The sequence below is a fragment of the Phyllobates terribilis genome, unplaced genomic scaffold, assembly GCF_046119375.1.
Source record: "Phyllobates terribilis strain yellow unplaced genomic scaffold, ASM4611937v1 Scaffold_13__5_contigs__length_258822181, whole genome shotgun sequence".
NCBI classification, from domain to species: Eukaryota; Metazoa; Chordata; class Amphibia; order Anura; family Dendrobatidae; genus Phyllobates; species Phyllobates terribilis.
The window spans coordinates 28,138,846-28,210,934 of NW_027362773.1; the positions used below are offsets into that span (position 1 = coordinate 28,138,846).

At 43.1% G+C, this 72,089-nt stretch overlaps 2 protein-coding genes across 2 annotated transcripts; one reads left to right on the forward strand and one right to left on the reverse strand.

The window, feature by feature from the left end:
• Positions 1 to 13,421: 13,421 nt before the first annotated feature.
• Positions 13,422 to 22,969, reverse strand: SDHAF2 (succinate dehydrogenase complex assembly factor 2). Its single transcript, XM_073658000.1, has 4 exons — positions 22,762 to 22,969; positions 20,033 to 20,226; positions 19,745 to 19,854; positions 13,422 to 13,756 (listed from the first exon to the last, which is right to left on the reverse strand). The coding sequence occupies exons 1-4, from the start codon at positions 22,783 to 22,785 to the stop codon at positions 13,626 to 13,628; spliced, it is 459 nt and encodes a 152-aa protein (XP_073514101.1). The 5' UTR covers positions 22,786 to 22,969; the 3' UTR covers positions 13,422 to 13,625.
• Positions 22,837 to 55,795, forward strand: CPSF7 (cleavage and polyadenylation specific factor 7). Its single transcript, XM_073657999.1, has 9 exons — positions 22,837 to 23,103; positions 34,833 to 35,039; positions 38,499 to 38,602; positions 45,260 to 45,405; positions 46,289 to 46,718; positions 48,737 to 48,852; positions 48,962 to 49,109; positions 49,393 to 49,533; positions 54,905 to 55,795. Exons 1-8 carry the CDS (start codon positions 23,017 to 23,019, stop codon positions 49,526 to 49,528), a joined length of 1,374 nt encoding a protein of 457 aa, XP_073514100.1. The 5' UTR covers positions 22,837 to 23,016; the 3' UTR covers positions 49,529 to 49,533; positions 54,905 to 55,795.
• Positions 55,796 to 72,089: the final 16,294 nt, after the last annotated feature.

Consider the following 72,089-nt stretch of genomic DNA (forward strand, 5'->3'; position numbering starts at 1 on the left):
CAGTATGTAATTTCTTGCCTTTACGGATCAATGATGAGCCCTTTGTTAGATAACTGATGAACCGCTTTATATATTTTAGATAATTGAATACGGTCTGATGGGTGATGCCAATTTCCAAATGTTTGTTGAAGTATTTGTAGGCCTTCTCTATTTCATAAACTAAGTTCAATGAGGGCTTCTTACTGCTCATGAAGTACAGAAACTGAGCAACATTCTTGGCCTAAAATAAAAAAATTGAAATAGTATTATTAAACAAGAAAATACTTTCAAATAAATGTTACTTTTATGAAGAGTTGGTTCTTACCTCTTGTTTGTACCTTTTGACAGACAGAATTTTTTTTAGATATTTCACAAAGCAAGAAATAGGCTCTGACTGCAGAGAATGCCGCTCATACATCCCTGCTCCTAACATTGTCTTTCTCAAGGGGTTGTTCCAAGAAATCTTAGGCTCAATGGGCAATGACTCAGTCTCCATCACTTCTTCTCCGACTTCTTCTCCTTCTCTGTCTTCTTCGCTTCACTTTTCCATCATGAATTAGCCTCTCAGTTTCTTTACTCTGTTCTTCCACTGAGCCACCTTCTTCTTCAGAGTCCGATATCAAAATAACTTCTTTATATTGTTTTTTTTTATTTTACCTTCTGGATGTGGATATCTAAAAACAATTAGATACAATTTAATTTAATATGGATTTGAAAATGGTTTTATAAAATTAAGAATATATGTAGCAAAGATGGAAAATGTTACATGCCTCTTTTTTCCAGTCACAGTGTTATTTTCTTCGACCTGTATTCCACAATCCATCTTTCCCTGGGCTATTTCACATGCGGTCCTCTTCTTATCTTGGATTCTTGATGTATTCACTTTCCCCCATGATGCACATTTGGCCAAATCAATGCTCTTCTGTGGGATCCGTGGTTGGGTATCTTCTCTGCTTCTGTTATTTCAGAAATGAGAAATAAATAGATTATTGCATACAGCTAAGAAATATATGACAACAGGTGCAATTATATTAACCTTTGCACAAGAGGCTTGTTGTATATGAGGAATCCATGGTTAGTTAAGATATCAATAACACGTCCCAGGCAACCCCCATCACACATACGCTTTGCAAAACGGCAATAATGAAAAGCGATGCCATTAGAAGCAACGTCTATCCATCTTTTCTTAGCTTCAGCCAGTTTAGCTTTAATTTCATCATCACTGCTGCATTTCATGCATTTTCTACGCAGATGGGTGGATAGCACGGTTTCTGTCTTGTAGCACAAGGGGCATGTCATTGGGGTTCTGTTGTGCCTGTGAAAGAAGTAAATATATATGCATGCCATTATAGATTTTTGCCTGACATTTTAACTATTATTGAACAAAAAATATTCATGATCAATAGGAATATATAAAATCTTAAAGGGAACGTGCCATCAAAAAATTCTCAACAATTGAAAAAAAAAAAAAAAGTAAAGTATTAAGGTTTTATTTTTTTTTTTAAATATGATTTATTTTTAATGAAGTAAAATATGAAAAATAATTTTAAAAGGTTTGGTATTTCCACTTTTAAACACTAGGGGGAGCAGCTGCTGAAATTTGCCATGAAAACCTAGTGTACAACTAGCTCACATTACAACTGCTGTAAATGTGGGCGGGGTCTGCTCACATGTGTGATGTCACTGCTCCCTGTTTCTTCTGGGTGTTTACAACAGGATAAGAGAGGATGAAGTCTAGGATCACAGTGTGGAGCCATTTTGTTGGTGAGTGCCAGTGATACTGACAAGTACAGCTTCACAGAGGACGTCCGGCAGCACTGATTCTGTTAGTTGGTGCTGTGCTGCTCGCTGTATCAAACCGGTATTAGATACGTGGCGTGTATCACGTGCGTGATTAGATACGCTTAGAGTAAAATGCTGGGATTAGATACAGGGCTAAGTGTAGTGTATCACATGATGGTATTAGATATTGAGCTCAGCGGAGTGTATCCTACAAACTGGAATTAGATATGCAGTATCTAATGTATGTAATGTGTGACCCTGCTCTGTCCACTTCTATGGGAGCAGTGGTGTAATGTGTAACCTTCCTCTGTCCACTTCTATGGGAGCAGTGGTGTAATGTGGGACCCTGCTCTGTCCACTTCTATGGGAGCAGTGGTGTAATGTGGGACCCTGCTCTGTCCACTTCTATGGGAGCAGTGGTGTAATGTGTGACCCTGCTCTGTCCACTTCTATGGGAGCAGTAGTGTAATGCGTGCCCACACTCCATCCACTACATTACTGCTCCCATAGAAGTGGACAGAGCGGGGGCACGCATTACACCACTGCTCCCATAGAAGTGGACGGAGCAGGGTCACACATTACACCACTGCTCCCATAGAAGTGGACGGAGCGGGGTCACACATTACACCACTGCAACCATAGAAATGTGTAACACTGCTGCGTCCACTTCTATGGGAGCAGTGGTGTAATAGAATAAACGTCCTGTAGATATATAATTTCACAAGCCCCCTACATATAATAAATTTGCACCCTTTAGTCCCTTTCATGTGGCATTAAAGGGTATTTACACTAATAAATAAATGAAAAAAAAACATGGGTTCCCCACTATTTTTGGTAACCAGACAAGGTAAAGCAGACAGCTGTGGGCTGATACTATCAGGCTGGGAACGTCCCTAGTTTTTGGGCCTTTTGCAGCCTAAACATACCAGCCCACAGCCGCCCCAGAGTTGGGGCATCACATTAGATACGCCAATACTGGCGCTTGGCCCGCACCTTCCCGAATTCCCTGGTGCGGTGGCAGTCGGGCTAATAGTATTGGAGTTGATGATAAATTGTCAAATATCACATCTAGAATCAATCCCTAGGGTTAGTAATGGAGAGGCGTTTATCAGACATCCCCACTACTAACCCACTAATGAAAAAAAATTGCACAGACAGAAAAATACATTTTATTTGAATACAGACTCCCGACACTTTCCCTGGTTCACCAATTTATTTAAAAAAACAACAACAACCCATGTAGGTCCAACGTAGTCAATGGCGTTCCCACAACTATATCCAAATCAGACGTCCAAAGGCTATGGAGCCTTGTTCAGAGAACAACTCTCCATAGGCTGTAGCAGCAGCCACTCCGGGTCCCACTGCACTATGCAATACCCGGCGGCTGTGATGAGCTGACCTCAGTAACTACACCGCTCAAAGTCGCTGAGTCATCTGTATAATGGCCCCATATAGTGCCCCACAGTATAATGGCCCCATATAGTGCCCCACAGTATAATGATCTCATATAGTGCCCCACAGTATAATAGTCCCATACAATGCCCCACAGTATATTAGTCCCATACCGTGCCCCACAGCATAATAGTCCCATACCGTGCCCCACACTATAATGGTTTCATATATTGCCCCACAGTATAAACCGCGTCATATAGTGCCCCACAGTATAATGGCGTCATATAGTGCCCCACAGTATAAACGGTGTCAAATAGTGCCCCACAGTATAATGGTGTCATATAGTGCCCCACAATATAAATGGCGTCATATAGTGTCCCACAGTATAAATGGCGTCATATAGTGCCCCACAGTATAAATGGCGTCATATAGTGTCCCACAGTATAATGGTGTCATATAGTGCCCCACAGTATAAATGGCGTCATATAGTGCCCCAAAGTATAAATGGAGTCATATAGTGCCCCACAGTATAAACGGCGTCAAATAGTGCCCCACAGTATAATGGTGTCATATAGTGCCCCACAGTATAAATGGAGTCATATAGTGCCCCACAGTATAAATGGAGTCATATAGTGCCCCACAGTATACAGTGGGGAAAAAAAGTATTTAGTCAGCCACCAATTGTGAAAGTTCTCCCACTTAATAAGATGAGAAGCCTGTAATTGACATCATAGGTAGACCTCAGCTATGAGAGACAAAATGAGAAAACAAATCCTGAAAATAACATTGTCTGATTTGGAAAGAAATATTTTTCAAATTTTGGTGGAAAATAATTATTTTGTCAATTACAAACAAGCAAGATTTCTGGCTCTCACAGACCTGTAACTTCTTCTTTAAGAGGCTCCTCTGTCCTCCACGTTACACAGGCTACCATCAGCAACACACTACGCCGCGAGGGACTCAGATCCTGCAGTGCCAGACGTGTCCCCCTGCCTAAGCCATTACATGTCCGGGCCCGTCTGAAGTTTACTAGAGAGCATTTGGATTATCCAGAAGAGTATTGGGAGAATGTCATATGGTCAGATGAAACCAAAGTAGAACTGTTTGGTAGAAACACAACTCGTCATGTTTGGAGGAGAAAGAATGCTGAGTTGCATCCAAAGAACACTATACCTACTGTGAAGCATGGGGGAGGCAACATCATGCTCTGGGGCTGTTTCTCTGCCAAGGGACCAGGACGACTGATCCGTGTACATGAAAGAATGAATGGGGCCATTTATCGTGAGATTTTGAGTGCAAACCTCCTTCCATCAGCGAAGGCATTGAAGATGAAACGTGGCTCGGTCTTTCAGCATGACAATAATCCCAAGCACACCGCCAGGGCAACGAAGGAGTGGCTTCATAAGAAGCATTTTAAGGTCCTGGAGTGGCCTAGCCAGTCTCCAGATCTAAACCATATAGAAAACATTTGGAAGGAGTTGAAAGTCCATGTTGCCCAGTGACATGATTGTGGAGCCTACTGAAACACACTAAGTCACTAAGGGACCTTTTTAAACGCATAGGAAGCCTTTGCAGGTATTTTTTGTTAATTATTCTAATTTACTGAGATAATGACTTTTGCGTTTTCATTGACTGTAAGCCATAACCATCAACATTAACAGAAATAAACACTTGAAATAGATCACTCTGTTTGTAATGACTCTATAAAATATATGAGTTTCACTTTTTATATTGAAGAACTGAAATAAATTAACATATTGATGATATTCTAATTTTGTGAGAAGCACCTGTAGATAGATATAGATAGAAAAACAAAAACAGAAGCAGCACTAGCACCTAGTAAATGGGTGCAAACCCTCCCCAATGAGTCATAAATGATGAAAAAGATGAAACAGCTGATATTTGATTGATAAATAACTTTAAACAAAGTATATCTGATGTTTTATTTGTATGAATATCACTGCACTGAAGTTTATTAGGAAGTTATTTATATGTACTTGTCATTCACTGTTTGCATATCATGTTTGAATATTGTGATGTGCACTTTCTTATGTAACTTTTGTTAAACACTTTGAATCATTGTGATGATTTAAATATCCTGTATGTGCACTCCCATAATGCATGAGAAAGGTTCTCACTACAGAACCGAAATGTCGCCATGATGGGCCATTAAACAGCACTTTTTTTACATTTTGAATGGTGTACTGCCTCCTATTTTTTAATTAGATAATAGATAGATAAATAGATAATAGATAGATAGACTGATGGATAATAAATAGATAGATAATAGATGGGTAGATAATAGATAAATAGACAGATGATAGATAGATAAATCGATATCCAAAAAAGACAAAGACAGCACTCCATGGTCCAATTGATTAGTGGTTTATTGACCCATCATGTCAGGGCGACGTTTCGTTCCAAGTGAGGAACTTGTTCCTGCTCACTTGGAACGAAACTTCGCCCTGACATGATGGGTCAATAAACCACTAATCAGTAGGACCATGGAGTGCTGTCTTTTTCTTCTTTGAGGTCTGGTTTTACCTAAAAGGCATTTTTTTGCACCCAACTTTACAGTATTTTTCTGCTAGTGCTGCACCTGTAATTTTCTATTTAGCTAGATAGACGATAGATACAGAGATAGATCGATAATAGATAGATAGACTGATGGATAATAGATAGATCTATAGATAGATAAATAAATAGATAAATACAGGGACGGACTGGCCTGGCGGGGTACCGGTGAAATGCCCGGTGGGCCCCAGAGAAACACAGTGCATGATCAAACATGCTTGCTTGCAGTGTAGCGCTGACAGCTCCTGCATCCCTATGCTATACAAGCGATCAGCCTGCAAAAAATGAAAGTCGCATAGTGGGACAAAGTAAAAAAGTGACAGTGAAAACAAGTGAGAATTTTTTTTTGTAAAAATATGTATGTATGTGTATATATATATTTATATATATTGTACCCATAAATAGATATTATGAAAAAATAAACAATAAAACTACACATATTTGATATTTCTGCATCCATAACGACCTGACCTATAAAACTGTCCCACTAGTTAACCCCTTATGTGAACATGGTAAAAGAAAAACAAGCAAAAAATGGTGCTTTATCATCATACCGCTGAACAAAAAGTGGAATAAAACGCGATCAAAAAGACGAATGTAAATAAAAATGGTACACAATACAACTCCATCAGTCGAAAAGTTATAGCGCTCAGAGTAAAGCGATGCAAAAAAATTTTTTTTATATAAAAACGTTTTTATTGTGTAAAAGCGACTAAAACATAAAAAAAATATATAAATGTCATATCGCTGTTAACATACCAACCAGAAGAATAAAGCTCCCTTATCAATTTTACCAAATGTGGAATGGTATTAAAAAAAACAAAAAAAAAAAAACAATTCCTGAATAGTTTTTTGTTTATTCATCTTCCCAAAAATCGGAAGAGAAAGTGATCAAAAAATGTCACGTGCCCAAAAATAGTACCAATAAAAACGTCAACTTGTCCTGCAAAAAACAAGCCCTTACATGACTTTGTTGGCCAAAATCTGGAAAAATTATAGCTTTCAAAATATGGCGATGCAAAAACTAGTCTTTGCAAAAAAAAAAGCGTTTTTTAGTGAGTGACAGCTGCCAAACATAAAAACCCGATATAAATCTGGTATCGCTGTAATCACACCGACCCGAAGAATAAAGTCGTCTAATCACTTATACCGCATGAGGAACGGCGTAAAAAATAAATAAAAGCAATTCTTCACCTGCTGCTGATTTATTCACTCTGCCTCGGCTCACATTTATCCTGCGCTGAGTGCTTGCATCGGGGTTTCCGTGTAAATCTCTGAAATATGTGATTCAGACGGAACCCCCTGCGGAAGATTCCCTGTAATGAGGCAGATGGAGGCACCGTGGACGCAGTCTGGCCTCTGATCCCATGGTGTCCGTCTTTTTATTAGGACTGCATAAAAGTGCCGTCGGCCACAGCTTTGTGAACCTCTAAAAAAAATGACACCGCTAAACAGAGGCCAGACGGAGTCCAGAGTAACTCTGCTGCCTCATTATAGTGAATGGATCCCTCGGGGGTTTCATCTGAATTACGTCACTCGGAAATTTAAATGGAAACCCCCATATCAATGCTCATCGTAGAGCACAGGATAAATGTGAACATTTTACATAACATTTTGGATCACAATAAAAGCTTCAATCCACAAAAAAAGCCCCCACTCAGGTCCGTCATCTGTTAACGGAAATATAGGGGGCTTCCACTTTACTAGTAGCACAAAGGCTGTGGAAAAGTGAAATGGCCCTTGCCCCCTAAAAGAAATTCAGCAAATTCTGTGCTCCCAAATACAAATGCCCCCCTCCCTTCTGAGCCCCAAAGTGTGCCTAAACTGCAGTTAGCGTCCACATGTTTGGCATTTCAGTAACGATGAGAGACCGCCTAATTTATGGGTGCATGTCTCCAGAAGCACGAGCAGGGCATAACATACTGGTCAGTACATTGGCAGTTTGAAATTTTCACTTAGCAACATCCACTGCTGATTGTTTCTGGAAAACACCCATATAGATAAATTCCCAAAGGGATATTAGTTCCAAAATGGTGTCACTTGAGGGGGGATTCTGCTCTTCTAGCACTTAGGGTCTTTGTATATGGAGTCCGCATACTATTCTAGGAAAATCTGCGATCCAGGAGGCAAATAGAGCTCCGTCCCTCCTGAGTCTCGTGTGTGGCTAAGCAGTACTGTACAGCCACATATGTGGTATTTCTACATTCAGCAAAAATTGTGTGATAAATTTTGGTGCCATTTTACCCATTTCCCACTGTGAAAATGTAAAATCTGGGACTAAAACAAACCTTTGGTGGTAAAAATGTAATTATTCTTTCTTCACCGCCCAATGGTGTAAAATTCTGTGAGGCATATGTGGTGTCAACATGCTCACTGCACCCCTAGATGAATTCATTAAGAGGTGTAGTTTGTAAAATGGGGTCTCTTATGGGGGGTAACTTTAGGGGCTCTGCCAATGTGACATGGCGCCGTCAAACCAGCCCAGCAAAATATGAACTCCAATATGGTGCTTCTTCCCTTCTGAGCTTTGCACCGTGCCTCAAAATTAGTTTTCGTCCACATATGGAGTATTGGCGTACTCAGAAGAAATTGCACAACAAATTTTGAGGTCCATTTTTTCCTGCTATCCTTGTGAAAATTAAAATATTGGGGGCTAAAACAACATTTTTATAGGAATTTTTTTTTTTTTCATTTTTTCAGATCCACATTGTAAAATTCTGTGAAGCACTTGTGGGTTCAAGGCGCTCACCACACATCTAAATGAATTCCTTGTGGGGGTCTAGTTTCCAAAATGGGGTCACTTGTGGGGGTTTCCACTGTTTAGGTGCATCAGGGGCTCTCTAAACGCGATAGGACACCCGCCGACCATTCCATCAAAGTCTGCATTTCAAAATGTCAAGCCTTCCTTTCTGAGCCCTGCCGTGCGCCCAAACAATAGTTTCCCCCCACATATGGGGTATCTGCGTGCTCAGGAGAAATTGCACAACAAATTTTGGGGTAATTTTCTCCTTTTACCCCTTTGAAAATAAAAAAATTGGGGCTAAAAAAATTTTTTTCCTCAAATTCAAAGATTATTGAAGGAAAAAAATTTCACAAGATAACAAGAAACCAAAGAAACACACAAAATAATGATCAAATGGGATACATTCAAATACACTGTATATGGCCCATTAAGGGAGAAAACAATCTCACAAAGGCCATGAAACACATCTGCAAATCAAACAGTAGACTAAAAACAAGGAAAAGGATTAGGGAAATGGACAGAGAGAAGGGGGGTTGCGGGGAACGAAGAGTGAAACAGTAGGACACAGAAAATAGCACAAGATGAGGGGAGGGCCCCTAGTTGAGAGCGGTATTCAGAAAAGATAGTACAAGAGCTAGGTGCAATGGGGTGGGGAAAGGGGGCTTGTTTTAAGGGCAAAGGTTTCCAATGGATCTATATAAAGGGAAGGCCAGAAAGGAGTCCCAATGAAACCATTTAGCGGTAATATTGTTCCTCTCTTCTTGGGAATGCGAGATTAGTAATTCCATGCGTTGGATTCTTGCGATTTCTGTAAACCACTCTTCAAGGGAAGGGACTTAAGTGGACTTCCAGTGGCGTGGAATGATTGTGTTTGCTGCCTGAAGTAAGATAAGATAAGATATATTTTATTTATCCCGGAGGAAATTGCGGTATCACAGCAGCAGAACACAGATCTCGAACATGACACATATGATAACATAACATTTGGAATGCTTTAGACATTGCTTTTCAGACATTTGTTAAACACCCCCATAGCTGTTGGAACAAACGATTTCCTGTATTTTTCCTTTTTACACCTTAGTTGTATTAGGCGATTGCTGAATGTGCTCTTCTGTTTCGCAAACAGTTCATAAAGCGGGTGTGTGTTGTTGCCCATTATAGCTCTGCACTTCTTAATCCTATCCTCTACCACCTCTTCAAAAGTCCCAAGCTGTAGGCCCACCGTCGCGCTAGCCTTCTTGATAAGTACAGTGGGAATGGAAAGTATTCAGACACCTTTAAATTTTTCACTCTTTGTTTCATTGCAGCCATTTGGTAAATTCTAAAAAGTTAATTTTTTTCTCATTAAAGTACACTCTGCACCCCATCTTGACTGAAAAAAAAACAGAAATGTAGAAATTTTTGCAAATTTATTAAAAAATTAAAACTGAAATATCACATGGTCATAAGTATTCAGACCCTTTGCTCAGTATTGAGTAGACACACCCTTTTGAGCTAGTACAGCCATGAGTCTTCTTTGGGAATGATGCAACAAGTTTTTCAAACCTGAATTTGGGGATCCTCTGCCATTCTTCCTTGCAGATCCTCTCCAGTTCCGTCAGGTTGGATGGTGAACGTTGGTGGACAGCCATTTTTAGGTCTGTCCAGAGATGCTCAATTGGGTTTATGTCAGGGCTCTAGCTGGGCCAGTCAAGAATGGTCACAGATTTGTTCTGAAGCCACTCCTTTGTTATTTTCGCTGTGTGCTTAGGGTCATTGTCTTGTTGGAAGGTGAACCTTCGGCTAAGTTTGAGGTCCAGAGCACTCTGGAAGAGGTTTTCATCCAGGATATCTCTGTACTTGGGCGCATTCATGTTTCCTTCAATTGTAACCAGTCATCCTGTCCCTGCGGCTGAAAAACACCCCGATAACATGATGCTGCCACCATCATGTTTCACTGTTGGGATTGTATTGGGCAGGTGATGAGTAGTGCCTGGTTTTCTCCACACATACCGCTTAGAATTATCACCAAAAAGTTCTATCTTCATCTCATCAGACCAGAGAATCTTATTTCTCATAGTCTGGGAGTCCTTCATGTGTTTTTGAGCAAACTCTATGCGGGCTTTCATATGTCTTGCACTGAGGAGAGGCTTCAGTCAGGCCACTCTGCCATAAACGCCCGACTGGTGGAGGGCTGCAGTGATAGTTGACTTTGTGGAACTTTCTCCCATCTCCCTACTGTATCTCTGGAGCTCAGCCACAGTGATCCTGGGGTTCTTCTTTACCCCTCTCACCAAGGCTCTTCTCCCATGATTGCTCAGTTTGGCTGGACTGCCAGGTCTAGGAAGACTTCTGGTGGTCCCAAACTGCTTCCATTTAAGGATTATGGGGCCACTGTGCTCTTAGGAACCTTGAGTAATGCAGAAAGTTTTTTATCACCTTGGCCAGATCTGTGCCTTGCCACAATTGTCTCTGAGCTCCTTGGGCAGTTCCTTTGAGCTCATGATTCTCATTTGGTCTGACATGCACTGTGAGCTGTGAGGTCTTATATAGACAGGTGTGTGCCTTTCCAAATCAAGTCCTATCAGTTTAATTAAACACAGCTGGACTCCAATGAAGGAGTACAACAATCTCAAGGAGGATCACAAGGAAATGGACAGCATATGACTTAAATATGAGTGTCTGAGCAAAGGGTCTGAATACTTATGACCATGTGATATTTCAGTTCTTCTTTAAGAAATTTGCAAAAATTTCTACATTTCTGGGTTTTTTTTTTCAGTCAAGATGGGGTGGAGAGTGTACTTTAATGAGAAAAAAAAAAGAATTTACCAAATGGCTGCAATGAAACAAAGAGTGAACATTTTAAAAGGGGTCTGAATACTTTCCATACCCGCTGATTTAAGGGAATGAAAATTCTAAGTTTGAAAATTGCGGAGTTATCAACATTTTTGACAAATTTCTGTTTTTTTTTTTCACAAAGTAACGCAAGTGATATCGAAGAAATGTCACCACTATCATGAAGTACAATATGTCACAAAAAAAACAATCTCAGAATCAGTGGGATCCGTTGAAGCGTTCCAGAGTAATTACCTCATAAAGTGACAGTGGTCAGAATTGTAAAAATTGGCCTGGTCATAAACGTGCAAACAGTCTTCGTTTAGATAGTAGGTTTGGATTTCTTTTTCCCTTAATAATAAAGACCTTCATTTAAAAACTACATTTTGTGATTACTTGTGATATCTTTGTCTAATATTTACATTTGTTTTGTGATCTGAAACATTTAAGTGTGAGAAACATGCAAAAGAATAAGAAATCAGGAAGGGGGCAAACACTTATTCACACCACTGTATATACCAATGAGGGATATGGGAAGTGTTTTCTGTACTCGGATTTCCTCATGACTACTAATAAAGATTTATTTATTTTTTTTAATAAAAGCACACACAAAATTGCTCCATTTTTTATATCGTTACGAAACTGATGAACCATAAAACATGAAGTTTTGCTATGGAAACCTATGGGCAATTTTCAGAACATGTGACCTCAAGCAATGAAAACTCAGGAAAGAAGTTAAAGACAAATCGTAAGAGTGAAAAAGGACTATAATCCTAGAGTGATGAATAATTCATTTATTTTTTACTCACTTATATAGCGCCATTAATTCCACAGCACTTTACAGACATTATAATCATTGTCCCCATTGGGGCTCACAATTGGGGCTTACAATCTAGATTCCCTATCAATATGTCTTTGGAGTGTGGGAGGAAACTGGAGAACCCGGAGGAAACCCACGCAAACACGGAGAGAACATACAAACTCCTTGCAGATGTTGTCCTTGGTGGGATTTGAACCCCAGTACGGCAAGGCTGCAGTGCTAACCACTGAGCCACCGTGCTGCCCTTGTTTTTAATGTCTTTAGTATTTGTGCCTTATTCTCTATAGGATTTGTGCCACTTTAATTGTTTTTCTTTATTAAGTCTTTTTTGATTTCTCCTTTGGCACATCACACTTCAGTCCCTGCCTGGAGTAAAGTTTCTGGGGCAGTTTTCAATTTGCACATTTTGTTCTTTACAGAAACATAAGCGTTTTTAAAAAAATTTGGTTCTAAAAAGTTGGAAAAACTGGTAAAAAGACCAAATTCAAGAGTATTTTTGATTTTGCACCAAATACATGAACCACATGGGCCCTTTTGAAGAATTTGATGCAATAAATAAAAGTGAATAGCACAGGAAAAAAAAGAAAAAAGAAAATTGGCTTCAATTAATTACAAATGATGAATTGGGCCCTTAGCGTCTTCCTTGTGTTTTTCTGTTTCCTGCCTATTGTCGAGCGCAGCAGAAACAGCAAATTACATGAAGTGGGGCTTTATCGCTGTTCCTCTTGTCCTGTCTGTCACAGTGCATACAGGCAGAAGAGAAAGAAGACTTTCAATCCAGGACAATGCAAGAAATTAAACAATGGCAGCTGCAATGCATGTCAGGAAGTGAGGGAAAGGAAGTCTCAACACCTAAAATGCTGGCAGAATGTTAATGAAGAGGAGCCACCAGCTCAGGAGTTAGATTCAAGTTACAAAGCATGAGAATCAGGACAGTTCCTGAACATATTAGACTGGTCTGTGCAGAAAATCAGTTGCAGCTTGTGGTTGGGGATAAGGGCACCTACACCATGCTTTCACTGACATCTCATTACAAGGTGTTATTCACAGATTCAGGGAGCAACTGTAATTTGCAGGAGAACTTGCAGCACAAGTAAGAAATGGCGCATTACACATTACCTAGGAAATGAATAGACTGTGTATAATCTAAGCAGAAAAATCGTTTGTGGATTTTTTTAATCAGAAAATCATTTTAGTAATAATTCTGCAAGACACACAATTGCTTCTCAACTTCAACATTTATTTTTATTTAAAATAGTAATATACATTTTCACAGCAGACTTTCCTTTATTAACATTATTATATATTTTATACTGATGTCTTTTCTACGTCTCTAAGAGACATTTTTGGTAGAGGCTTACCTCCCTTAAGAATAAATGGTAGGGCATATTTAAATTCAGTGTTCCTGATCACCCACCCCAGCATGTGACGTATGGGGGGCAAACATCAGCTAAACGTTTCATCACCGTTAGATGGATGGACAGACTCGGCTGATGTCAGTCTGATGCACGCGGGGGATCCTTACTGCGCCTCTGTAAATAAATATTCCAGGTCCGGTTGCCTCAGACGTTGCTCCATATCTCGATTTTTGGCAAACTCCTTTAGTAAATGCATAATTTCATTATTGAAGTCCTCAGGTGGATCCTGTGCCCCTGTAAAAATAATGATCGACAGATGAGTCCACTGTCCATATAAAAAGCCTGTGCTCAATACTGTGAACGTGATGGCATATCACATCATGGGGGTCCCAGAGCGATAAGCCATCGTTTTAGAAGATTTAATGCTATGCATATAACCTTTGGGGAGGAGAGGCCTTACAGCCATATTTAAAGGGGTTGTCCAGTGTTTATTAGTCGCTGCTGAGTACTGCACATGATCATCACTTAAATGGAAGGCAGAGGTGCCAGGTGATCTTATATGGTTGAGCCATCATTGGATACGTCATTAAAGAGGTTGTCCACTACTTTAATGTTCATGACCTAATCAACAGGGGCAGGATGTGCAATACCCGGCTGCATCGACTATATAGTAGACTGGTTATCTCCGACCGCTGCCAACACCAAGAACAACCAATCGGCCGGAGATGTCTGGTGTCACCCTCCACCGACCAGACCCAGATCCTAAGGATAGTCCATTAATGTTAAAGTAGTGGACAACCTTTTTAGGTGTTAAGTTTGAGAAACTATTTAAAGGATTATTCCCTTCTTCGTATATGGATAAGTTTAAAAAAAAAAACACGTTTGCAATTTACTGATTATTTACATTTTCAGCTGTTCTTGAGACATTAACACTTTTGTTTACAGCTCGTTGACTAGGAGACCGACCACCTCTGCTGTCTAGCTTGTAAGCACTGCATCAAAGCTGGCTGAGATTAGGTTTACAGCACCCTCCAGCAATCCTGGCAAGATTCATAACAGTACTTACAAGAGCAATAGAGAAGAGCTTGTAAGTGCTATGCAATTTCTGCTGTCTAGGAGCAGTGATCTCCAAGTCAAAAAACTGTAAAACAGAAAAAAAAAGAGTTAACATCTCAAGAATGGCTGAAATTTTTAATAAAAAGTAAATAGCATAAGTGCTTGTTTGTAGAAACATCAGACAATATCCATTTATGAAGATGGCAATAACACTTTAAGGATAGAGTTGCCCTGTCCTTAGAGCAGCTCCTTAGAACTAATATACAGTTAGATCCAGAAATATATTGACAGTGACCGAATCTTGATTTCAGCTCTGCAGGCAGATATTTTGGATTTAAAATGAAAGAACTGAGATACAATTGAAGTGGGGACTTTCAGGTTTATTTAAAGGGGTTGAACAACAATATCCTGTGAAATGTTTAGGAATTGCAACCATTTTTCTACAAAGCCTCCTCATTTCAGGGGCTCAAAAGTAATTGGACAAATAAACTTTACAATACATATAATGTTAATTTCGAATACTTTGTAGAGAATCCTTTGCAATGACTGCCTGAAGTCTGGAAGCCATGGATGTCACTAAACAATGGGTTTCCTCCTTTGTGATGCTCGCTCTCATGAAGTCTTCTCTTTATGGTGGACTTAGATACTGAAACACCTAGTTTCTGGAGAGTGTTCTTCACTTGGGTGGATGTTGTGAAGGGGATTTTCTTCACCATGGAAAGGATTCCGCCATCATCCACCACTGTTGTCTTCTGTGGGCATCCAGGCCTGTTTGAGTTCTCAAACTCACCAGTGCGCTCCTATTTTGCAGAATGCACCAAAGTGTTGATTTGCCCACTTCTAACATTTCTGCTACCTCTCTGATAGATTTCTTTTTTTTTTTCAGCCTAATGATGGTCTGATTACCTTCCAATGAGCGCTCATTTGACCGCATGTTGTGGGTTCACAGCAACAGCTTCCAAATGCAAATCTAGAATCAGCTCCAGACCTTTTACCTGTTTAATTGATGATGTATTAAAAAGGAAAAGCTCATGCAGCCTATTAAAGAGCTTTTGAGATGGGTGTGTGGCTGGAAGTTGAATAGAAAGGACGCAGCCTGAGGAGTTCTGTACCATCCAAATTTAAAACCACCACAATCCTCTGTAAAGATACGCTACAGACAGCCTCAATAGTTAAATATCGCACCCTTCTCCAGCTCTGAACCTGTATTACAGACCTTTTAGTTTGCGATAAGGCGAGACCCACCACTAGCCGACGGCCTAGTACTTTCCGGCCATAACACAGGACCTGAGAATACCAACCCTCCCTGCTTGTATGGTAGGGGTCCTGGGACTTGTAACATCACGGTGCCCTGCATGTGAGGGGCTCTCTGATGCCCTGTTATCTGACAGCCTCAAACCTGTTCTTGGTGCACGTCTGATACCATCTACCCGGCGCAGTGTGTCTCCTCTGAATTGTACCATACAGATAGGGAACTGCATCCCTCAGATTCCAACACTCGCACTCTGTGATAGCTTCCCTGCATTACCTGCCTGCTCCGTTGCCACTTCCACATCTGTCGAGCGGTGGCCTCGGCTATCGCCCTGTGAGGCATCTAAGAGCGACAGATCCTATAGCGGGGAGTCCCTTGGTGCCGGGAGAAATCTGCTGTGCCCTTGTTCTGAGGCTCTACATGGGCCCCTTTTTCCAGCAACACTGGAGTAACTTCAGATCCCTGGAATCGCACAATTCATCATGTTTAATATTGACTGTGCTCTGCTGCCATCTAGTGGCGCTTCTTGTAATTGCACTATTAACTTTCAACTCTCAAACTGTAGTACAGTTAGCATCCCACTCAACACAACTGGTATAGTTCCTCGTGAACGGAGCCCACACTTCCACACTCTCCACCAGAAGACACTGTCATCCTGCAGAGCTGGAACAGGGACCAGCGCCTGGTGAGCCTCCAGAGATTAACTGGAGCCCTGATCCTACGACTCAATACCTGGTGGGGAATCTGCCCATTGGGAACAATCAGGATGGTGCACGGCAAAAAGACATCCCAGCACCTTCTACAGCGACATCACTATAGAGGGCCGAGAACTAATAAGCAGATACAAAACCTACAGCTAAACAGACAGCAGTCCACAACGTCTTCACACAGTGCAAGAGTGGGAGAGGAAGCAGCCAGCACACACTTTCTCCATTAGCTGTTAGTCCGGCCCTGGGACTCCATACTCACCACTAGGCGTACCCCCTGTCGCGACATCTAGAACCTCCCCTGTTCTTTCATATATAGCACAGAGAACCAGCATCGGGGACACAATGCCACCAAAATCACAGCGACAATCAGCTCACAAGGGAGGACTAGTGAAAAACCGAGGTGCCTGGTGGTCAGACATCCCTGACATGGACTTGGAGGCATCTCTATTAGCCACCTTGGTCTCTCTCCAGGATACTGAGGGAGGCTCCCAACACTTCCCATCTGACACTGAATCAGGTGAGATGGACTTTCCCTCAGGAAATAAATCCCTGGAAAAATATCTTAAAGTCCTCTTTGGTAGGGAGGTGGCTAAGTCTCTAAAGTAAAAGCAGAAATGAAGTCCATGCGCCAAGATGTCAAGCTCCTTGCGGACAGCGTGGACTCCATGGAGTATGATTTCACTAGATAATACATCTCTAAACTACAGAGCCATGTCATCTCCTGCGCTAAACCTATGAGTGAGACAAACACCTTGACCTGGATAATAGAGGTCACTGTAAGAACATCAGGGTAAGGGGTATCCCTGTAGCAACAGGTCCAGAAGATCTTCATACACTATTTGTATCGGCATTCAATGGCATCTTGGGTCATCCTTCAGCTCATAAAATAAAATTGGACAGAGCGCACCGAGCAACTTCACCCTAAGGGTTCTTAAACTCGCGAGAGGTGATCTGCTGCGAACATGACTTTCAGCTAAAGGAATCCATAATGTCCAAGACTTGCATGCTTTGCAGGACCACATTTCAAGGGACTCCCATTCAAATATATCCTGACCATTCCTCAATTACTTTCCAAAAGAGAAGGCATCTAAAACCACTCCTTATTGCTTTGAAAAAGAAGAATTTACAATACCGGTGGGGATATCCATTTACACTCAGTCATAGAAAATGGGTGTTCACGCATCTTATGTTCTTCTGAAGACCCCCTGCTTTCTGTTCTGTTCTGGATATCCAGCTCCCTAACCTGGCAGACTGGGAGCTGGAATCCTCTCCTGCCCCACCCGGACCAATCTGGCAATACCTGGGTCCCAGAAAGAGTGGGTCCCTCACCTCAAGAGATATCAAAACCTGACCCCGACCTAAGGGATCCTATCTGCGAGTGTCGGCTTTCAGTATTTGGTTTCTAACCATGATGCCTTTTACATGTCTGCCCAACGTTAATATGCATTCATTTTCTCTCATACACTGTTTTCTCTTTTGCTATATAATCGGATGGTGAGTGAGGGATAGCTCATTATCCCTTCTTTCCGTGTTCTACCTTTATTTTTAGGTGCTGTCAAAAGGTACCTCCTGCCACCACCCACACAAGGTTTTTTTTCTCCTAGCTCGTTCTGTGAAATAGGCTTCAAGGGATGTTAGGTTGATCTATTGCCTTCACGTTATTGTTCTGCTAAACATTTTGTTAAGCCCTTTGTCAGGGGAAAGGGAATTGAAGGGTGGATCACCCCACCTTTTCTTTCTGCTCTTCTCCAATGGTGACATTGAGGTGTATATATTTTTTTCTGTTATTTTACACGTTGTGTCTTCGTTCCCCCCCAATCCCTCTTGCGTCTTAAATCAGTAGGATAAAGACCACCCCAGCGGCGCTGTTTCAACATCTCCTGAGTCCAAGATGGGACTTGACTCATCTTCAGTTTCATATCATCTTAGGTAAAACTTCATATACTCTGCACTAATATAAATCAGGATAATGGCTAAAATCCTATCCGTGAACGTCAAAGGTCTCAACTCCAACATTAAGAGGCGTAGGTTTCTGAATGAACTACGTACACTTTAACGTTATCTTTTTGCATACATTGAATAGACCATCACTGCAGGGAACCTTGCCAAACAGATCTCAATGTAGACTAACAATTTTCAAAAAATAATACGCAAGATTGCTTTGTATGGTCTTTGGCGCAATTAATCACCAAACTGACCAAAGTTCTCTTTTTTGTCCCCTGCACATGGCAGGCATACCAGAATAGATTTATTTTTTAACCATCCAGACACTTAGATTAACAACAGATGTTAATATAGGTGTTATTTCATGGTCAGAGCACGCACCTGTGACACTCACCCTCACTCACACTTCAGCCCAGACTGAGCTTAGTACTGGAGACTTAACGAGACCTCACTTAAAATAACAATTCATAAAAATAAGTTGAAGAAAGCCATTGCTGAATATTATGAAATTAAATTAGGTTCAGTCCCTAGATTTTCAACCATCTAGGAAGTGCATAAGGCTGTGCTCAGTGGAAACTGCATAGTGTTGGGCTCTTGCATTAAAAAAGATAGATCCCGTCAAGCAGACCTCCTGACCCGATGGTGACAGCTTCATAGAAATATAGGAAGCCATCACGCTCAGGTCAGGAGTTGTGTGGCCGACCCGTGCACCGCGATCCGACATCGGAGTGATTATCATGGACATCTGAAACAGCCCTTACTCCAATTAGAATGTGAAAACCCTGAAATTAAAGCTGAGAGTCAGCACTTTAAATCCTTATTGATTATATAACTGTATCTTGAATATGTTCTGGTGAACAGTAGTGATGAGCGAGCGTGTTCGTTTAGACCTTTCACCGAGCACGCTCAGGTGCTTTCCGAGTATCTTCGGCGTACTCGTATATTAAGGTCGAGTCCCTGCGTCTGCATGAATTATAGCTGTTAGTCAATCTCAACACATGCAGAGATTGCCTGTTTGTTAGGGAATCCTCACATGTGTTTAGGCTGTGTAACAGCCATAAATCATGCAGACGCAGGGACTCGAACATAATATACGAGAACGCCGAAGATACTAGGAAAGCACCTGAGCATGCTCGGTGAAAGGGTTAAACGAGCATGCTTGCTCATCACTAGTGGACAGCTAAAATGCCAAAACTTAACACTGTCCAAATATTTTTGGACCTAATTGCAGCTGTAAAAACTCAGCTTCTCTTTCCATTCCAGGTCCCTAAAGCAACTTTTAGTATGAAGGTTTTAATCTATATATCACAGGATCTGTACCTGTGGCCCAGTAGTATATATCCCAGTCGTTGCTTGGCTCATTGATAAGGCGATCATACTGGGACATCTGTGCCTCTGTCATGGTGTTCAAGTATTTCTTGGCAAACAAACTACAAAGACAGAAAAATCAGCGCGAGTTTCCCGCTTCAGCAGAATATATAGAAGAATAGAGAATACAGTCTATTAGGCCAGGCATCTAGATGTGATAGGGGGGCAGGGTGCTCACCTTCCCCTACAATCAGTAAGGGAGGAAATCCCAGCAATCCCAAGCACACAGACTCGCCGTACCTGAGCAGTATGCAGTTTTCCAGCATGCCTCTCTTGCGGCTCTCATATAATAATCTTGCTCTTTTTATTTCTGTACTTTCATTTCTTCGCTCCTTCCAATCCGGCAGATGGATCTCTTCGGCATTCCTTCCGGTATCACCAGATGTCATGAACCGTGGTCTTTGGCGTATTAACACAGATGACAGAAATGCAAACTATGACAAAAACAAGAAGAGCGGTAAAACAAAGGCTCTAAAAGACAAATCTGCTCATGAAAAGCATTTCTAAAAGAAGCCGAATTTTAAATGGAGACTGTCAGCCCAAACATAGCCTTGTAGGTTATATAGACCCTGATCACATTAGTGCTCTAATCGCTGCCTCTGTTCTGCAGAAACTGAGGTTTAATGACATATGCTAAGTAGGCTGATCGGTGCACCCTGGGTGTGGCCAAGAGGCTCAGTGCATCGCTCCGCTCACTGGTTTTGCCTGTCCCCTCCTCCCTCACTGCTGATTAACAGCACTGGCATTCCTGAGCTTTCTCTGCAGAGTGCTGTTCTAGGAAAGCCAGGACTGTCAATCATCAGTGGGGAAGGCAGGGACATGGAAAGCCATTGGGCAGCGCAGTGCACTGAGCATCTTGGCCACACCAAGGGTACACCGTGCATGGTATTTAGCATATGCTATTAAACTTCAATTTCTGCACAATGGAGGCAGCAAAAAGAACACTAAAGATGTGATTATAATAAAGGTTATATACCCTACCAGGCTATGTCCTTAGCTCAGTCAGTTTGGGCTTGTAGACTCCCTGTAACCCCTTCACGATGGGGTCAATTTCCGTTTTTGTTTCCCTCCCTTCTTCCCAGAGCCATAACTCTTATTTTTCTATCCACATAGACATGAGAGAGTTTGTTTTATTGTGGGACGAGTTGTGTTTCTGAATGACAGCTTTCATTATAACACATAGTGTATTGGAAAACAGGAAAAAAAATTCAAGTGGGGAGAAATAGTGAAAAAATGCAGTTTTGACATAGTTTTTTTGGGAATTGTTTTTACAGTGTACATTCTGTACTAAAATGACCTTGCAGTATGATTCTGCTCATCAGTATGATTATGGTGACATGAAACATGTCTAGTTTTTTTAAATATTTTAGTGGTGAGAAAAAAAATCAGAAGAATGCAAAAAAAAAATGTTTTGGGTTGTGTTGCCATTTTCCAAGACCCGCAACGTTTTTAGTTTTTGGTGGATGGAGTTGTGTGACTGCTTATTTTTTGCGGGACAAAACAATATTTTTATTGATACCATTGTGGGATAGATGTGACGTTTTGATCATTTGTTCCATTTTTAGTAGCAGGGAACAAAAATAAAACAAAACGTAATTTTGGTGTTCTTGATTTTTTTTCCGTTTACTGTGTTTACCGATCAAGTTAATTATTTTTATATTTTGATGGATCAGACTTTTCTGAACGCAGCGATACCCCATATATGTATTTCTTTACTTCAATATTTATTTTTCATGGGGGAAAAACGGGTTATTGAATCTTATGGGGTTTTTGAAACTTTTTTAGATTTTTGAAAACTTTTTTTTTTTTTTTTTTTTACTTCTCATTATGCTCCTTAGGGGACTTGAAGCTGCGATCATATGATCGCTTGTGCTATATACAGCAATGCCACGGAATTGCTGTATATAGTAAAAATCACCATCTCCTTTGAAGCTCGGCCACAGGCAGGATTTCAAAGAAGCTCCATAATGACACACGAGGGTCTTCAGGAAGCCCCCAGTTAACAACCCATATGCCACCCGTGGTCTTGTCACGGATGCGCTGATGGGAGCATTGAATTACGAGCTGCCTTGTCAGAACGTGTTAAATGATGCTGACAGTTTGCTGTTTGCTCAACTGCAATAAAAAAAACACTGGGGTGGTGCTTTACGGAGAAAAGACAAAAAAAAAGGGTTGGATACTAAAAGGCAGGACGCTATGTGAACAGAGTATACGACCAGCAGGCGCTTCAGGCCTCATTTACACGGGGTGCAGAACAATTACAGATTCTAGGGAAATGTTCACACATGATGCCAAAAATCCCTCCCCGATCTGCGGTAAAATCCACATTGCAAAGGGTGAAATCTGCAAAAGGAATTGACATGCTGCGGACTTAAAGGGGACGTCCAGTGAAAACAAGTTATCACTTATCCACATAAGAGATAATTCATTGCTGGGTGGGGGTCAGCAAAACGGACTGGAATGGCAGCGCACAGACCCAACCGCAGCGCCATTCGCTCCCTATGTGTCTGCTGAGCGTTCAGCTATTCTGGCAGCACCATAGAAAACGTATAGAGCTGCGATTGGTAACAGATAAAACTTCCCGTTCAGTCCTAGCAGCTGGGCCCCGAACGATTGTCCTGAGACCAGTTACCAAACAGGCCTTTAAAAGCCGCACCGCAGGTCAATATCTGCATGTAAATCTGCAGAGTGTGAATGCTGCCATGTGACCAGCCACAGGACAACCTGCTCTGACCCAGAGATGCGAACAGCAGCCCATAGTAAGCAGATTTATCTCCTACATGAGGGTAAACTACATCTTCCAGCATGCCCCAATATCTGCAGACAGCCAGGGCATGCTGGGAACTGTAGTTTTCAGAGCACAGGTGTCCAGACTATCCAGACTGCGCTCAGCCACACAATAGACACGCAGTAACAGGAGGGGCCAGGGGTCCCCGGACGCCCCCTATCAGTGAGCGGGAGGTCCTCACCCGGGCTCTGCTCCCCGACAGCATCCTGCGCGCCTCTGACGTCACGCACACAAGCCGGCCCTCGGAACCGGAAGCTGCTGACAGCAGGAACCCCGCAGGCCGGAAGTTCCTGTGAGCGCGGGATTGTGGGAGCTGTAGAGTTCCACTCTGTGTGCAGAGAGACGTGCGCGGGATCCAGGAACGACTGCAGCCCGGACTGACGTCACACACGGGGACACAGCGCCGGACACGTACATCCGGGGTTCCGGGCCGGGTATGGCGGACGGGGCGGATCTTATAGATATTTACGCCGATGAAGAGTTCATGCAGGTGGGAGAGACCCGGGCCGCCGTCAAGAGAGAAGTACAGCCATTTATTTACTTATTGTATGTGGGGGCGCAAGGTGGGCGCGGGCGGAGCGAGGTGCATGTGTGTCTGCTGCATGCATTGTTATCCGCCATCCAGGGGGGAGGGGCGGGGACATGAATGGGAGCAGAGAGGGGAGGTCCTGGATCATATCCCTGCGACCACCCCCATAGTGCGGCCTTGTGTCTGCACACCTGACTGTAGGCATAGAGCATCCCCCTGTCTATACACACCTGACCGTAGGCTTTGTGCCCCCCCCCCACACTGCCTCCTCCTGTCTATACAGTCCTGACTGTAGGCTTTGTGCCTCCTTCTGTCTATACTGCCTCCTCCTGTCTATACAGTCCTGACTGTAGGCTTTGTGCCTCCTCCCTCCATAGAGCATCCTTCTTCCTATACACACCTAACTGTAGGCTTTGTGCCTCCACCCCCCCCCCCATACTACATCCTTCTGTCTATACACACCTGACCGTAGGTTTTGTGCCCCCCCCATACTGCCTCCTCCTGTCTATACACACCTGACCGTAGGCTTTGTGCCTCCTTCTGTCTATACTGCCTCCTCCTGTCTATACAGTCCTGACTGTAGGCTTTGTGCCCCTCCCCCCATACTGCATCCTCCTGTCTATACACTCCTGACCGTAGGCTTTGTGCCCCCCTCCCCCCATACTGCATCCTCCTGTCTATACACTCCTGACTGTAGGCATAGAGCACCCCCCTGTCAACACTGCATCCTCCTGTCTATCCACACCTGACCGTATGTTTTTTGCCCCCCCCCCATACTGCATCCTCCTGTCTATACACACCTGACCGTAGGCTTTGTGCCTCCTTCTGTCTATACTGCCTCCTCCTGTCTATACAGTCCTGACTGTAGGCTTTGTGCCTCCTCCCTCCATAGAGCATCCTTCTTCCTATACACACCTAACTGTAGACTTTGTGCCTCCTCCCTCCATACTACATCCTTCTGTCTATACACACCTGACTGTAGACTTTGTGCTTCCCCATAGAACCTACACCACCTAAATGGCTGTTAAGACTTTTTGCATAGTATGCAAATCAGGACACATGATCTCCCCTGATAGGCTGAGGTAGATCATATGACACATGCTTTCTTAAAGGGATCCTGTCATGTTGAAGATGGTATGTGATCTGCAGGCAGGATGTTATGGAGCGGATCAGATTGTAATTTATTTATGAAAAGTTTCAGTAAACTTTGAATTTTATTCATTGAGATCTCTGGCATTTGTATGGATAAGTGTAGTGAGCAGTGCTATTCACGGATTGATAGTCTTTCTTGTATCACTGCATGCAGACATAGCTGTCAATCACTGGTAGGAAAGCTCACTGGACTCTTATACATGCAAACACCCGGGATTTCAATGAATGAAATGCAAGTTTTATTGAATCTTTTCCAAAAATCATATATATAATTCTAATCAACACCTTCTCTCTATCTTCCTATCCACAGATTGTACTGTAAGTACATGATAGGTTCCTTTAATTTTTAAAGCACTACAGTGTTTTGTTTTTTCTTTCAGCTAAGTTCCTTCCCTTCCCTCTAGTTTTATACTTACCAGTCACCGACTTCATCTCATCCCAGTCCCACGGCGTCATCTTGTGACCGCAGCTCCTGCCTGAAAGTCAGAGGAAACTGTCACAAGCTCTCAATGCAAGTCTATGAGAGCCTCATTCCCCCCTGGGCTCCTCGGATGCTGCAGAGGCGAAGCTGGGAGAGTCCACAGTTCGTAGTAGTGGCATAATAATTCTTCTAGTCAGATCTGCCAATCTACAGGAGCATAACCCCTGCTCCGCCACAAGCAGAAAGCTAATAGGTGGAGGACTGGTTCGCTCCTGAAGAAAAATTGTTAGACAATCCCTTTAAGGTTATATGCACACGTTCAGTATTTGCAGCAGATTTTTCTGCAGCAAAATTCAGAGTACTGGCCGGAAAAGCCTTGCATAAAATAAGTGTGATTTTTTTTTTTTTTTTTTTCACATTAATTTGAATTGGTGAAAAAACACTGAAATAATTCACATGCTGCAGATTTGAAAAAAAAAAGTGCTTTGCCCCAGATCTGCAAGCAAAAAATACACTTTGTTGGGACCGTAAAACATTGCATGTTTTTTTCCCCACTAAAAAAAGTGACAAAAACGCAGCGTGAGCAAGCCTTTAACTCATTAGTGACTAATAGACGTCATTTTACTGACCTGCCCCGCAGGGCTGTGGAGTCGGTAAGCCAAAACTCCAACTCAGACCAGGGCTGTGGAGTCGGTAAGCCACAGTTGCGACTCCGACTCCTGGATTTTATCAGGTTCCGACTCCGGCTCCGACTCCTTCATAAATGGCCAATTCGTAACAATAAATTTACTGTTGTAAAATATTAACATCGTGCTTATTCAGTTTCTCACCATCATATAAGTAATCAGACCACTTAGAGCAAAAACTATATTTATTAGAATACAATTAGAATATAGCAAATAACTTTTATAAACTTTTCTAAACTCTTGTAAGTAAATATGCAATAAACACTGTTATGCAATTAATAAGAAGAAATCTATAAATTTGTCCTCAGAAAAAGTATTGCCTCTGTCAGATCCTCCTTCATGGATGCCCTCAAATCTGATCTAATTATTTTGAGAGCAGAGAACAACCTCTCTACACTAACTTGGGTTGGTGGCAAAGCAGTAACCACTCGGGCAACATCTCTGACAATGTCAGGATACAGAGGAATCGCTTGTTGCACTGTTATTTTTGATGAACGGTCAAATTTCTCAATTTCTTTTAGTGCACATGAAAAATTCTGCTGAAATGTACTGGCTGTGTTCTTTGATGGGGATGACTCTTCTATGCGGGAGCGCTTTGCACGGTCCTTGTGATCCAAATATCCTTACTGCTATTTCAAACAGAGCTTCTTTTCCTTTAGTTAGCTGTTGATCATCTAGAAGAATCCGATACATTGGGTCTACATAAACAGCTGCCAAAAGAATGTTATTTTGTAATAGTAGCTCCTCTCTCCCTTTCATTGATGTAGCAATGCCACTTGCAATTAACCCTCCTCTTTGGGACAGGCGAAACATCAGGTTCTTCCACTCCTTTAAGAAAATACCTGGAGTTAAGTCCTCTGCTTGTCATTTTTTAATCACTGTAAATGGGTGCTCTAGCAATTTTTCCAGCTCAGTCACCTGATTCCACTGACTTTCATTTAGTGTCAGTTGAGGGTTAGCCATGTCTACAAGAAAGGTTTTCAGTTCAACCAAGCGCTGAATCATTAAGTAAGTACTGCCCCATCGTGTGGCTTGATCAATAATTGCCCCTTTTCCAGCACGTCTCTTCACAATTGAGTCAACTTTAGGGGTTCTGGCAACAGCAGTCAATTTTCTCACCTTGCCAATCAGTGCAGCAGCATGTCCTTCTTGCAAACTGTCTCTTATAGTCAGCTGTAGCGTATGCACAACACAGCGCATGTGATGAATGAAAGAACGGATTGACACAGTTTCAACAAGATCATCTAAACTATCATGTTGCTGTTCATCTGAAGCAACTTCAGTTTGCTCCTCAGTTACAATACTGTGTTCCTCTATTTCAAACATTTCTGTGTCTGTGGACCCAGAATGTTCTTCTAGCTGCTGGTCACCATCATTACTCTCATTCATTAGCTTAATAGTACTTATCATATTTGAAGCATTGTCAGTTACGACAGAAAGAACTTGCTCTTATTTAAGTTCATAGTCTTGAAGACCCTTTTCCACCAAGACCTGGAGAAATTCACTGGTGTGATGAGCTTTGGTGTCTTTTATTGCGCTGTAAATGTCTCTTTAGATTAGAAGCTCTGGTAGGAGCATTTTTTATCTTTGCCTGAATATGCACTGATCTTGGCTTCACAGCATTTGTTTTCGTCTGGATCATTTGTCATACACTGACAGACATAATGTTTTCTATCTTAAGTGATGGTGAAATGTTCAAATGCAGCTGATTTAATGTGACGCTTCTTTTACATTCTCAGGTTTTTAATTCTGCATTCACAATCCAAATGACCATTGTTTTTCCTAAAAACAATTGTACAAAATTATTGCCAGGTCGTACAACTGATATAGTGGTCAGTAATACTGTTATTCCTCATGTACTCACAGTTAACTGATGCAAAGTTTGTTGAAAGGATAATACTTCTTACAGTCTTCCTCTTCTGAGTAGCAGCTGTGAGATGCTTGGAAGACGCACACCTAGTAAACATCTAGTCTAGAGGAGGAGCTTTACTACTAAGAATTTGCAACACATTTTCACTTTCAGTTTCATACATTGTAAGTAAGGGGGTTGGGGCAGCATGAGGTTAACCAAGTATAAGATTAGATAAGGGCAGTGGAGAACAGTCACACACAAGAAGTAAAGCCCCTGTCTCACATAGCGATCTCGCTAGCGAGATCGCTGCTGTGTCACGGTTTTGGTGACGCAACAGCGACCTCACCAGCGATGTCGCTATGTGTGACACTTTGCAGCGATCAGGCCCCTGCTGTGAGGTCGCTGATCGCTGCAAAGTGTCCTGGACCATTTTTTGATCGTTGGCCTCCCGCTGGTCAGCACACATCGCTGTGTGTGACCGGCGGGACCAACGATCAGGCTGGTATCCATGGTAAACATCGGGTTACTAGGGGCACGCGCGCACTTAGTAACCCGCTGTTTACCATGGATACCACTCTGCTACGGTGCGTGGGAGGTTACCGTTCACCTTAGCAGAGTCGTATCCATGATAAACATCGGGTTACTAAGTGCGCGTGTGCCCCTAGTAACCCGATGTTTACCATAGTTACCAGCCTGCTCCTGCTTCAGCAGCAGGCTGGTGACCGGGAGCAGGACATCGTGGACGATATCGCTGCTTCCCTCATCGCTGGTGAGCCTGCCTGTTTGACAGCTCACCAGCGATGTATTAGCGATGCAGCAACGATCCCTGACAGGTTGTATCGTTGTCGGGATCGCTGCTGCATCGCTTAGTGTGACGGGGCCTTAAGAAATGTCTCTATCTCCAGCAGAACTGCTTATCACTGTTGTTCATAGTTTGATAGAACATATATATTTGAGTAACATTTATAAAATTCATATGAAAGTTCAATTATGAAATATTAATACATTTTTTTTAAAGCTGGAGTCGGTACATTTCTACCGACTCCAACCAAAACTAACTCTGACTCCGACTCCACAGCCCTGACTCCGACTCCACCTCTCTCATACATGGCTCATATTTAAGTGATAAATTTACTGTAGCACAGATTCATCTCAGCTAACAGTCTAGACCCTTAGATCAGGAATAGGACAGACATTTATAGGACATTTCATAACTTTCCCAAATTCTTATGAAAAAAATATTCCCCACAAATTCCATTTAATGACTGTACCCAAATTATTATATATTTTAGGACTTGGTCAGTCCATTTTATACCAACTCCGATTCCACCAAAATGGACTCAGACTCCACAGCCCTGGTTCCCCGACAGGTGACTATCCTGTACCTGTCGCTTGTACATTATAGCTGACAATTTGCTGCATCAGCCATGATCAGTTTTGGCACAGGCCATGGACGTTTAACCCCTTCGATTCTGCTGTCAATAGTGACTACAGAATCTAAATAGTTAACACAGGGTGGGGGCTACCTCTTTAACCTCATTGGCACCCTGAGATCTTGATTGGGTGGTCCTGATGTTTGCCATGTCAGATAACGGCCTTAGTCTGCCGGCTATAGCGGCCTGTTCAGAAGTTATGAGAATTTAGGTGGTAAAAATAAACTTTTTCATTCTTGTCATGCCACTTTCCATTACTTCCTGAAAAGAACCAGAAGGGTTAATGAACTACCTGAAAGCAATTTTAAATAGGTTGAGGGGTGCAGTTTTTAAAAGGAATCTGTCACCCCCTGGGCGATATCAGACCTCTACTATGGGCATACAGGGTATAGAAAAGTAAATGTATACATACCTGTATGGCCCATAGCAGAGGTCTGATTGCAGAGAATAGCACTTTAATAAATTCTGTTTTCAACAGTCCAGGGGACGCCAAGCAATCCCCGTCTATGTGCTTATAATTCCCCTAAATCTCCGCCTCTCTGCTTAATTATCATATTCCCCCTCCCCTGCACGTCTCCGGATCCTGTGACAGGCCCTGTGCTCCCTGTTGTGCTGTGCATGCGCAAAGTGCCGCTCAGATAGAGCGCGCTTTGCTTCATCCCGGCCCCGTCTCTCCATGCTCTGCGCCACAGGTTTCTATTGCGCAGGCGCCAGGGGGTTACTGTCACTTCCCGGCACCTGCACAATAGAACCCAGAGCACAGGCAGACGGGGCCAGGATGAAGTAAAGCGCGCTCTTGTGAGCGGCACTTTGCGCATGCCCGGGAAGTCAGGGAGCACAGTGCACGTTACAGGGCCCTGTGATGTGAAGAGGAGGAGGGGGGATATGATAATTAAGCAGAGAGGCGGGGATTTAGGGGAATAATAAGCACATAGGTGGGGATTGCTTGGCGTCCCCCAAACGCTAAACCTGTGGAAAAAATAATTGATTAAAGTGCTTTTCTCTGCAATCAAACATCTGCTATGGGCCATACAGGTATGTATACATTTACTTTTCTATACCCTGTATGCCCATAGTAGAGGTCTGATATCGCCCAGGGGGATGACAGATTCACTTTAAAATGGTATCACTTTTGGGTGGTTTCCAACATATAGGACCCCCAAAGTCACTTCAAAACTCAACAGGTCCCTATAAAAATAAGTTTTGTAAATTTCCTTGAAAAAAATGAAAAATTGCTGCTACATTTTTAAACCTTCTAAAATGCGAACAAAATAAAACATTTTACAAATGGTGCTGATGTAAAGCAGACATGAGGGAAATGTTTTATGTATTAATGTTTTTGTGTGGTAGGACTATTGGGATTAAAGGGATCGTCATTCAAAGTTTGAAAATTGCAATTTTTAAAACACTTTTGTCAAATTTCTGATATTTTTTATAAATAAACGCAAAACCGATCAACCTAAATTTACCATTATTATAAAGTATCGTGTCACAAAAACCAGTCTCAAAATCAATGGGATATGTTGAAGCGTTCCAGAGTTATTACTACATAAAGTGACGCTGGTCAGATTTAAAAAAAAATGGTCCGGTCACTAAGGGGTTAAGAAAGTTAGAGACCCTCTTCCTCCAAAGGCTAGCTACAACTTTGTAGCAAACAAAAGGAAACAATCTTTCAAAAACATTTTTGTAGCCATTCAATGATTTTGTGAATACAGCTCCTAGTGTCCCTGGTTGCAGACTACAAGCAAACTTTGTGTAGTGTGATTGTATATAGACAATGGTCAGCTAAGCTGCCTGAACTCCACCGCCGCCTTCATCTCCTGTGTTACACTGGAGCAGACAGTCAGGACAGGTGAGAGATTTGTACTGTTACCTAAACTCCATCCACAGCTGCCAGAAGCTTTGAATCTGTACCAGAATGTCGCCTCCTTGTATGTTCTACCTCACTTTCCTACTATTTTGAATTATAATATAGCAAATTCATTTATTAGTGCCTTTGATCTGTTACTCATTTTTGTGCCCAGTGTCCATAAAAATCTGTAGTTCTTTATAAATAAAGAGAAATACATGGAAATGTCGTGTAGTTGTGTTGTACTTGATGAATGGGTTAATCAGACGGCCTGTAAAGCCAGATTCACTCTGTGCACATTGGTGCAGTGATTGTATATTTTATGTCAAGAAAAGACTTGGACTTCTACTTTTATACTTCTGTGTTTCTTTTGGGTGAATTTAAAGTGTTTTTTACCCCCCAAACTGCAAATAAATCCTGTCTCCTATGGACAGGGGATAACTTGCTAAGTGCTGGAAGTCCAAGCGGTTGAGCCCCCAACGATCACAAAAACTGGGCTCTGCAGAGACCGCTTCAACCTTACTCCATGAATTATATGGGACTGCTGGAGATGGCAGTGTGCTGTACTCCACTTTTTCCAGCAGTCCTATAGACAGTGAGTGGAGCGGAGGCTGAATATGTGCATAGTCACGCTGTTCTCGTGATCGCTGGGTGTGCCGGCGATAAGACTTTTAAGCAAGTTATCCACTGTCCTATGGGTAAGTTGCTATTTTGAGGAAAGACCTTAACCATTTTGCCATACTGTTTTGGAGTGCTGCCCTTTTTATCACTCATTGTTTTAGCTATGCAAATTGTCTCTTCAGAGAGGTAGAGGACTAGAACTCTAGTGTCACCTATGGGAAGCAGCAATCCTACAAGTCAATATCAACTCTCTAACGAGCCTTGTCACATGACTTGGGATAATAGCCAATTTAGCTAAAAATGTTCAAAAACTATTGTGTGAGTCTATTTTCTGCTGGGTACACGCAGCCTTGAAGTAGTCAACAAGTCTCTGTTAACTGATCTGATATTCTAAAGAAACCTTAAAGGGAATGTGTCACCCCCCCACCCCCGGGCGATATCAGACCCCTACTATGGCCATACAGGGTATAGAAAAGTAAATCTATACTTACCTGTATGGCCCATAGCAGAGGTCTGATTGCAGAGAAATCTGGTTTTATAAAGTCTGTTTTCCAGGCTTTGGTTGTACCACAGGAAGAGATGAAGACACAAAACCCACAAAAAATTGTCAGCTGTCTATAAGGTACTGTTCTCCGTTTATGCCACAGATTCCAGGGCAAACTCACAACTGATTTAGATAGGTAAAGACTAGATTTAAGAAGGTTGTGCAGGATTAGAAAAATATGGCTGTTTTCTCCCAACAACAGTGACACACACATCCATGGGTTCTGGTATTGCAGCCAGGTGCTATTGAAGTGAACAAGTCACATTGATCCTTTCCCGACTTCATTGATTCTTCATTGAACTGAAGATCTTATGGGAAGTGCTGAATGATATAGTCATTGACAGCTCTCTGGTTGTTAAAGGGAACCTGTCATCAGAATAACATGGTATTTACTTGCAGCCAGAGTGCTAATCTGCAGGTAAGTACCATCCTAAATATATTTAGCGGTCTAACACAACGTTTGTCTGCAGGGAGAAAATTGTTATATTCCCCCTGCAGACGCTCATTTCCATTCAAGTGAGCTGTGAGCAGTCAGCTCTATCTACACACTTCGGCCCCTGTTAATCAGGACCGGCGTTGGACGAGCGGTGTAAGATTTGTAAAATGCCTCTGCTGCTTGCCACAAACTTGACGAGCGGCAGTCTCATTGCCTCCATCCTTTCCCAGCTTGGCCCATTTTGTAGGAGCTGGAAGAGACTGGCAGGAAAACACAAAAAGTCGCAAAGTTTTGGCGCAGCTCTGAGAATTCTGGCGTGAAAGCTTTGATGAATCAGACCCTTGGCGTGCTGTAATCACGACCTCTGATTCTTCAGAGGCATCTTGCACCAGAGACATGCCCTGTAAGCAGAATGTCACTCAAGGATCAGAGGTGTATTTGCCGTGCTGATTGCTCACAGCCCTTGCGTCGCCCATTTGACCGGAAGCCAGCGGCTGCTGGGAAAATATACCTTAATTTTCTCCCTGCAGCTTAATTTTGTATTAGACTGGCCAATATGTTAAATTACTTGGGTCCAATTATAGAAGTTGTTTCGTTTTTCTTTTATGAAGTGGATCTTTAACAACCAGAATTAGTCACAAGTCATATGGGCTGACCACAAAGGTGGAAACAGCTCAGCGGCAGTCACATCACTCAAGTCCCTATCTCAGGCTGCAGTGTACATCAGAAATAAAGTGTAGAACATCTTTTATATTCTTGTTATATCTGTGTTCATTAATCAGCCATCCACAGGAAAGATGAGTGTATGATTGGATGTGACCACTATGGCCCCCACTTATTCCAAGAACTAGTGTCCGAAAGTGTCCTCTGAAAGAAGCTCACTGCAGCTTTTTTCAGAGGACACTTTCGGACACTAGTTCTAGTTTTCTTGCGCACTACGACACCATTCAAACAGTGGAATTGAGACCCTTGTTTTGGTGTTCGGTGGGCATCCCATCAATTGAAACACGTACAGGCTGCGCTTTCTTCATCTGAATAAACATGAGCATGTTCAAGGTGGGGTTTGGAGAAAAGGCTGTCAGGTGAACTGTTATTTTAGGTGTATGGGTGTCTTGTAGAGGATTTAAAAAAACATGGCTGCTGTCTTCCAAAAACAGTGCAACACTTGAATTTATTAAACCTGAGCTATACTACAGGCCACTTTTTGGCGAGGTCTGGCAGTGTTTTTGGATGAAAGCAAACATGTTTTTTTTAGTCCTTCACTCTTTAAGGCTGGGTTCACAACCCAGTGGGCAAGCTGTACATAGGTATGAGATATTGCTGGCAATATTCAGGGCATCTGGTGCTGGTCTTCTCCACTTATTTTCTTATACAATTACCATTCTCATTTGAACATGCCAATATCCTCACTCTGACATGCCAGGCTTGAAATGCCACTCTCCACAAGGAGAAACGTTACACCTTAGACCCCAGTCCTAAGCCTCTCACCTAGCCAAATCAGATCTCTTGTTTGCACTGAAGAGGAGCAACACCCTGAAACACTGTCTGCAAATTGAGATTCTAGTTTGGCTTATTGCAAGGTTTGATGAAGGCTCCATATTGACTTTTAGGATCACTTCTTCCAATAGGTGACACTAGAGTGGTAGTCCTCTCTGAAGAGTCAATTTGCATATTTAATTTCCCAGAGGAGCATGCATGGCTTTTAAGTCTCCTCACTGTCATGCCAGGCTTGACATGTCACTCTCCACAAGGAGAAACATTATCCCTTAAACAGAGAAGAAACAAATCTCACATGACATGGCCATCTACATCCTAGATTTCAATTAGCCCCTGTAGAGGGAGCTATTGAGCTCTTGGACAGGCACAATATTAAACCAGACCGCCTTCCAGCATGCTGCAAAAAAATGTTCTTGATCTGCCCAATCTTCCCCCATTTCCTCATAGAAAGAAGGGTGTGATATGTGCGAATAAAATATTAACCCTACATGGGCTTTATTTATTAAAAATGGCCTCCAAAATAAAATGGCTGTCAAAAATTAAAGCTGCGCTGTGATTGGTGATTATTGACAAGTTCTGAAAATTTCTGAGAAAACTGTGTGATGACGAAATTGGCTACTGTTACATCAGCCCCCCCAATCTAAATTTCCACTCTGCATTGTTACATAATAGTGCAGATTTGTAATACAGTAATAATATGGGTATTGGTAGCCTTTATTAGAAGAAAGTGGAATCAAATGTAAGCAGTTTACATGACCTACCTTTTACTGCATTTTGTTTTTTATTTTTTTCTTCTTCCTCATACTAAGGCTACGTTCACACATCTGTGAAATAATTTCTGTGTGCTGTCCGATTTTTCTTTTTTTTTTCTCTTTCTAGGACAGCACACGGACCTATAAAGTTTCATGGATCTATACACCTATCCATGAGAATCATGGATCCGAGAGTGAGACTCGAAGAAGTTCTTATTCTGATCTGTTCTTGCGTTCTGTTACTTCGTGCTCAATTTTGAATATATTTTGAATTAAAAAGAAAACATTTCAAGGGTTTTCTTAATTTGGGAAGGAAAACTTCTCTTCAATTGAAAAAAAAAAACCGATGAAGCTAAGATCCCACCGTTTCTGGTCCGTTTCTCATGGATGATAAAATTCGGACAGATGTGTGAATGTAGCCTTATACTCCAATGTTTTTTTTGTTTTTTACAGGATTAATATTGATTTTCTCTTTCCTAGGACTCTGAATTTGCTGCTGAGCAGGCAGATTTGTATGACGATGTCTTGGCAGTTGCATCTCTGGGCTCGTCTCACCATGATGGGAAATCTAATGAGCCGACCTCCCCTGTACAGACCATTGCTGAATCAAAGAAGATACCATCCGTACAGTACACATACAGTAATGCCAGGAAGAAGGCATCTGTATATATCGGAAACTTTACATGGGTGAGATGATTTTTTTTTTATATACTAGTTTGTTATTGCATCCCTTCATTCAAATATTATTGCAGGATTGCTACAGCCACAGGTAATAATGCTGCGTAGGGGAAAAATGCCAATCTTAAAAGTAGTTGTTATTATTATTATTATTATTTATTATTATTATAGCGCCATTTATTCCATGGCGCTTTACATGTGAAAAAGGGGTATACATACAAGAACAATTACAATAATCTTGAACACAATGTGACGGCAACTGGTACAGGAGGAGCGAGGACCCTGCCCGCGAGGGCTCACAATCTACAAGGGATAGGTGAGGGTAGAGCTGGTCGTGCAGCGGTATGGTGGAGCGGTGGTTACTGCAGGTTGTAGGCTTGTCTGAAGAGGTGGGTCTTCAGGCTCCTTTTGAAGGTTTCCACGGTCGACGAGAGTCTGATGTGTTGGTGTAGAGAGTTTGAGTAGGGGGGAAGCACGGGAGAAATCTTGTATGCGATTGTGGGAGGAGGAGATAGGAGGGGAATAGAGAAAGAGATCTTGTGAGGATCGGAGGTTGCGTGCGGGTATGTAACGGGAGACTAGGTCAGAGATATATGGAGGAGATAGGTTGTGAATGGCTTTGTATATCATGGTTAGGGTTTTGAACTGGAGTCTCTGGGTAATGGGGAGCCAGTGAAGAGATTGACAGAGAGAAGAGGCCGGGGAATAGCGGGGGGACAGGGGGATTAGTCGAGCAGCAGAGTTTAGGATGGATTGGAGGGGTGCGAGAGTGTTCGAAGTGAGGCCACAGAGCAGGAGGTTGCAGTAGTCAAGACGGGAGATGATGAGGGCGTGTACTAGTGTTTTTGCAGATTCATGGTTGAGGAATGTGCGGATCCGGGAGATATTTTTGAGTTGGAGTCGGCAGGAAGTGGAAAGGGCTTGGATATGTGGTTTGAAGGAGAGATCAGAGTCCAGGGTTACCCCAAGGCAGCGAGCTTGAGGGACTGAGGAGAGTGGGCAGCCATTGACATTGAATAGATAGGTCAGCTGGGGGGGTTGAATGAGATGGCGGAAAGATGATGAATTCTGTTTTGTCCATGTTAAGTTTTAGAAATCTAGCAGAGAAGAACGATGAAATAGCAGACAGACATTGTGGGATTTTGGTTAGTAAGGAGGTGATATCCAGAGAGGTAGATCTGTGTGTCATCAGCATAGGAAATCCAGGATAGGGCCAAGTCTGTGATGCCGAGAGATGAGAGTTTGTAGTAAGAGGAAATGGTCCACTGTGTCGAAGGCAAATGACAGGTCTAGGAGGAGGAGGACAGAGTAGTGTCGTTTAGATTTGGCGGTTAGTAGGTCGTTGGTGACTTTAGTCAGTGCAGTTTCAGTAGAATGGTGCGGTCGGAAACCAGATTGTAGGCGGTCGAAGAGGGAGCAGGAGGAGAGGTGGGAGGACAACTCAGAATGGACGTGTTGTTCCAGTAGTTTTGAGGCATAGGAGAGAAGTGATATGAGGCGATAGCTAGACAGAGAGGATGGGTGTGATTGAGGCGTGTTTGAAGCATGAGGGGAAGACACCAGTTGTTAGTGACAGGTTGAAGAGGTGGGATGAAGATAGTGGTAAGGTTTGGGATGAGGTGGGACGGGATTGGGTCAAGTTTACAGGTGGTGAGGTGTGATTTGGAGACTAAAGAGGAAAGTTGATTTTCAGAAATAGTGGAGAAGGTGGTTTTGGAGGAAGAGGGTTGAGTAGGTGTGTGGAGGGGCTGTGGGGGCTTTAGGCAAAAGCTTTGTCTGATGGTGTCAATCTTCTGCTTGAAGAATGAGGCTAAAGGCCCCGTCACACTTAGCGACGCTGCAACGATCCCAACAACGATACGACCTGTCAGGGATCGTTGCTGCGTCGCTATGTGGTCGCTGGTGAGCTGTCAAACAGGCAGGCTCACCAACGATCAGGGGAGCAGCAACATCGTGGAAAGAATCTTTCCACGATGTCCTGCTCCGGTTACCAGCCTGCTGCTGAAGCAGGAGCTGGCTGGTAACCATGGTAAACATCGGGTTACTAGGGGCACACGCGCACCTAGTAACACGTTGTTTACCCTGGTTACCACTCTGCTACAGTGAGCGGGAGGTTACCGCTCACTTTAGCAGGCTGGTAACCATGATAAACATCGGGTTACTAGGGGCACACGCGCACCTAGTAACCCGATGTTTACCATGGTTACCACTCTGCTACAGTGAGCGGGAGGTTACAGCTCACTTTAGCAGGCTCGTAACCATGATAAACAACGGGTTACTAGGTGCGCGCGTGCCCCTAGTAACCCGATGTTTATCATGGTTACCAGCCTGATCGCTGCTCCCGCTTGTCACACACAGCGATGTGTGCTGACCAGCGGGAGGGCAACGACCAAAAAATGGTCCAGGACACTTTGCAGCGATCAGCGACCTCACAGCAGGGACCTGATCGCTGCAAAATGCCACACATAGTGACATCGCTGGTGAGGTCGCTGTTGCGTCACCAAAACCGTGACACAGCAGCGATCTCGCTATGTGAGACTGGGGCTTTACTAGGTGTAGGGATTAGGGGTGGTTGGAAAAGGTGAAGGATTAAGGGGGTGAGAGTTAAAACAAACACAAACATTGTTTACTGAGACTTAGTATCCAGTTACCTTCAGTTCCCGTCAATTTCAATTCAGGATTAATTCATGTTTCTCACACTTCAGCAATGGACACTTAAGGTGATGGACACAGACTAAAGTCTGACGCTTCTTTGTTGCTTCTACACAAATTACAAATTGACATTAGTCATTTAATTAACTGATGAAATTTTGAAAGAGAATCTGTCAGCAGAATTCTCTTTCATCAGAGCCAGCGATGGAGCGCACTGTCACTGTGCAATATAAAGAATATTGCACATTGACAAGTTCCTACTGAACATAAGTCGGAATTAACAGTGGACGCATGCTCAGTAGAGCAGGCACTAGTCCAGCCCCTGAAACGGAGGTGATGTTTCGTTTCGCATGTATAAATTAAATAAAGCCATTAGAGTAGAAAGGGAACGTTAGGGCTTTTTTGATTAAAGTATCTTAGAAAAGCAGTTAGATTACATTAAATGGACATTTAGGATTAAATCAATGTTAATTTCAGACCACCCTTTTAAGGACTCTAAGGGAACAGCGGGTTATGGTCTGATTACACTGCATTTGACCCCTGTGGATCTGAAGGATGACAAAGGTGTCATTTTGGAAACCATATAACTACCATGTAGCAACCATAAAGTCTATTCAGCCAAAGGACAATGTGTTGGTGGTATTAGGGCCTAGGACTAAAAACTGGTAAGGGAATATGGCTAGATGGTTGCATTTTTTTCTGGTAAAATAAGGTGTTGATTGCCACTGGGGTCACATTCTGAGTGTTTCTCATAAGCAATGTTAGATTAAATTTGTACTTGATGGTATTTGCGCTTTCATTTTTTTCATTTAACAGTGGACGACAGATCAGCAGCTCCTTGCCGCCATTCGCTCTGTCGGCGTCCATGACCCCGTGGAACTGAAGTTTGCAGAAAATCGAGCAAATGGAAAATCAAAAGGGTGAGAATGAGGACGCCTTACATGTTTAAACCCTGGTGCAATCAAAGTACATTTTGTAACATTCACAAATAAGTTTCTATACTTTAATGTGTAGGTCCTCGTAGACCTGTCAATGGAAAAAAACCTTCCTTATATCAGGGAATTGCTTTAATAGTAGTTCTCTAATATGACATTGTTACCCTCCATCATAGCTGCACATACACTGCTGGTAGACAGGTTGTGTCCAGGACTACAAGGAATTCTTGACATTCAAGATGGGCCTGGTGAGAATGAAGTGACTTTCCTGTCCTTGGCAAAACATTAATCCTACAGTTCTTGTGCTTAGCTAGAAAAATAAGGCGGCAACAAGTCTGCAGAAATCCCTCACAGATGTCACTAGAAAGAAGCGCTCAATTGCCTAATTACTATATGGTGTTTAAGCCTGCTTATAAAATTAGCAAAATGGAAGTGTTTACCTAGAAGTAGTATGGGCCAAATTTATGAAATAAAATGAGATGATTGTGTACACTCGCCTAAAGATAACAGGCATACACTCTTCAAGAAACAGCACTAAATTCATCAACTACCTTCTCCACTTTGGTGTAAAAATACGACAGTTTTAGGAAACGTGGGCTAAATGTTTACTTGAAAGAAAGAATAATTAGTCAATTACTGCCCCTGTCTGCCAGGGTAGGATGGTACAACTATGGGGCTGATTCATTAAAACCGGCATTGTACACGCCAGTCATAATTAAGGGCCGTAGTGGAGTAACTTGTGCCTAATTCATTGAGAGGCGCACACCACTTAATGAATTGGTCACATCTTACGAGTACCACGTGTCTTCGCCAGAGGTGTACTCCAGTGAGGGACTAGAGTGCACTTCTGGCGTAATTTACACCACTAAAGGGGTGTAACTTTTCAGAAATTTGATGGCCTTGCGTAGCCACATTCTATCCTTCCCATGCACAGACCATTTTGTTAATGCTGACCAGGACGCCAAACTTTCGATGCCAGTTCTGGTGTAAACACCGTAATGGACAGGGCCACGTAACCTAGACACTTATGAAAAATGAGGCTAAGTGGGCAGAAACAGCCCTCATTGCCTGTATCAACCAGTCAAAATTGGCCATCATTTCCTAAACCGCTATGAGAAAATGAAAGTTGCAATGTGATAGACCAATCACAACACCGCTTGCATTTTCTCACCGAAGTTTAAAGAGTAACTGTCATTTTAATTCTTATTTCATAAATCAATAGTACATGTGAAAATAAGCAACATGTATCATATCTTATCAGAGAAATCTGCTTCTTTTTTTGTCAGAATTGATCATTCATTATCAAAATTCTCAATTCTGAGGTAAAATCTGTATTCGGTGAAGACAGACTTTCCCCATTACTGAGATTGGAGATGGCGGCTGCTACTGATAAGATTCTATGTAGATAGGAGGAGGGAGGAGCTCTGCCTCTAGTTCCTCCCATCTACATAGAATTGTATTCATAGCAGCTGCCATCTCCAATCTCAGTAATGCGGAAAGTCTGTCTTCAACGAATACAGATTTTACCTCAGAATTGAGAATTTTGGTAATGACTAGTGATGAGCGAGCACTAAAATGCTCGGGTGCTCAAAGCTCTGGTCGAGCATATTGGAATACTCGGGTGCTCGACCCGAGCAACGAGCCCAAAGTAAGTCTATGCGAAACTCGAGCATTTTTCTGGTGGTCCTCCCCCCTGCGGTCTGCAGAAGGTCAAAAATTTCCCAAATCGATGGGAACTGTGCTCAATTAAACGTCAGGCAGGCAGAATATATAGGTTGACAGGCAGGCAGGGTATATAGGAGGGTGCATGAAAAACATAGCAGGGCACTTGGAACACACTAGTGCCCTCTGATTTTCATGCACCCGTCTCTTTAAAAAAGCCAGCCGGCAATTCAGCAGCGGCATACACCGGTACCCGACAATTTAGAACAGAAAGAATAGAGCATCACACATAGATTAGATAGATAGAAACATGTCAGTCACATACCGTATTTTTCGGACCATAAGACTCACTTTTTTCTTCCAAAATTTTGGAGGAAAATGGGGGGTGCGTCTTATAGTCCGAATGTTGGGGGGGGTGTGTATTTATGTGTGGTGTGGGGGGAGCGGTATCGGTGGAGGAGCAGGGTACAGGAGGCAGCAGCCGCCTGCTGCAGCCTACACTGTCCCCGCTGCTAAAGAAAATTAATATTCGCTGCTCCCCACACCCATGGGGCGTGGGGAGCACTGAACATTCATGCTCCTTAATAGCGGTATACAGTGTAGCCGCACTGCGGCTGCTGTTGCTGCCGGCTATCTCCTGTGCCCGCTGTTAAAGGTCATGAATATTCAACCTCTCTCCACGCCCACGGCGTGGGGAGGGGGTGAATATTCATGCCCTTTAATGAGCGCGCACAGGAGATAGCCGGCAGCAGCAGGAGCCGCGCTGCGGCTACACTGTGTGCCGGCTATGAAGGAGAGTGAAGTCACTGCTCCCCGCGCACACAGACCCGGCGTGGGGAGCAGTGACTTCCGGCAGCTGTTCTCTCCTTGTGAGCCGCGCATGGCAGTGACGTCATACGCAGCTCACATGGAGAGATCAGTGCAGGCAGACAGGACGCAGCGCTGGAGGAGAGAAGAAAGGTGAGTAGGAGTGTTTATTTTTTTTTTGAATGTGCAGCATGATGGGAATTAGGGGTGTCATGCATACTAGGACAGGGATTAGGGGTGCCATGCATACCAGGACAGGGATTAGGGGTGCCAAGCTGGCCCTAAAGGCTTCCCTATATTGTTGTGTCCGGCCAGGTACAAATAGGCAGCTGGTGGTTGGGGGCATCCCGTTCCTGCCTGCTGTACCTGGCTGGACACATTAATAGGGCGAAGCCCCACGTCAATTTTTTTTAAATTATTTCATGAAATAATTTAAAAAAATTGACATGGGGCTTCGCCCTATTTTTGTGCCCAGCCAGGGACAACTAGGCAGCTGGGGGCTGGAATCCGCAGCGCAGGGAGGCCCAAGCTTTCTGGACCCCCCCCCCCCCCCCCCGCTGCAAATTTCAGTCCGCAGCCACCCCAGAAAATGGCTTTGTTCATAGAAGCGCCATCTTCTGGCGCTTTACCCAACTCATCCAGGGCCCTGGTGCGGTGCCTCACTGGGTAATAAAGGGGTTAGGGCCAGCTTGGTATTATCAGCTGGCCATAAGCCTGAAATTCATGGGGTCATGCCAATATTAGACATGACAGCCATGAATTTCTAGTAAAGTATTTAAAAAAAAACACAACACCCAGAATAAAGTCCTTTAATTGAAATAAACACACAATTCTTTAATGTTCTAAATTAAACCATACTTACCATCACGCCCATTCCAGCTGAAGCCAATGTCTTCTGCAATAAAAGTAAAATAATAAACCAACCTCATCCTTACCTTTCCATGGTTCCCAGGACAGCTTCAGCTCTGCTACATTCACATGACAGGCTGGATAGCAGCCGAAAGCTGCCATCCTGCTTGCCATGCCGCAGACACTGAGAAGCGCAGGCATGCTTGCGCTCCTCAGTGTCTGGCTGTGACGCCATCCAGATGAGCCGAGTTCATGTCCAATGAACTCAGCTCACCTCATTCAGCTCACCTCATGCACGTCACTGACAGCGTGGGAGAATTCTCCTGCGCTTGCGGTGACATGACATGAACTCTGCTCATCTGGATGCTGTCACAGCCAGACACTGAGGAGCGCAAGCATGCCTGTGCTTCTCAGTGTCTGCGGCATGGCAAGCTGGATGGCAGCTTTCAGCTGCGATCCAGCCTGTCATGTGAATGCAGCATTGCTGGAGCCGTCCTGGGAACCATGGAAAGGTAAGAATGAGGTTGGTTTATTATTTTATTTTTATTGCAGGAGATTGTTGTGCTTCAGCTGGAATGGGCGTGATGGTAAGTATGGTTTAATTTAGAACATTAAAGAATTGTGTGTTTACTTCAATTAAAGGACTTTATTCTGGGTGTTTGTGTTTTTTTTTAACTTTGACTATGGGGTTAGTAATGGGGGTGTCTTATAGACGCCTCTCCATTACTAACTTGGGCTTGATGTCAGCTGGCATTATAAGCTGACATCAACTCCAGCCCTATTACCCCACTGCCACCGCTACAGGGCAGTGGGAAGAGCGAGGCTAAGTGCCAGAATTGGTGCATCCATAGGATGCACCATTTCTGGGGCGGCTGACGGCTGGTGTTTCTAGCCTGGGAGGGGGCCAATATTCATGGCACCCTTCCTGGGCTATTAATATCAGCCTCCAGCTGTCTGCCTAGCCTTTGCTAGCTATTAAAATAGGGGGGACCCCACGTCATTTTTATTTGGGGTCCCCCATTTTATTAGCTGGTAAAGGCTAGGTATTCAGCTGGGGGCTGATATTAGTAGCCTGGGAAGCTCCGTGGGTATTACCCCCTTCCCAGGCTTCAAACATCTGCCCCAGCCGTCTGCTTAACCTCCGCTAGAGACTAAAATTACGGGGAACCCCACGCCAATTTTTGTTTTTAAATAAATCCTTTATTTTAACACTAAATTACAAATACAGCAACCAACACTGTCACTGTACTTCATATATATGTGACTGACATGTTTCTGTCTATCTAATCTATGTGTGATTCTCTATTCTTTCTGTTCTAAATTGTATATGCCGCTGCTGAATTGCCGGCTTTTCATGTTTCACTGTTGGCACTGTTCCCATCGATTTGGGCAATCACTGTAATGCCACAACCACCATGGCTGTGACATTACAGTGAGTGGCAGACAATCCCTGCATGATTGGTGCTCTAAATAGCGCCAAACATGCAAGATGGGGACCCGAGCTCCCGCCCGAGCATCTCGAAAGTACTCGGCGAGCTCCGAGCATTTCGAGCAGTGAGATGCTCGGGCGAGTACCGAGCAGTGGCGAGCATGCTCGCTCATCACTAGTAATGACTGATCAGTTCTGAGAGAAAGAAGCAGATTTCTCTGATAAGATATATTACAAAGTTGCTTATTTTCACACTATTTTCATAATATTGATTTATGAAATAAAAATTAAAACAACCGTTATACTTTAAGGAATAAAAACCTATTTCTATTCGGTTCCTATGGGTAACGAGGCTTGTTTCTCGGTTATACACTTTTGAGAAATGAGCCCAAAGGATTTTTAACAGAGAAACAGGCCTTGTTGCCCATAGCAACCAATCAGATATCCGCCTTTATTTCCTAAACTGCTGTGAGAAAATGAAAGCTGTCCTTGTGGCAGATCTGTTTGCTGTGGACATCAAATCCAGTTTCTGGTGTCATTTCTTAGGTGCCTGATAAAGAAACCAATCACAGCATTATTAATTTTTGATTTGTTGCTATGGGCAACAAGGCGTGTTTCTGACAAATGGAGGAACCCTGTCCTGTGCAGTGACAGATCACACTTTGCTATCTGGCGTCTGACGGAGGAGTCTGGGTTTGGTGAATGCCAGGACGTTACCTCCTGATTGCACTGTGCCAAGTGTAAAGATTAGTGGAGGAAGGATAATAATGTGGTTGTTTTTCAGGGCATGGCCTCTTAGTTCCAGTGAAGGGAAACTTTAGTGCTTCAGCATACAAGACATTTTGGACAATTGTAGTTTCCGATTTTGGGGGAGCACTTTTGAGAAGGCCCTTTTCTGTTCCCCATGGCTGTGCTCCAGTGCACAAGGTCCAGAAGGACATGGTTGGGGGAGTTGGGTGCAGAAGAACATGACCGGCCACGTAAAGCTCTGACCACAACACCTTTGGGATGAATGAGAATAGCCTGCAAATCCGGCCTCTCCTCCAACATCAGGGTCTGACCTCGCAAAGGCAAAAATTCCCACAGACTCCTCCAAAATCTTGTAGAAAATCTTCCCAGTAGAGAGGAAGCTGTTCTATCTGCAAAGGAGAAAACTATCTCTATATTAATGTCTATGAACGTAGAATGGGAGGTCAGAAAAGCTCCCGTAGGTGTAATTTGTAGGAGTCCCAATAATTTTTTCTATATACTATATATCCTATTAGGGGACCATATCTATGAGCCAGAGGTGCTTGTATGGCCGTGTTAATGGTGGGTCATTCACTTTATGGCTGGTATTTAATACTATGTTTTCCATGCTGGCTTTAAGTATCTGAAAAGTATCTGAAGAGCTTGTGATCACAACCCCTTTACCTACAGCATTTGCAGTGCACAGCTCTTTCTCTGCAAAATTAAATATATTTGGACAATACGGCTGTGTTAACAAGCTCTAAGTTTTCATTCAAGCGTCATTAAACGCTTGAGGCAGTGTATATATTTTTTTAGCCTTCCAAAATCAATCTGTAGATTTCAACTAAAGTGTTTTCGTTTTTGTGTTTAATTGTGCTTTAAGGCAATTGAACACAGAGGAAGCAATGTTCCTTTATCCTTCTCAAGCAAGAGCCTATGAATAAAGTGCCCAGTGAGAAGTGCAAAGGAAACCCTCTTCCCCTTGCCTGACTTCGGTCTGGAAGCCACACAGAGTTTCCTATTTCTGAACTCTTTTCGAGGTATGGAAACGAGAACCCATACGTTTGTGAATGTTACCAAATGCTTCCTCACATAAGAGCATAATGCACAGCTTTGTCATAGACTTTACCCTGTGTGCACTATTGCTAACGGTCCCTGTAACGTAGGTATGCTGAGGTGGTCGTTTCTTCTGAAGCCTCTTTGGGTCACGTTTTGGAGCACTTGCCTGCAAAGAAAGTAAATGGAAAGAAGCTTGATGTTCGACTGGCCAACAGGCAGAACCTATCATTCTTTGAGGCAATTGCACGAAAAAGTAAGAACATATGCATTTCCTTACAAAGCAAAAAAATAGTGGTCTTGGATTAAGTTTTGAGTATTCTGATAAATAGTCACTTCTTTGTCATTGTAGTTCCACATAATAGTTGAAAGTGGTTATCTTGTATTAGCCAGACATCACCTATCCACAGGATGTGCGATAACTAGTGATGAGCGAGCATGCTCGTTTAACTCTTTGAACGAGCACGCTTGGGTACTTACCGAGTAGTTTCGGCATGCTCGGCATCTAGGTTTGATCTGCCGCGGCTGCATGTGTCGCGGCTGTTAGACAGCTGTGACACATGCAGGGATTCCCTGGCAAACAGGCAATCCCTGCATGTGTCACAGCTGTCTAACTGCGACACATGCAGCCGTAGCGGATCAAACCTAGATGCCGAGCATGCCGAAACAGCTTGGCCAGTACCCGAGCGTGCTCGTTTAAAGGGTTAAACGAGCACGCTCGCTCAACACTAGTAATAACTTATTGATTGGTGAGTGTCCGCTAGCAGGGTACGGCATTATCAGCAAAATGGGGACTTTTAGCCCTGTTCCAAAATAGAGCAGCAGGTCAGACGCTTGATTCATTCACCGTTAGGCTGCTTGTAGAAGCAGAGCGCAGCGCTCCACAGCCCCATGGGGAATGAATGTAGTGGTGGTCCAGCCATTTCTAACTGGGATAAAAGTTTCCTGTTCCACTGATCGGTCCAGATCCCAACTTGTTTTAACTGGACTACCCCTTTAAGGTGGTATTAACCAATGAACACTTCTCTTCAAAAAAATAAAATAAAATAGGATTTTCATGTTTTAGGGACAACTGGTCAGGCTAAGGGTCTTTAACATAAATTAATTTAATAAGGGATCTACTATCTTATTTTTTACAGCGGAGGGTGTCTCTAATTCAAAGGACTCTGTGGATCCTGCTGATGGCTTCTTTAGCCCGACTGAGCCTGCTGTGTCATTACCACGGATAGAGACTCCCAAAAATGTTCTCCCATACTTTGCAAGGCCACCATTCATGGAAAACAATTCCCGTGTCCCTCTTATGAGCATCCCTCATCCCCCAATGTCCGTTCCTCCACCTCTTTCATCTGCCTTGCCAGGTGTATACCGTGCGCCTCCAATTCCTCCTCTGCACTACTCTCACCTTATGCCCCCACCCCCAAGGCTGCCACCTCCACTAGGCATGCCTCCTCCAGGCGGTGTGCCTCCAGCTCTTCACTTAAACCCTGCATTTTTTCCTCCACCAAATTCCATGGTTGGTCCCCCACCTGATCCATACAAGATGATTTCCAATCCATATCTACAAGGACGGTAAGTGTAAAATACACTGAATATCAGATGTTATGCAAAGCTGTATGTGCATTATGTCATAGACTCAACCTGTCCCTCCTGTCTTGCATTCTAATCTTCCAATCTCCTTTGTGTTAAAAAACAAACTGTGCTGTACTCGCACGTCCCAGGTCCATTGCTGAATCTCTGCTGCTGCTTCCGGTGTGTGGTAGCAGCTCTTTTGCTTTTGCTGTGCTGTCAACATGACGTCAGCGCTGCAGACAACAACTAACACCAAGGCAGCGTCAAAGACTCAGCATTGGACCCTGGGTGTGTGAGTTTAGCTTCATTTTTATACAATAAACTGCACCTGGAGACACAACTTCCCTGAAAATTGAGAAACTCCTTTAGGGTATGTGCACACGATGCAGAAATGAAGCAGAAAATTTCTGCATCATTTCTGCATCTCCCTGGCAGAAAAAACGCATGCAGATTGTGCATGCGTTTTTCCTGCAGAATACATGCGGATCCACATGCAGATTCACATGCGTTTCCGCATGCAGATTGACAAGCGCTTTCCAGGCGATGTTAGCATCACCTGGAAAGTGCTTGATAACTAGGTCACACTATATAAATCCATGCAAACAGCATGGATTTATATAGTGTGACCCGAGAGAGTGTATATACTTACCTCCGATGGCCCGCGCTGTCCTGCTCAATCTGTTCTCCCTCGCCGGCAACTTTGAATTGAAAGACCTGCCGACGTCAGCGTCACGTGACCCGTCACATGACTCTGACGTCACCGCAGGTCCTACAACTCACTGCAAGTGCCGGGAACCAAGCGGGAGCGCTGCGCGGGCCGACAGAAGGTAAGAATACATTTATTTTTTATTTTATTCTTCTTTTTACAGCTTTTTTAATGGTACCTGGGTGTGGATGAGACTCTCCTCTCCTCCACACCCGGGTACCATCCGCACATTAGAACGCACCAATTACGCAAGTACAAATGCTGTCTTGCGGAATTGGCGCGTTCTAATGCAAGTCAGTGGCGGCGAAATCGCCGCGTTTCCGCAAAATTAATTGACATGCTGCGGATTTTTGACCGCAGCGTTAACGCTGCGGAAAAATCCGCATCATGGGCACAGCACATGCGGATTTCCATTGGGGAACATTGCTGCCCTTCTACCATGCGTTTTTCATGCGTTTCCGCGGCGTTTACGCAACTGCAAAAACGCCGCGGAAACGCATGAAATACGCATCGTGTGAACACAGCCTTAATCTACTAAAGAGGACAATAGCTGCTTCTAAATGTTTTTAATCTAAGATTCTCACTACTTACACAGCTCACAGCAGACCTCCTCCTGCAGCTCCATAATACACAGGAATCCATCTTACATGTTCATACAGCACTATGTTAAGTATGAAGCCCACATAAAGTTTCCCCACACACAGCTCTCAAGATAGTGAGACAGTGGAGAGCCCAACTTTAGCCTCCCCCTATGAAAGGGCTCACATTGTTGTCTCTAAATTGTGGGCAGCATAAATCGGAGCCTGGCTGCATGATTGCAACCAGGTATATTTTTCTCTGAAAAGCTCTCGACTCTTCCAAGCGCTGCTGCTGGTGATTGACAGGTCTCTTCCTCTGCAAACACAAGGGAAAGACCTGTTAATCAACTAGAGCCGTGCTGGGAAGAGCCATCTGGGGGCAGGGCCGGACTAGTTTCATCTCTGTTTATGGTAAATTGGATCTTTAAAATATATATCTGTTCTCTGAAATGCCAGAGAATTTCACAAAAAAAATTTCATGCACGCAGCCGGGCTCTGAGGGGCGCAGCCGGGCTCTGAGGGGCGCAACCCATGGTTTGGGCAGCAGTAATCAGATGACAGCTTCTTTTTACATAATATGGCTGACATGAATGTTGCACAATCTGTCTAGGTTATACTTTTTATCCTCTATGGACATAAAAAAGAGCTATTTCCTATTGCTTATCCTCTGGAATTTAGTAAAAATAGTGCTGCTAATTCTTTGATTTTTTTTTTTTCTTTTATAATGTTTTTAGGGACATGAAACTCCACCAACCCCCTGTCAGTGAAGCAGAATTTGAAGAGTTAATGAACAGAAACCGAGCGATATCAAGGAGCGCTCTTTCCAATGCAGTTTGTGGAGCAACGTCGGGTATGAATTCATTTTCTCCCTTAGTTTCCGATCTTTTTGCAGTGTTTGTGTTTTGTCATAGATTTGCTTTCCCCTATAGTAATTGACATTTTATATTTTTTCCTTGCAGGAGATTATGCAAATGCCATAAAAACCCTAGAGACGGCTATTGCAGTTATCAAGGAGTCTCGTGTAGCCAATGATGATCGATGTCGTGTCCTCCTGACCTCCCTCAGAGATTGCCTACATGGAATACAGGACAAGGCCAACTCTTCCAGGTAAGCAATGTGCGCTTATTCCATCGTCCACTGGGCTATCACAGACCACATTTTATGGTTGCTTGAGTATCTGGAGACCCAGAGTTCTAGCTATCTAGCAATCCTGCTGGTTTACTGGTTTAGTTACTGTATTTGAGCATTTTTATAAAATTATTAATTGGGACTTTGTGGCAAAAGAGGGACTGCGAAAATCAACATCTTTGTTGTATGGGTTGCATGTGACAATACAAACAAGACCTTATCCGCCATCTCATTTGACACAACTGACATATTACTTCTATAGGAAGCGACATCGCTCCAGAGAGAGATCACCTAGCCGGTCACGGGAAGGCAGCAGTCGACGTCACAGAGACCCACATGAAGATCGATCAGATGATTATTATCATGACCGGCATCGTGACAAAGATCGTCATCGTTAGTACAGGTAATAGTAGAGGGAGGTATTGCTGAAAGATTTTTATATATATATATATATATATATATAGATAGATAGATATAATATACAGTACAGACCAAAAGTTTGGAAACACCTTCTCATTAAAAGATTTTTCTGTATTTTCTTGACTTTGAAAATTGTACATTCACACTGAAGGCATCAAAACTATGAATTAACACATGTGGAATTATATACTTAAAAAAGTGTGAAACAACTGAAAATATGTCTTATATTCTAGGTTCTTCAAAGTAGCCACCTTTTGCTTTGATGACTGCTTTGCAAACTCTTGGCATTCTCTTGATGAGCTTCAAGAGGTAGTCACCGGAAATGGTTTTCACTTCACAGGTGTGCCCTGTCAGGTTTAATAAGTGGGATTTCTTGCCTTATAAATGGGGTTGGGACCATCAGTTGTGTTGTGCAGAAGTCTGGTGGATACACAGCTGATAGTCCTACTGAATAGACTGTTAGAATTTGTATTATGGCAAGTAAAAAGCAGCTAAGTAAAGAAAAACGAGTGGCCATCATTACTTTAAGAAATGAAGGCCAGTCAGTCCAAAAAATTGGGAAAACTTTGAATGTGTCCCCAAGTGCAGTTGCAAAAACCATCAATAGCTACAAAGAAACTGGTTCACATGAGGACCGCCCCAGGAAAGGAAGACCAAGAGTCACCTCTGCTTCTGAGGATAAGTTTATCCGAGTCACCAGCCTCAGAAATCGCAGGTTAACAGCAGCTCAGATTAGAGACCAGGTCAATGCCACACATAGTTCTAGCAGCAGACACATCTCTACAACAACTGTTAAGAGGAGACTTTGTGCAGCAGGCCTTCATGGTGAAATAGCTGCTAGGAAATCACTGCTAAGGACAGGCAACAAGCAGAAGAGACTTGTTTGGGCTAAAGAACACAAGGAATGGACATTAGACCAGTGGAAATCTGTGCTTTGGTCTGATGAGTCCAAATTTGAGAACTTTGGTTCCAACCACCGTGTCTTTGTGCGACGCAGAAAAGGTGAACGGATGGACTCTACATGCCTGGTTCCCACCATGAAGCATGGAGGAGGAGGTGTGATGGTGTGGGAGTGCTTTGCTGGTGACACTGTTGGGGATTTATTCAAAATTGAAGGCATATTGAACCAGCATGGCTACCACAGCATCTTGCAGCGGCATGCTATTCCATCCGGTTTGCGTTTAGTTGGATCATCATTTATTTTTCAACAGGACAATGACCCCAAACACACCTCCAGGCTGTGTAAGGGCTATTTGACCAAGAAGGAGAGTGATGGGGTGCTACGCCAGATGACCTGGCCTCCAGTCACCAGACCTGAACCCAATCGAGATGGTTTGGGGGTGAGCTGGATCGCAGAGTGAAGGCAAAAGGGCCAACAAGTGCTAAGCATCTCTGGGAACTCCTTCAAGATTGTTGGAAGACCATTTCCGGTGACTACCTCTTGAAGCTCATCAAGAGAATGCCAAGAGTGTGCAAAGCAGTCATCAAAGCAAAAGGTGGCTACTTTGAAATACTGCTCAAAAAAATAAAGGGAGCACTTAAACAGCAGATTATAACTCCCAAGTAAATCAAACTTCTGTGAAATCAAACTGTCCACTTAGAAAGCAACACTGATTGACAATCAATTTCACATGCTGTTGTGCAAATGGAATAGCCAATAGATGGAAAATATTGGCAATTATCAAGACACCCTCAAAAAAGGAGTGGTTTTGCAGGTGGGGACCACAGACCACATCTCAGTACCAATGCTTTCTGGCTGATGTTTTGGTCACTTTTGAATGTTGGTTGTGCTCTCACGCTCGTGGTAGCATGAGACGGACTCTACAGCCCACAGAAGTTGCTCAGGTAGTGCAGCTCATCCAGGATGGCACATCAATGTGAGCTGTGGCAAGAAGGTTTGCTGTGTCTTTCAGCGTAGTGTCCAGAGGCTGGAGGCGCTACCAGGGGACAGGCCAGTACACCAGGAGACATGAAGGGGGCTGTAGGAGGGCAACAACCCATCAGCAGGACTGCTACCCCTGCCTTTGTGCAAGGAGGAACAGGAGGAGCACTGCCAGAGCCCTGCAAAATGACCTCCAGCAGGCCACAAATGTGCATGTGTCTGCACAAACGGTTAGAAACCGACTCCATGAGGGTGGTATGAGGGCCCGACGTCCACAGATGGGGGTTGTGCTCACAGCCCAACACCGTGCAGGATGCTTTGCATTTGCCACAGAACACCAGGATTGGCTAAGTCGCCACTGGCGCCCTGTGCTCTTCACAGATGAAAGCAGGTTCACACTGAGCACATGTGACAGACGTGACAGAGTCTGGAGATGCCGTGGAGAGCGATCTGCTGCCTGCAACATCCTTCAGCATGACCGGTTTGGCAGTGGGTCAGTAATGGTGTGGGGTGGCATTTATTTGGAGGGCCGCACAGCCCTCCATGTGCTCGCCAGAGGTAGCCTGACTGCCATTAGGTACCGAGATGAGATCCTTAGACCCCTTGTGGGACCATATGCTTGTGCAGTTGACCCTGGGTTCCTCCTAATGCAGGAGAATGCCAGACCTCATGTGGCTGGAGTGTGTCAGCAGTTCCTGCAAGATGAAGGCATTGAAGCTATGGACTGGCCCGCCCGTTCCCCCAGACCTGAATCCGATTGAGCACATCTGGGACATCACGTCTCGCTCCATCCACCAACGTCACGTTGCACCACAGACTGTCCAGGAGTTGGCGGATGCTTTAGTCCAGGTCTGGGAGGAGATCCCACAGGAGACCATCCGCACCCTCATCAGGAGCATGCCCAGGCGTTGTAGGGAGGTCATACAGGCACGTGGAGGCCACACACAATACTGAGCCTCATTTTGACTTGTTTTAAGGACATTACATCAAAGTTGGATCAGCCTGTAGTGTGTTTTTCCACTTTAATTTTGGGGGTGACTCCAAATCCAGGCCTCCATTGGTTAATAAATGTGATTTCCATTGATGATTTTTGTGTGATTTTGTTGTCAACACATTCAACTTTGTACAGAACAAAGTATTCAATGAGAATATTTCATTCATTCAGATCTAGGATGTGTTATTTGAGTGTTCCCTTTATTTTTTTGGGCAGTGTATATATATGTTAATGTATGTATATAAACGGATAAGGAAAGAAGAAAGGCAGCACTCACCAAATCCAGAAGATAAAATTGTCCTTTATTGCTGCCTTTCTTCTTTCCTTATCCATTGATATCAGTAATGTCTTGGTAACTGCACCACCGCTAAAGAATCCCTGAGTACTGCAACTGAGATGAAGGGTGGGTCTTGAATGCATTGGTTATTAGGCGTGGTGCTGGAGTGCTTTTTCTTTCTGTGTATGTGTGTATGTACAGTACAGACCAAAAGTTTGGACACACCTTTTCATTTAAAGTGTTTTTTTTTTTTTTTTTTTGTATTTTCATGACTATGAAAATTGTACATTCGCACTGAAGACATCAATACTATGAATTAACACATGTGGAATTATATACTTAACAAAAAAGTGTGAAACAACTGAAAATATGTCTTATATTCTAGGTTCTTCAAAGTAGCCACCTTTTGCTTTGATGACTGCTTTGCACACTCTTGGCATTCTCTTGATGAGCTTCAAGAGGTAGTCACCGGAAATGGTCTTCCAACAATCTTGAAGGAGTTCCCAGAGATGCTTAGCACTTGTTGGCCCTTTTGCCTTCACTCTGCGGTGCAGCTCACCCCAAACCATCTCAATTGGGTTCAGGTCTGGTGACTGTGGAGGCCAGGTCATCTGGCGTAGCACCCCATCACTCTCCTTCTTGGTCACATAGCCCTTACACAGCCTGGTGGTGTGTTTTGGGTCATTGTCCTGTTGAAAAATAAATGATGGTCCAACTAAACGCAAACCGGATGGAATAGCATGCCGCTGCAAGATGCTGTGGTAGCCATGCTGGTTCAGTATGCCTTCAATTTTGAATAAATCCCCAACATTATCACCAGCAAAGCACCCCCACACCATCACACCTCCTCCTCCATGCTTCACGGTGGGAACCTGGCATGTAGAGTCCATCTGTTCACCTTTTCTGCGTCGCACAAAGACACGGTGGTTGGAACCAAAGATCTCAAATTTGGACTCATCAGACCAAAGCACAGATTTCCACTGGTCTAATGTCCATTCCTTGTGTTCTTTAGCCCAAACAAGTCTCTTCTGCTTGTTGACTGTCCTTAGCAGTGGTTTCCTAGCAGCTATTTTACCATGAAGGCCTGCTGCACAAAGTCTCCTCTTAACAGATGTTGAAGAGATGTGTCTGCTGCTAGAACTCTGTGTGGCATTGACCTGGTCTCTAATCTGAGCTGCTGTTAACCTGCGATTTCTGAGGCTGGTGACTCTGATAAACTTATCCTCAGAAGCAGAGGTGACTCTTGGTCTTCCTTTCCTGGGGCGGTCCTCATGTGAGCCAGTTTCTTTGTAGCGCTTGATGGTTTTTGCAACTGCACTTGGGGACACTTTCAAAGTTTTCCCAATTTTTCGGACTGACTGACCTTCATTTCTTAAAGTAATGATGGCCACTCATTTTTCTTTACTTAGAATTTGTATTATGGCAAGAAAAAAGCAGCTAACAGTCTATTCAGTAGGACTATCGGCTGTGTATCCACCAGACTTCTGCACAACACAACTGATGGTCCCAACCCCATTTATAAGGCAAGAAATCCCACTTATTAAACCTGACAGGGCACACCTGTGAAGTGAAAACCATTTCCGGTGACTACCTCTTGAAGCTCATCAAGAGAATGCCAAGAGTGTGCAAAGCAGTCATCAAAGCAAAAGGTGGCTACTTTGAAGAACCTAGAATATAAGACATATTCTCAGTTGTTTCACACTTTTTTGTTAAGTATATAATTCCACATGTGTTAATTCATAGTTTTGATGCCTTCAGTGTGAATGTACAATTTTCAAAGTCATGAAAATACAGAAAAATCTTTAAATGAGAAGGTGTGTCCAAACTGTTGGTCTGTACTGTATATCTATCAATTTGCACACTGATCTACTCAACTTCTGGATTTGTTTCTACACATTCTGGATTTGTTTCTAGTCTTTATTTTCCCTGAAACTGAGAAATAAAAACAGTATGTTTTATTCCGTTCTGCAGCCACTATCCCATTATGTGGTCAGTTTAACATGCTCAAACTGGTGAAAAATCCTCTTTAGTCTGAACTGGGCTTCTATAGGTTTAATCACGTGGCGACATAGAATTCTCCCTTTCTGTGTCCAGCGTTGTGGATAGGGCCTCTTTGATCATGGCATAAGGGGTTAATTTCTCCAATTTATTTAGCCTGTAGTAAAGAACTATGTAACAAGCAATGCTCTTTTTTTTTCCAGGTTTCCAGGATGATGCACAGATTTTTTTTTTTCTTTTTAATAAGAGGGACAATTTTGTTGCTGTGACCTACAGCTGATGCTTGACCCTCCAGCTTCAAATTGTTGCACCCCTTCCCTGGGATTTATTCCATTTCATGCAGGGACCATCATGTCTCCATTACGAAGCACAGCTCTCTCCATCCGTTCCCAAATCAACACATCTGCCCCGGAAACTCAGAAGACACAGCCGCTCGTCTGTGCAGGCCGTTCTGTCTGTTTCCCAAGATGAATCTTTTTTGCTTTGGAAATTTTTCCATGGTTTCACCAGACAATAATTAATTTCTTTCTACTCCTCCATGTGTTTTCTCGTTGTTCTTGTTGCAGTTCTGTTCATATAGAGATTATTTATCTAAAGTGGATCTAACTTCTATTCAGTGACACGTGTAACTTCCATCTCTGTCCTGTAAGTGCACTGACATAATACCGCCTGTTTTGATCCCCTTCCCCCTTTTGTCTCATGGTTGCCAGAATGGGTGAGGTGTGCTGGAAAATGCTGCAGAATGTGTTGTATAAGACGACGACTCAGTGTTGAGGGGAACTGGAGAACTGAACTAACTCCCTGTCCCATCCTCTTAATACCATAGTGTTTAGGTTGTATGGAGGGAGTGCATTAACCTGGTTGGATATGAGATAGGTGAGTTCAGTGCTTGGCCTAAAAAATTATAATTTTTTTTTTATTAAAAAAATAAAACTGTATCAAGACTTTTAGTTGCGCATCTACAGTGGGATATTGTAGCTTACAAGGCACCATTTAATACCCTTGCCTTACAGCAGTGGGGAATCCATCCCTTCCACCAAACATTCATTATCTCTATCTGGGAATTGTGAATAAACTTGATAACGTTGTCAATATTTTACATGAGTCGTCTTCTTTTTCATTATATTAAGATAGTATAATGTGCTGAATGTAGAAAAGAAAGCACCACACAAATCAAGATTATATAGGACTCATGGATAGTGATGGGCGAGAATGCTCGCTACTCGAGTTTGCATCGAGTGCTCAGGTTACACACTGACGATTGTGGGTGCTCAAGCGACTTTCTCGAGTCCTTGCCCCGCATGTTTCGCGGCCGGTTAGCCAAAAAAAACCATGCAGGGATTGCCTGCCAAACATGGGCAAGCCCTGCATGTTTTATGGCTGTTTAATAGCCGCGAAACATGCGGGGCAGGTACTCGAGCACCAGTGATACTCGGTGTGTACACGAGCACTCCATGCAAACTCGAGTAGCGAACATTTTCGCTCATCACTACTCATTAACATTTGCAGATTGAGCTCACAAGGGGTGTCCAAAGACTGAATCTGAAATGCTCAACCTTGACTAGCATGTTGTAATTCCAGCTACACACTTGCTCTTTAAATCCACAGGTCAACTTAAGAACTAGTTTCTGGGTACCAGGCCATTGCTTGACCAATTTTCGGGTGCTTTCACATTGTGTTTAGTACACACTCGGTGGCCCCATCATGGCATACCTCCATACCCCCCTTGCAAAATTGGATTCAGATTTATGTGCCAACGGGGCCACAGACTATAATGGTGCTGGCAGAGCGATCTCAGTTCATAAAGTTGTAAAACAAACAAAAAAAAACAATTAAAAAGAAAACTTAACCTTGGCATAGTTGAGAGAAGAAAAAAAATCACTTCATTTTAGATTTTGAAAAGTCACCAACGTAGGACAAATCATAAAATGCCGGTCTGAGACAGCCACAGAAAAATCAGTGAAAGCCTGGAAAACCCTAATATATACTAATATCAATAATGGCAACAAGAGAGCATACAGCGCACTGCTCCTGTAATAGACAAAAAGGCCTTATAACAACAAGCAAAAGCTGGAGAATATCTATTCCATAACTGCATGGGCAGTGAAAGTACAATTCAGAGGACATACAATCTACAAACACATTGTAAAAGAACAAATTCACCCTTACGCAAAAATTGCTATCACTGAAGACAAAAGGAAAAAAACGCCAGGAGCCACCGAACCCAACTCAAGTTTCACCTTCACAAAAGCTTTGCCTGGGGCTGGTTCACTGTAAGTGCTTAATGCTATATAAGTGGCCAGTCAAGTCATATTTGCCCAAAAAAATGGAAAACAAAAGCATTCTCGAAATATTCGCCCAAAAATCGGAATAAGTGAGCAAATATTAATTTACAGCCAAATGACTTAACTAACCTGCCCGAAATTTGGCAGATAGGTAAATCAGTAGCGTCTGGAGGTTTTAGACCAGATTCATATACCCCCTTAACTTTATCTTTCCGCGAAACGAAAGCCATGACTGGATGACAAACAGAGATTTACACCACATTCAGGAATGATAAAACCGGGGTGGGACAATTTCATTAAATTCAAATTAAGACCTGTGCTCAATCACTACATTGGTGGGAGCTGCAACAATGTAGAGTCAGTATGGGTAAATGTACATGGGGATGGAAAGCTTTTTAATTGGAGTTTGCTACAAGTCTTCTAATATAGTTGAACAGGTAGAGGATGAAATGCTGCAACACATGGAAATAATAATAGGGTCCTTATGGGAGATTTTAACTATTCAGTAGTGATGAGCGAGTATGTTCTGTTAACCCTTTCGCCGAGTATGCTCGGGCCGGGCTCCGAGTAGTTACAGCTGCTTGGTGATATGGGTGAATCGCTCCCATGTGCATGATTTGCGACTGTTTGACAGCTTTATTACATGTGAGGAATGTCTATTTCTTACACATTCCTCACATGTAATAAAGTTGTCAAACAGTTGCAAATCATGCACACGGGAGCGATTCAACCATATCACCGAGCAACTGTAACTACTCGGAGCCCGGCCCGAGCATACTCGCCGAAAGGGTTAACAGAACATACTCGCTCATCACTACTATTCAGACATTTAATGGGACATAGAATCTTCTGGTTGTACTAAAAGCTGCAAGTTCTTATCAGCAGTTCAAGACAATTACCTCTCAGCTGTAGATGAACGAACCAGGGGAGGTAATCTACAACGTTATCCACAGAGATACAGATCACCAACGACACTAAAATAAATCCAAAATTATTTTATAAATACATTAATGTCAAAAAGAAAACCTTTGTCAACAACCCCTTAAAAAATGAAATGAAAATTATAGAGGATAAAGAAAAGCCTGAGATATTAACCCCTTACCCCCAAAGGTGGTTTGCACGTTAATGACCAGGCCAAATTTTACAATTTTGACCGCTGTCACTTTGAGGTAATTACTCTGGAACGCTTCAACAGATCCCACTGATTCTGACATTGTTTTTTTTCGTGACATTTTGTACTTCATGATAGTGGTAAAATTTCTTCAATATGACATATGTTTATTTATGAAAAAAAAAAGAAATTTGGTGAAAATTTTGCAATTTTCAAACTTTGAATTTTCATGTCATTAAATCAGAGAGATATGTCTCACAAAATAGTTAATAAATAACATTTCCCACATGTCTACTTTACATCAGCACAATTTTGGAACCAATTTTTTTTTTTTTTTGTTAGGGAGCTATAAGGGTTAAAAGTTGACCAGCGATTTCTCATTTTTCCAACAAAATTTACAAAACCATTTTTTTAGGGACCACATCACATTTGAAGTGACTTTGAGGAGCCTTTATGACAGAAAATACCCAAAAGTGACACCATTCTAAAAACTGCACCCCTCAAGGTGCTCAAAACCACATTCAAGAACTTTAGTAACCCTTCAGGCGCTTCACAGGAATTTTTGGAATGTGGAAGAAAAAAATGACATTTTTTTTTCACAAAAATGTTATTTTAGACCCAAAGTTTTTTATTTTCGAAACGGTAACAGGAAAAAATGGACCCCCAAAATTTGTTGTGCCATTTCTCCTGAGTAAGCCGATGCCCCATATGTGGGGGCAGGGCTCAGAAGGGAAGGAGCGCCATTTGACTTTTGAGTGTAAAATTTGCTTGAATAATTAGCGGACTCCATGTTGCGTTTGGAGAGCCCCTGATGTGCCTAAACAGTGGAAACCCCCCACACGTGACACCAATTTGGAAACTAGACCCCCTCAGGGAACTTATCTAGGTGTGTGGTGAGCACCTTGAACCCCCAGGTGGTTCACATAAGTTTAGAACTTTCAGCCGTAAAAATAAAATTTTCACATTTTTCCCACAAAAATGTTTTTCAGCCCCCAATTTTGCAGTTTCACAAGGGTAAGAGGAGAAATTGCACCATGGAATTTGTTGCGCAATTTCTCCTGAGTACGCTGATACCCCATATGTGGGGGAAAACCACTGTTTGGGCGCACGGCAGGGGTCAGAAGGGAAGGAGCAGTGTGTGACTTTTTGAACGCAAAATTGGATTACCCGCATGTTTTTTTTGGCTGTATAGCAGCCATGAAACATATGGGATGGAGACTCGAGCATGTCACTGGAGCACCCTCGATACTCAGTGCATACCCGAGCACCCGATGCAAACTCAAGTAGCGAGCACTTGCACTCAACACCAGTTGCCATATTGTCTTTTTTTTTTACTTTTGAAAAAATTACAACCCTAACCACAACCCTAATACAACCCTAACAATAGCACAACCCTAAAACGAGTTTATTTTTTTACGCCGTTCCTCGTGCGGCATAATTGATTAGGCAACTTTATTCTTCGGGTCGGTGCAATTACAGCGATACGAGATTTATATCGGGTTTTTATGATTGTCAGCTGTCACACACTAAAATAAACTTTTTTTTTTTCTTTTTGCAAAGACTAGTTTTTGCATCACCATATTTTGAGAGCTATAATTTTTCCATATTTTGGCCGACAGAGTCATGTGACGTCTTGTTTTTTGCATGACGAGTCGACGTTTTTCTTGGTATTATTTTCAGGCATGTGACATTTTTTGATCGCTTTCTATTCCGATTTTTGGGAGGCAGAATAAACAAAAACCAACAATTCAGGAATTGTTTTTTGGGTTTTCTTTCATGCCGTTCCGCGTGTGGTAAAATTGATAAGGCAGCTTTATTCTTTGGGTCAGTACGTTTACAGCGGTACCACATTTATATAGTTTTTTTATGTTTTGGTGCTTTTACACAAAAAATATTTTATAGAAAAAAATTTTTTTGCATCGCTTTATTCTGAGAGCTGTAACTTATTTTTCGGCCGTTGGAGCTGTGTGGTGGCTTGTTTTTTGCGGGACAGTGACTTTTTCAGCGGTACCATTTTTATTTACATTCTTTTTTTTGATGGTGTTTTATTCCATTTTTCTGTTTGGCGGTATGATGATAAAGTATAGTTTTTTTTGCTTAATTTTTTTTTTTTTTTACAGTGTTCACTGAAGGGGTTAACTAGTGGGACAGTTTTATAGGTCAGGTCGTTACGGATGCTGCGATACCAAATATGTGTTCTTTTATTGTTTTTTTTTCCATTATAATTTTTTTATGGGTACAGTGTTTTTATTATTTTGGATTATTTTTTCACTTTTTAAAAAATATTTTTACAATTTTTTTTTTTTTTTTTTTTTTTTTTTCACTTTAACTTTTACACTTTGTCCCACTATGGGACTTTCATTTTTTTCAGGCTGATCGCTTGCACAGCATAAGGATGAAGCATCATCCCCTGTGCTGTGCAGGCTGCAGCCCTGCACACACAAGTTAGGCAGATCGTGCTCAGTGCACAATCTAACTATCTTGCTGATGCATGGTGACCCGGATGTCGTCATCATGACATTGGGTCACCATAGCAACTATCCGGGCCCCGCATACACAGCATAATGCGGCTGATTTGATTGCGGGCGTAAATTGACCGTCAATTAGTGGTTCTTTAACAGTCTGTTCAGCCCCTTGTCACCATTGCAAGCCTAGGTCTAAAAACTCATTAGAAAGATCTCTGTACAGTCCCTTCATATATTTGCTCATTATAATGAGATTGCTCCTAAGCCTTAATTTTTCCAAATTGAATAACTCCAAGTTTGATAACCTGTCCTGGTACTACAGTCCACCCATTCCGTTAATAACCTTGGTCGTTCTTCTCTGCACCCACTCTAGTTCAGCTATGTCTTTCTAATACACTGGAGCCCAAACTTGTTGACCATCACCTCAATTCATTATATTAATTTGCTCTATAGTGTAAGGTGCCTCAGCGAGGTAGTCGTGGACGAGCTGTAGCCCCTGCTCGCTCTGGCACCCTACAGACAACACGTGTCCTCTCTCTGATGTGTGGCTGTATATGTGGTGCTCTCCACTTACTTGAGACCATCCGAACGCGGCTGTCTCCAGGCATTTCTCTTCTGGGACCAGGGCAGCAATAAATTCAGAGGACATGAGGTTCTTAACCATAACTTGGACTTTACTTGGGGAAGAGAAATATGTACAATATTTACAGGCCGATATAATGGATAAGGCCCAACAGGTTATCATCTCCCTCACAGGCGCTGGCAACATCTTCAGCCCTGGTTCCCTCTTTAAGTGAAGCATCTCTGTGACTCTAATCTCTAGCCCAAGAGAATCTTCTTCAATATCAACAATGTTTCCGGATCCTATATCTCCCCCCTCGTCTTAGCCTGGAGTCCTATCTATCTTCCTCTGCTACCTGCAGACTAGAAGTGCCCCGGGTCCTCAATACCTCCGTTGAGTTTCTCCGGCCGGCTAACAGGACTCTCGCTTAGGGAAATCTTCACACTGGTGATCCCACTGTCTGAGGGTACGGAGCTCCCATCTACCCTAGCAGCCACCATATACTCAGGCTGCCCGTACAGTTCACTGTCCCATCTATCACAGAATCATCACTTCCTGCTTCTGGAAACTAAGCAGAGATTTTCCTAATGTGCTCACCCTCTGTGGGCTGTCATCACACACCATTAACCCCATCACTGTATGTATGTAAAGTGCTGCGGAATATGTTAGCGCTATATAAAAATATTGATTATTATTATCACTGTCTGAAATACAGCTGGCAGACCCAACCTGGCATCTGCACCCAGTACAGTGGCATCTTGTGGCTGGTTACCAGTACTGCAGCCCACAAGGAATTATGTCAGGAACAAGCTCTATAAACACTCGAGGCTTGTTCATGGCACTAAGTTCCCCCTCTACTCTACTGACTGGACCACTGCAGCTAACCCCTTAGCTTGGCCTACCAACAGTTCAGAGAGGTCTAACTCCGGGAACATTCTCTTTCAACTACATCAGTGCCGAAGGAAGGCTACGTCCTTCCCCACTATTACATTCCTCCACACTTTAATGTTGTTCGTCCCTGACCACACTAGGCAACCAATACATGTTAACATTCATAACATCATATCACATTACTAAAACATTTTAGTATAAGGTTGGTCCTGAAGTCTTCTTCTTGGGTAGGAGACCGGTCTTTCTCGGTTAAGGACCCCGGAACAGCAATTCAGGACAGTTCATTATCAACTTTGCTCAGAAATACCGGTCCTTCTTGGTAAGGACCCCGGAAACACAGTGTCCATGTCCATATTATTAAGACAGGTCAACACACCAAGAGCCCTCAATCTCCTTCAAGGGCTGCATTCTGAGGCACACTGTCACAGGGAACACCCCGTGAGTCTCTTTCTTCTTGGCCCTAGCGGGGGTCACCGATTCTTGCCGCTAGGCCGCAAGTCTCTTAGGTTTAGAGGATGGCCATCCTCAAAGTGTGCCTCCACGTTGCAAATTCCAGCAGAAAAAGGCGCAACAAAAATAAAAGTAAAATTAAAAAGAGCAGCTCACATGGTTATTCAACTCGGTGCTGCTTGAGGCCTCCTTGGCCTGGGAGGTAGGGGAAACAGTCCTCCGATTCTTTCTCTCTTCTTAACTGAAATCAACATGGGGCACTCTGCCCCTATTGGGAAACACAAAATATAAAGTCCAGGCTCAACCAGTAGAGTGAAGGTGCCAGGAACTCAACAAGACTGTATACTATCTACTAAGGTTCTGGCACTCAAATAATAATAGAAAGTCAATGGATTTGTTTCAAACAGGTGGATGCTTTAATAGATTCTCCAAGACAAAGGTATCTCAAAACGATGCCCAACGTTTCAACCCCACCGGGGTTTTCATCGGGGCTTCAAAAAAGCTTGAAATCAGAGCATAGACATAGATACATACATGAGTGTTAGTGGATAAAAATCACAAATCAATTTGTACATAAGAAATCATATCATAAGTTGTATATCACTTTCGGGAAAAAGGGAAAAAAAAGAAACAACAAAGAAACAAAACAAAGATGGGAAAGAGGGAAAGGTATGCATTGTTATACCAGACTTGACCCTTATAGATGAAAGAAAGGAAAGGACTGGAGGTGAAAGGAACTAAGATAGTAATGTTAGTACCTATATGGTAGAATCTAGTACGTTCCGTTTCGCAGGATCCTGGATTATAGCATGGTGTAAACCGGCAAATATAGTACAGTGTGCTGGTATTGGAAGAAGGGATGTTAGAATCAACTCCTTACTGGGCAGAAAATGTCACAAAGTTGAAATAATGATAATAATAATAATGGAAATAATAGTAATAATAACAGCTGACCTCACAGTAATGTAGTGTGGAAAATTCCAAGACTAGGAGAAATGGGGAGTATGCCCATACTTTATGTGATCTGTGCACCTGTGAAACAAGATGAACATATATATGAAAATACATATATATGAAAATACATATATATATATATATATATATATATATATATATATATATATATATATATATACACACACACATCCACACACATACCCACCCAAAGAAGTACTGGAATACATACGTATATTTTTGCAAGGAGCTGTATGGATATGATCTAAATGAGGGCTGAGAAGGTGAGGAAGGGTGGCTATCAGAAAAGAAAAGGCACATACCTGCGGGCAGTAAGCTATCCCTTTAAATGGAGGTAGGAGGTACACAGTAAAGTGGTGTGTACCTAAATGTGGTGCTTGATCCTGGTGAGGGAGGTAAGCATTAATGTCAGGCTATTATTTCTAGTTTGTGCCGTACTAACTGGTGTACCAACCTAGGGATAACTGTATACCAGATGACCAGTGGATTGTAATCAGGGTAAAAGGTAAGCGTACCTGCAAAGGAGGTAAGGAGTGCAGATGACTAAAAGGTAAGTCTATTAGAAATAAAGACAACGGATGAAATAACTGACCAAATAGGCATTAGTAAGTCAGTGTCAAAGGCACATACCTGGCTGTGATCTGCTGGTCCTATACCGGTGGTGGTGTAGTGCTGTGTGCAGTGATATCGCTTATATAGCCATGAGATATTGCACACTTCCGGTTTCTGGTAATCGGGGATATAACATCCGGTCTGTGGAACACAACATCCGGTTGCGTGGAAAGCACCAACGCGCATGCGCGATGTGCGTTATGGTATAGTGGAACGCAGATGCGTTCCACCACCGGTAGTAATGATTAGAGGCCACAAAAAGGTAGAAATACCTGCAGGTTGGACCGTTTATGTTGTAGATGCATGTGGGGAAATGAGTGGTGATGTAATGGACAAAGGGGGAATGAAAAAAGAACAAAAAATAAATAATAAAGAGGGGGAGAGGAAGGAAAAGAGGACTAATGGAATCCATTATGCTTATGGCAAAATAAATAAGGGGACTATTAATTGGTGTTCTAAAAATAGAAAGGAGGAGGAAACAATATGGGAAAAAAGAGCAAAAATGAGTACATTATATACTGGACACATGTCAAGAGGTCATGAATCAATGAATATATACAGACCATATAATTAATACAATAGGCTCAGTAGGAAGGATACATCTATCAGATGTGTAGAGTCTGAAACAAGATAATACCAACAAAATGTAAGGTATAGCACATAGAAATCACCGTCATACAATCTCACTGATCAGGGCACAGACAGTAATGATAATATAGAAAATAATTCTAAGCCTGAATCTCATATTCTCTATTGAGCCCATGGGGTTCTAATGTTTTTAGGGTAAAGATCCAGAAGGCCTCTCTTTCTTTGAGTTTCTTAATTCTATTGCCTCCCCTCCTGCCGGTTGGGACATGGTCAATGACCTGGAAGCGGAGTTGCGCAATGGAGTGCTGGTGGGTAAGAAAATGGTTTGGAACTGGTAATAGATTGTATTTACACCGAATCGTAGATTTATGTTTACTGATGCGGTCTCGGATGTGTTGGGTGGTTTCTCCAACATATCCCAGACCGCACGGGCATTTAATTAAATACACCACAAAGGATGAATAGCACGTAAAGTATCCCTTGATGGGGAACCTTTTGCCTGACAGGGGATGAGTGAACGAACTGCCTCGAGTAATGTTAGAACATTGTCGACATCCCAAGCATGGAAAGTTGCCCAAGCGAGGCGTTGCCAATGTCACTTGGCGTGTTCTAGTTTGAAAACTGCCAATGTCGGCTCGTACCAGCCTATCTCTTAAGTTAGGAGGTCGCTTGTTGCATACCATGACCGGCTGTTGGAAGTCTGTTATGTCTGGGTATGATCTGCTCAATAACGGCCAGTGGACTCTGAGGATATCCCGAATTAGGGTCTGGTAAGGATGATAAGTATTGACAAATACCATGCGGTTGGTCATTGGTGTGCGTGGTCGTGGATCAAGTGATGGAAAAGCTGTGGAACATGGATATCCCCTATTGACAAATTTGTGTCGAGGCAGTTCGTTCACTCATCCCCTGTCAGGCAAAAGGTTCCCCATCAAGGGATACTTTACGTGCTATTCATCCTTTGTGGTGTATTTAATTAAATGCCCGTGCGGTCTGGGATATGTTGGAGAAACCACCCAACACATCCGAGACCGCATCAGTAAACATAAATCTACGATTCGGTGTAAATACAATCTATTACCAGTTCCAAACCATTTTCTTACCCACCAGCACTCCATTGCGCAACTCCGCTTCCAGGTCATTGACCATGTCCCAACCGGCAGGAGGGGAGGCAATAGAATTAAGAAACTCAAAGAAAGAGAGGCCTTCTGGATCTTTACCCTAAAAACATTAGAACCCCATGGGCTCAATAGAGAATATGAGATTCAGGCTTAGAATTATTTTCTATATTATCATTACTGTCTGTGCCCTGATCAGTGAGATTGTATGACGGTGATTTCTATGTGCTATACCTTACATTTTGTTGGTATTATCTTGTTTCAGACTCTACACATCTGATAGATGTATCCTTCCTACTGAGCCTATTGTATTAATTATATGGTCTGTATATATTCATTGATTCATGACCTCTTGACATGTGTCCAGTATATAATGTACTCATTTTTGCTCTTTTTTCCCATATTGTTTCCTCCTCCTTTCTATTTTTAGAACACCAATTAATAGTCCCCTTATTTATTTTGCCATAAGCATAATGGATTCCATTAGTCCTCTTTTCCTTCCTCTCCCCCTCTTTATTATTTATTTTTTGTTCTTTTTTCATTCCCCCTTTGTCCATTACATCACCACTCATTTCCCCACATGCATCTACAACATAAACGGTCCAACCTGCAGGTATTTCTACCTTTTTGTGGCCTCTAATCATTACTACCGGTGGTGGAACGCATCTACGTTCCACTATACCATAACGCACATCGCGCATGCGCGTTGGTGCGTTCCACGCAACCGGATGTTGCGTTCCACAGACCGGATGTTATATCCCCGATTACCAGAAACCGGAAGTGTGCAATATCTCATGGCTATATAAGCGATATCACTGCACACAGCACTACACCACCACCGGTATAGGACCAGCAGATCACAGCCAGGTATGTGCCTTTGACACTGACTTACTAATGCCTATTTGGTCAGTTATTACATCCGTTATCTTTATTTCTAATAGACTTACCTTTTAGTCATCTGCACTCCTTACCTCCTTTGCAGGTACGCTTACCTTTTACCCTGATTACAATCCACTGGTCATCTGGTATACAGTTATCCCTAGGTTGGTACACCTATTTAGTACGGCACAAACTAGAAATAATAGCCTGACATTAATGCTTACCTCCCTCACCAGGATCAAGCACCACATTTAGGTACACACCACTTTACTGTGTACCTCCTACCTCCATTTAAAGGGATAGCTTACTGCCCGCAGGTATGTGCCTTTTCTTTTCTGATAGCCACCCTTCCTCACCTTCTCAGCCCTCATTTAGATCATATCCATACAGCTCCTTGCAAAAATATACGTATGTATTCCAGTACTTCTTTGGGTGGGTATGTGTGTGGATGTGTGCATATATATATATATATATATATATATATATATATATATATATATATATATATATATGTATTTTCATATATATGTGCATCTTGTTTCACAGGTGCACAGATCACATAAAGTAAGGGCATACTCCCCATTTCTCCTAGTCTTGGAATTTTCCACACTACATTACTGTGAGGTCAGCTGTTATTATTACTATTATTTCCATTATTATTATTATTATTATTATCATTATTTCTACTTTGTGACATTTTCTGCCCAGTAAGGAGTTGATTCTAACATCCCTTCTTCCAATACCAGCACACTGTACTATATTTGCCGGTTTACACCATGCTATAATCCAGGATCCTGCGAAACGGAACGTACTAGATTCTACCATATAGGTACTACCATTACTATCTTAGTTCCTTTCACCTCCAGTCCTTTCCTTTCTTTCATCTATATTGGTCAAGTCTGGTATAACAATGCATACCTTTCCCTCTTTCCCATCTTTGTTTTGTTTCTTTGTTGTTTCTTTTTTTTCCCTTTTTCCCGAAAGTGATATACAACTTATGATATGATTTCTTATGTACAAATTGATTTGTGATTTTTATCCACTAACACTCATGTATGTATCTATGTCTATGCTCTGATTTCAAGCTTTTTTGAAGCCCCTGATGAAAACCCCGGTGGGGTTGAAACGTTGGGCATCTTTTTGAACTACCTTTGTCTTGGAGAATCTATTAAAGCATCCACCTGTTTGAAACAAATCCATTGACTTTCTATTATTATTTGAGTGCCAGAACCTTAGTACCTATTGGGAAACAGTCCCAGAAACAGGACCACAGCTTTTGGATCCTAATGCAGGAAGAAATGACAAGGTCAACGGACCTTTTAACAGACCAGCTCACTTCTTCCGGGCCTCCCTCCGCTCCTTCATGAAGGTGGCCCATGGTGCAGACGAAGGTGGTTTCTTCCACCTCCAAGTCTGGTCAGGGTACCTGCTGGGCCCAGGTTCCTCATGCGAGGATGTAGCACTGCCGCAGCCAACTTGGGTAGGGCCGTAGCTGGTAACCGTTAAGTTGTGGACCACATTGCTGTCGCCAGCCTGTGATTCTTCAGCAGTTCCCTGACCAGCTGCTTCAGCCCCTCCTGGGTGTTTTGTTGATGAGTCAACATCATGCGCCTCACTAGGAGAGTCAGCTTCCCCCCAGCTTGCGAAGCCTTCCTCCTCTTCGCTCTCAATCTCTCCCCATTGCCTTTTTCTTGGTTCCTCCTCTTGAGGGACATCGGCCTTAGGAGGGGGTAGAAATCCCTTAGGGACTTCCCTAGCCCAACGCTGCAGAGCCTCTCTCTTGGCCCTCCACCTGAAGACCACCTCATCCTTCTCGAGGACATCTTTCCACTCGTAGTATCAGGTGAGCGCAGCCGCGTTCCACCCCCTGGAGCATTCGCACTTTACGAAGTGCACTATGTCTCCCACGTGCTGGTTGTGGAGACGATCAGGCAGATACTCTCGCTTGACCACCTCGCGAGTAAAGAACACCTTGTGCCCGGTCCACTCTTCCTCCAGGAATCCGTATCCCTCACGGATGTTAAACTCTGTGACCCGTCTCCGGGTCTGGGAAGCCTCTACTGACTCCCTCCGCGCTGCGTTGGACCCTTCCAGCCAGCCTCGCAGGAACGTATCGGTCCAACGCCGTTTCTCCCGTGCCGTCATTGGGGGATTGTGCGTGGTCAACCTCAGGCTACCAAGCTCAGAGTAGCGCTTCGCTGAGGGAGTATTTAGGGCCTCCATCGCCATCTGCCACCAATTTATTCGGGTGGCCTTTCTCCTTGGAGGCCTCGCCTCCGCGACAACTCCTTCAGGCCTAGGCGCCTCTGCCGCCGCCCCGGGAGTTATCACTATGGGCGCCGCGAGTGGGACCAGCCACCAGAGTATAGGCCGCTCACCTTCATCAGGCCGTGTTGTAGCTGCTGCTTCGGCCCCACCGGGATGTTCTGCGCCCTCCGCCGAGGAGGAAGCATCTTCTGGCATTTGGCTCCAGCACCACATGCGCAGCTCGTGAATGAGCAGACCCATCTCAGGTTCAGGCCTAGTAGACCACTGGACGGCCACTGGTGGTAATGGCGAAGGCTCACGGGCAGCGCCCGCAGGTGAGTGGCTTCCGGCAGCGGCCCCTGGGATGGTGATCTTCAGTATTTTCTCCTCACCGCTCATCTCCATTGCGTCGTCGGATCCTCCAACTGCCATCCTGGAGCATCCACTGCGACACCTCCTTCTCCTCGTGCATTGGACCGAAAATGGCGCTGGTCGCTTGCCGATGACGCGCGTCCTGCGCGTTCAGCTCCTCCTCTTTCTGGGCCGGTCTTCTAACGCGACCGTTGCGTCACACGTCACTCTCAGCAGCTCCGCCTTCAGCCATGCCCCTTCTCTGGGCATGCTGGTACTTACTGGGCCAGACTTTACTCTGCGCCACGCCCTCTTCTTTACTGGACGTCCCATCCTGGAACGCATCTTCACTGCTGGGCCCATCCTTCTCTGGGCCGGAACTTGTAGGGGCTGGACATATTTTCGCGCTGTCCACTCCCACGATAGGCGGTTCTTCTCCTGTACTTTACCGCCACTGTCACCATCTTGGAATCCATGCTTCGTGCAGCCATCTTGGGCCACATGCCTTCCAACACTTTCTTTTTTTTAAATCAGATATTTTTTATTAAAAAACTTTTTATAACATTATACATAAACAACAGTGAGGCATCACTAAACTTGCAGTGCCTCTCAAGACCCACCCGTTCCCCTTCCCCCCACCCATAACAGCCCCAAGAACCATATGGCAAAAGCAAATTTTTGTTACAGACCGTATACCATCATATAGCTTATCCGACTGTTAAAGCATTAATAATTTGATCCATGGGTACAGAGCTTAATATCTAACAATCAGTAATTAGTTATACAGAACATGAGAGACCACAACATTTCAAACTCAAGTGATATTTAAAATAGACATAATATGATAACCATGAAACATATTCCATTTACCCCAGATTTTATCAAATTTATGTATAGCCTTCCGCTTTTTGTACACTCCCTCTTCTAATCTCAATAAAAGACGCATTCTATCCAAGAATTCCTGGAACCTGAGAGGGGAGGGATCCAACCAATGTGCAGCTATAAGCTTTCTGATCTGATATAGAGTCCTCTTAACAGCTATTATTTCATCCTCCTCACATCCTATTATTTCTACAAGGCCTAATACACACACTTTAGGATATAGGGGTAAATTACACTCGAACACATCATTAATGTATTGCACACGCTCATTCCAGAATACAGCGACTTTTCTACACGTCCACATCATATGCATAAGATCTGCTCCTTCCTCTCCACATTTTGGACACGCACTGTCATTCCTTGCCCCAATGCGCTGTAGAAATTTGGGGGTTCTATATACTCTATGTAATAAGTACAACTGTGAAAGTCTATGTGCCTCACATGTAGATAGAATCGGAACGCTCCCCACCACATCTTCCCATTCTTCCGAGGATATAGTACCAATGTCGCGTTCCCACCTCTCCTTAACATTTAAGGGTCTGTCCCACTGAAATTGCTGCATAAGTATCCCGTAAATTCTGGAAATCAGTCCCTTCCCACCTCTATGGCATAATAATGTGTTAAACAGTAGATGATGTTGGATTTTACTATGCATATGTCGCAGCTGTACAAACCATGCATGCCTCAATTGGAGATAAAAGTAAAAACTGGTTTGTGGGACACAATATTCTTCTTTTATCTGTTCGAACGATTTAAATATTTCCCCCTCTAATATTTGCGGCACATTAGTTATTCCCAATTTTTCCCATATTCCGAATCCTTTCAATTTATGGATCTCTGGAAGGCCCACACTATGCCACAACGGGGTAAAGCCTTTTATTCCCAACAACAATTTGATTTTCTGCCACGTTTTCCCCATAAGTGTTAGGGTCGGGAGGTGTCGCCTAGCATCCCACCCCGAGGTTCCTGTTTCTAGAAAGGAGGTAATTGGCAGATTGTGTGAGAGTACAGTCATGGCCAAAAGTATTGAGAATGAGACAAATAGTAATTTTTCCAAAGTTTACTGCTTCATTTTTTGTAATGCCAATTTGCATATACTCCTGAATGTCAAAGAGTGATCAGCTTAACAGCAATTACTGTACTTGCAAAGTCAATATTTGCCCAGAAAATGAACTTTAACCCCCAAAACACATTTCAACATCATTGCAGTCCTGCCTTAAAAGGAGCAGCTAACATCGTTTTAGTGATTGATCCATTAACACAGGTGTGGGTGTTGATGAGGACAGGGCTGGCGATCATTCAGTCATGATTAAGTAAGAATGACATCACTGGATACTTTAAAAGGAGGCTGGTTCTTGGTATCACTGTTTCTCTTCAGTTAACCATGGTTATCTCTAAAGAAACACGTGCAGCCATCATTGCACTGCACAAAAATGGCCTAACAGGGAAGAGTATCGCAGCTACAAAGATTTCACCTCAGTCAACAATCTATCGCATCATCAAGAGCTTCAAGGAGAGAGCTTCCATTGTTGTCAAAAAGGCTCCAGGGTGGCCAAGAAAGACCAGCAAGCGCCAGGACCGTATCTTAAAACTGTTTCAGCTGCGGGATCGGATTACCAGCAGTGCCGAGCTTGATCAGGAATGGCAGCAGGCTGGTGTGAGTGCTTCTGCACGCACTGTGAGGCGGAGACTCTTTGAGCAAGGGCTGGTTTCAAGGAGGGCAGCAAAGAAGCCACTTCTCTCCAGAAAAAACATCAGGGACCGACTGATATTCTGCAAAAGGTACAGGGAGTGGACTGCTGAGGACTGGGGCAAAGTCATTTTCTCTGATGAATCCCCTTTTCGATTGATTGGGACATCTGGAAAACAGCTTATTCGGAGAAGAAGAGGTGAGCTCTACCACCAGTCTTGTCTCATGCCAACTGTAAAGCATCCTGAAACCATTCATGTGTGGGGTTGCTTCTCAGCCAAG

Coding starts and splice junctions, on each gene's coding strand:
- SDHAF2 (XM_073658000.1), bottom strand. CDS start 22,785: ATGCTGTCGGGGAGCAGAGCCCGG. Junction 20,227..22,761: donor TGTCGGGGAGCAGAGCCCGG/GTGAGGACCTCC, acceptor TTTTTGTCATAG/TTTGCATTTCTGTCATCTGT. Junction 19,855..20,032: donor GAAAACTGCATACTGCTCAG/GTACGGCGAGTC, acceptor CTGTCTTTGTAG/TTTGTTTGCCAAGAAATACT.
- CPSF7 (XM_073657999.1), top strand. CDS start 23,017: ATGGCGGACGGGGCGGATCTTATAGATATTTACGCCGATGAAGAGTTC. Junction 35,040..38,498: donor ATATCGGAAACTTTACATGG/GTGAGATGATTT, acceptor TTCATTTAACAG/TGGACGACAGATCAGCAGCT. Junction 38,603..45,259: donor GCAAATGGAAAATCAAAAGG/GTGAGAATGAGG, acceptor CCTGTAACGTAG/GTATGCTGAGGTGGTCGTTT.